Raw genomic sequence first — 72,089 nt, forward strand, 5'->3', positions numbered from 1 at the left:
TAGCTGAAATTTCTCTGTCAGTTCGTCCAGTGTTGCGATCCTGCCGTCCGTGTATAGGTCCCTGACTGTCAGTGTCCCCCCGTCCTGCCTCCACCTTTTGAAGGTGGCGTCGGTCAGTGCTGGTTTGAACCTATGGTTGTTGCAGATGGGAGCCCTGTTCGACATTTTGGTCAGGCCAAGTTGCTGCCGCAGTTGGTTCCAGGATTGGAGGGTGGCTGTCACCACTGGGCTGCTGGAGTGTTTTTTGGGTGGGGATGGGAGTGCTGCCGTGGCGAGGGCCCGAAGGGAGGTCCCCGTGCAGGAGGCCTCCTCCGCACGCACCCACTCGGCTTCTGGCTCCTGGATCCATCCCCTTACTCGCTCGGCTGTTGCCGCCCAGTGGTAGAATTGTAGGTTTGGGAGGGCTAGCCCCCCCTGGATTTTGTTTTTTGTAGGACCTTCTTTGGGATCCTAGCATTTTCCCACCCCCCCATACGAACGCCATGATTAGTTTGTCTGGTGCTTTGAAAAAGGCCTTGGGGATGTAGATCGGAATGGATCTGAATAGGAAGAGGAACCTGGGCAGTACGTTCATTTTGATCGTCCGGACTCTCCCTGCAAGGGAGAGTGGGAGTGTGTTCCATCTTTGCAGATCCTTTTTTACTTCCTCCGCCAGGCTGGTGAGGTTCCATTTGTGGATCCCTTTCCAGTCATGGGCTATTTGGATCCCCAGGTAGCGGAATTTTTGTCGGGCTTGTTTGAACGGCAGCCCCTTTAGTGCTGCCCCCCCCCCCCCCCCCCCCCCTTGCGGGTGTACTGGGAAGATCTCGCTTTTGCTCATGTTGAGTTTGTAGCACGAGAAGGCTCCAAACTCTTTCAGGAGCGCAATGATTCCATCCATGCTGCTTTGTGGGTCCGAGATGTAGAGGAGCAGGTCATCTGCATAGAGTGAGACTCTGTGCTCTCGCCTCTCCTTCGGATCCCCCTCCAATTTTTTGCTGCCCTGAGCGCGATTGCTAGCGGTTCGATTGCTAGTGCGAACAGCAGTGGGGACAGTGGGCATCCTTGTCTGGTGCCCCTGTGCAGCTGGAAGTATTGGGAGTTGGTATTGTTGGTCCGTACGCTCGCCATGGGAACGTTGTATAGGAGCTTTACCCAGGAGGTGAACTCTGTTCCAAGCCCGAACCGCTCCAGTACCTCTATGAGGTATTCCCATTCGACTCTGTCGAAGGCCTTTTCTGCGTCTAGGGAGACGATCACCTCTTGTGTTCTCTCCCTGGAGGGGATCATTATCACGTTCAGCAGGCGCCTGATGTTCGAGGTAAGCTGTCTACCTTTGACGAAGCCCGTCTGGTCCTCTGTGATTTTGGCTAGGATTTTGGCCAGTATTTTGGCGTCTGCGTTCAGCAGAGATATGGGTCTGTAAGACCCACGTTCCGTTGGGTCTTTGTCTTTCTTAGGTATCAGTGAGATTGAGGCCTGTGCTAGCGTGGGTGGCAGTGTGCCCCTAGCTAGTGAGTCTGTGAACATCTCCCGCAGGTGCGGGGCCAGCGCTGTCGTGAATATTTTGTTGAAGTCCGCCGGGAATCCGTCCGGTCCCGGCGCCTTCCCCGTCTGGATGGAGCTAATGCTCTCCATGATCTCTCCCAGTGCTAGTGGTGCTTCCAGGTCTCGTTTTCTGCCCTCTCCCATGACTGGTATGTCCAGTCCATCAAGGAACCGGTTCATCCCAGCCTTCCCTGGTGGGGGCTCTGAGGTGACACCCTCCTCTCATGGCACGCACTGGAAAGGAGCTGACATTTACAACCCATATTTACACCATTCGCAAACCCCCCCCACCCCACCACCAGACCATTTCATGGCCCCGTGTCAATGTTGTGAGGAAATCATGGCAGCCAATTTGTGCGCTGCAAGCTCCGGGTATCAACGTGACAGATGACCGTCTTTCGTGATGATGTCGATCGAGGGGTAATGTAGAAGTCAGGTATTTTAAATACACTTAATATAGGTAAGAAGACTGTTTAAGACAGAAATATTAAATCCCAGTTTTAAAATGAAAGAAATATACAACTTCCAAACTCAGACATGTGTTTGGGAAAAACAGAACCACTGATAAAAACATCACATTCTTTCAAGGGCAGCAGCGAAATCCCATGGGTTTTAAGGTGGTATAATCAGAGGACCCATTGTTTTGAATTCTGGCCACTTGTGATAACAGCCTGAACCACATTCCATAACGTATGCAAGCTGAAACATTTTAGACTGTGTCAAAATACAGTTTCATTTATATTTTCGAAATAATAGCATGATGAGATGACATAATGTTTTAATTGTTGCAGATAAGCAACAATTGGAAGTGGCGTTGCATCGTGAGGATGGACGGCTTGTTATCAAATCAAATGTGTTTTGAATATAGCTTAAACCAATTAGGATTATATTGGGGTGTGATCAGATCGCTTAAGACAGATATCAAAGAGTATATCCATGGATAATTTGGCCACGATTTTAGACAAGAGACAGACAAGGCAAAAAGACGAGAGACGACAGAAAGACAAGTCAGAAAGATAAGAGAAAAGACAAGAAGACAGAAAGTCAGAAAGACACAGAGAGAAAGAGACAGGAAAGAGACAAAGAGAACAAGACAGAAAGAGAGAGAGAGAGAGAGTAAAGGAAGAGAATTAGAAAAGAGTTCTGTATTCCTATTTCATTTTCATACTTTGACTTCAGCCTTTGACTTTTAAAGTTGTGTTCAGGCTATTGTCTCAGAAGATAATTCCTGTGATTCTTTGAAGAAAATCAAATTGTCTACAAACTACCTTTTAAATCATTTTCAAGTTGTAACCAGTGAACTTCAATAAAACAATTCTTATTTGCACCTGACAAGTTTTTAACTTGAATTTCTACTGAGTTTCAGCAATGTCTCAACAACAACCAGCAACCGTAATTTAAACAAAACTGGATTCAAATCCTAAGATACTACAGGTAAGAATCGGCTGGTTTCGCTCCGTTGGCTGGGCGACTGGCTCGCGATGCAGAGCGAGGCCACGTTCCTGGACCACAGCGAACAAAATCGGGAACGTGTTGCGATGGGGGGGGGGTGGGGGGGGGGGGGGGGGGGGGGGGGGCAGGACTGGAGGAACGGAAGGATGGCAAAAGCCAACTCTCTGGGCTGGAGGAGGTAACCGAGATGGGGGGATTTGACAAAGGGTCACCTGGACTCGAAACGGCTCTTTTCTCTCTCCCGACAGATGCTGCCAGACCTGTGGGGGTTTTCCCATTGCTGCTCAACTCCAATCACGTGTCACCCAGACCAGGCAAGGATGGTAGATTTCTTTCACACCAGCTGAAGTGGTGGAACTGAACCTGTGGTCAGCACCGGTGCCTCACGGCGCCAGGGACCCGGGTTCAAATCCGGGTGAGTATCGGGTGTGGAGTTTGCACTTTCTCCCCCCGTGTCTGCGTGGGTTCCTTCCGGGTGCTCCGGTTTCCTCCCACAGTCCAAAGACCTGCAGGTTAGGTGGATTGGCCGTGCTAAACTGCCCCTTAGCGTCCAAAGATGTGCAGGTTAGGTGGATTGGCTGTGCTAAACTGCCCCTTAGCATCCAAAGATGTGCAGGTTAGGTGGATTGGCCGTGCTAAACTGCCCCTTAGTGCCCGAAGATGTGCGGGTTAGGTGGATTGGCCGTGCTAAACTGCCCCTTAGTGTCCAAAGATGTGCAGGTTAGGTGGTTTGGCCGTGCTAAATTGCCCCTTAGCGTCTAAAGATGTGCAGGTTAGGTGGTTTGGCCGTGCTAAATTGACCCTTAGCGTCCAAAGATGTGCAGGTTAGGTCGATTGGCCGTGCTAAATTGCCCCTTAGTGTCCAAAGATGTGCAGGTTAGGTGGATTGGCCGTGCTAAACTGCCCCTTAGTGTCCAAAGATGTGCAGGTTAGGTGGATTGGCCGTGCTAAATTGACCCTTAGCGTCCAAAGATGTGCAGGTTAGGTCGATTGGCCGTGCTAAATTGCCCCTTAGTGTCCAAAGATGTGCAGGTTAGGTGGATTGGCCGTGCTAAACTGCCCCTTAGTGCCCAAAGATGTCCAGGTTAGGTGGATTGGCCGTGCTAAATTGCCCCTTAGTGTCCAAAGATGTCCAGGTTAGGTGGATTGGCCGTGCTAAATTGCCCCTTAGTGTCCAAAGATGTGCAGGTTAGGTGGATTGGCCGTGCTAAACTGCCCCTTAGTGTCCAAAGATGTGCAGGTTAGGTGGATTGGCCGTGCTAAATTGACCCTTAGCGTCCAAAGATGTGCAGGTTAGGTGGATTGGCCGTGCTAAATTGCCCCTTAGTGTCCAAAGATATGCAGGTTAGGTGGATTGGCCGTGCTAAACTGCCCCTTAGTGTCCAAAGATGTGCTGGTTAGGTGGATTGGCCGTGCTAAATTGTTCCTTAGTGTTCAAAGATGTGCAGGTTAGGTGGATTGGCCGTGCTAAACTGCCCCTTAGTGTCCAAAGATGTGCAGGTTAGGGTGGATTGGCCGTGATAAATTGTCCCTTAGTGTCAAAAAGGTACATTGGGTTTATCGGATTCCGGGTATAAGGAAGGTGCTCTATCGGAGGGTCAGTGCAGACTCGATGGGCCGAACGGCCTCCTTCTGCACTGTAGGGATTCTATGGGCTTTGCTTAATTGGAGATAGAGAAGGTGTGAGTTCGCAGCAAAGTGTTTCCTTTCATTGTTAAGAATTGTTTCACTGTTAACTGTGAGATATTTCCTGCGATGTTAATGTCGTTTAATCCTGGGTTAAAAATGAAGTTTGGATTGATACAAACGATCCCTATTGGTCATCGGAGTAACTCCTGGGGAGGGGACCATGCTTTCCTCACAGATTTACCAATTGGAAAAGGAAGTGTTTGGGGACCTGGTCCGGGATGCTAACAAACGTCGGGATCTGCTCCGGGATCCTGAGAAACATCGGGATCTGGTCCGGGATGCTAACAAACGTCGGGATCTGCTCCGGGATCCTGAGAAACATCGGGCTCTGCTCCTGGATGCTAACAAACGTTGGGATCTGCTCCTGGATGCTAACAAACGTGGGATCTGGTCCGGGATGCTAACAAACGTGGGATCTGGTCCGGGATCCTAACAAACGTGGGATCTGGTCCGGGATCCTAACAAACATCGGGATCTGCTCCGGGATCCTAAGAAACGTGGGATCTGGTCCGGAATCTTAACAAACGTTGGGATCTGGTCCGGGGTCCGAACAAACGTCGGGATCTGGTCCGGAATCCTAACAAACGTCGGGATCTGCTCCGGGATCCTAACAAACATCGGGATCTGGTCTGGGGTCCGAACAAACATCGGGATCTGGTCCGGGGTCCGAACAAACGTCGTGATCTGGTCCGGAATCCTAACAAACATCGGGATCTGCTCCGGGATCCTAACAAACGTCGGGATCTGCTCCGGGATCCTAACAAACGTCGGGATCTGCTCCGGGATCCTAACGAGTTGGAAAACAGGCCTCCTTAACTCGGGGGATCGGAAGGGAACGTCCGCCGCACCCTCGTGCCAAACTCAAGTGGGTGCACTGTGCGCTGTCCACGTCAGTGCGGGACCCGGGGGCGGACACGCACCCGCGTGCACATCTCCGGGGGGGGGGTCCCGGGGGCGGACACGCACCGCGTACACATCTCCGGGGGGGGGGACGACCCGGGGGCGGACACGCACCCGCGTACACATCTCCGGGGGGGGGGGGGACCCGGGGACGGACACGCACCGCGTACACATCTCCGGGGGTGGACACGCACCCGCGTACACATCTCCGGGGGGGGGGGGCAGATTGAGCACAAACATTGAGCTCAGCACATCAAACTTTCAAACTGAACCCTGCGTTAAGGTCTTGGGGGGGGGGGGGGAGAGGAACGGCACAAGACAGCTTCTCAAACAAAGCAGCAGTAACAACTCAGAAAGCAAGGCATCTCAAGATAGCCAGGCACTGGATAATCGCTGCCCCGCACTTATTTGCATAAATTGCCGAGCATTAGCATAAGCACTCTCACCGCCATTTAGCAGCAAAGTGCCACAATTACGAGACAAGAGGCAGTCAGCGGCGAGAATGGAGATCTGTTCAACAAACGCCCTAAGTGTTCACACTCAACTCAGTGCTCTTTCCGTGATTAAGGGCTAATCTCGTAATAAATCCAGGGGCACCTCGCTAAATGGACTTGCTGCCAAATGTCACTGTTCCAGGCGCTGCTCAGAGCCTCTGGAATTATTCATGTAAACATTTTATCAGTCATGATGGTGACTGATATTCGCCCTCTGGAGCGGTGCCCAACCCATTAAACTCGGCAGTTGACACCTTCCTGGGGGCTGGTTTAGCTCACTCGGCTAAATCGCTGGCTTTGGAAGCAGACCAAGCAGGCCAGCAGCACGGTTCAGTTCCCGTACCAGCCTCCCCGGACAGGCGCCGGAATGTGGCGACTAGGGGCTTTTCACAGTAACTTCATTTGAAGCCTACTCGTGACAATAAGCGATTTTCATTTTTCATTTTTCACTTCACAATAAGCGATTTTCATTTCATTTTCACATTCACGCTTCAAAGAAAGAAGTAAAATTGGATGTGTATTTCCAGTCCTCCTTCAATTTTAGCACAGTGGTTGGCACAGTTGCTTCACAGCGCCAGGGTCCCGGGTTCGATTCCCCGCTGGGTCACCGTCTGTGCGGAGTCTGCACATTCTCCCCCCCGTGTCTGCGTGGGTTTCCTCCGGTTTCCTCCCACAAAGTCCCGAAAGACGCGGTGTTCGGTGAATCGGACATTCTGAATTCTCCCTCTGTGTCCCTGAACAGGCGCCGGAATGTGGCGACGAGGGGATTTTCACAGTAACTTCATTGCAGTGTTAATGTAAGCCTACTTGTGACACTGATAAAGATTATTATCCTCGAGCAGAAAAGGCTGGTTACGCCCCACCTTCCCCTGTCCGATCGCTGTGACCCTGCCTGCCCATTGGACACTAAGCGGCAACTTTAGCGTGACCCAATCTGCCTAACCTGCGGTCTGTAGGAGGAAACCGGAGCACCCGGAGGAAACCCACGCAGGCGCAGGGAGAACGTGCAGACTCCGCACAGACAGTGACCCAGCCGGGAATCGAACCTGAACCTCGCGCGAGGTTGGAATTGAGCTTGGGGGCGGAATTCTCCGACCCCCCCACGATGGGCTGAAGTCCCGCCGCTGACAGGCCTTTCCCGCCAGCGTGGTTTAAACCACCTCTGGTACCGGCGGGATTGGCGGCGCGGGCGGGCTCTGGGGTCCTGGGGGGTGCCTCCACAGTGGCCTGGCCCGCGATCGGGGCCCACTGATCGGCGGGCGGGCCTGTGCCGTGGGGGCACTCTTTTTCTTCCGCCCCCACCATGGCCGTCACCATGGCGGGGGCGGAAGAGACCTCCTCCCCTGCGCATGCGCCGGTATGACGTCAGCAGCCGCTGATGCTCAGGCGCATGCGCGGAATTCTGCCGGCCGGCGAAGGCCTTTCGGCCCCGGCTAGCCTGGCGCCAAAGGCCGTTCGCGCCGGCCGGTGGAGCGGGAACCACTCCAGCGCGGGCCTAGCCCCTAAAGGTGCGGAGAATTCCTACCACCCCACCCCACCAGGTAGGGGAGAATCCCGCCCCTGGTCCCTGACGCCGCGAGGCAGCTGTGCTAACCACTGTGCCTGCCCTCTAAAGCAGAATTCAAAGCCTGCAATAAAATTATAGTTTTGAATGTTATGGCGGGGGAGGGGAGAAGGGGCAAAGTGAAGTCGAGGGTCACAACCAGATCGGCCATCATCTCGTTGAATGGTGGTGGGGGGGGGGGCTCGAAGGGCTGAGCGGCCTCCATCTGCTCTTGAGTCCTATGTTCTAACGGGATTTTTCCGGTGGCTCACATGGAACTCTGCTCTGGAATGAACATACAGTGCAGGAGGTGACCACTCGGCCCCTCAAGTCTGCACCCACTTAAGCCCTCACTTCCACCCTATCCCCGTAACCCAATAACCGTCCTAACCTGTTTGGTCACTAAGGGGCAATTTATCACGGCCAGTCCACCTAACCTGCACGTCTTTGGTCTGTGGGAGGAAACCGGAGCACCCGGAGGAAACCCACGCACACACGGGGGGAGAACGTGCAGACTCCGCACAGAGAGTGAGTGACCCAGTAGGGAATCGAACTCTGCTACCCTGTAGAATTTAGTGCTGAAGGAGGCCATTCGGCCCATCGAGTCTGCACCGGCTCTTGGAAAGAGCACCCTACTTAAGTCCACACCTCCACCCTATCCCCGTAACCCAGTAGCTCCATCTAAACGTTTTGGACACGAAGGGCAATTTAGCATGGTCAATCCCCCTTACCCTAATGGTGATTCTGTTCGATTTGATACAAGGGGCAGCAGGGTAGCATGGTGGTTAGCATAAATGCTGCACAGCTCCAGGGTCCCAGGTTCGATTCCCGGCTGGGTCACTGTCTGTGCGGAGTCTGCACGTCCTCCCCGTGTGTGCGTGGGTTTCCTCCGGGTGCTCCGGTTTCCTCCCACAGTCCAAAGATGTGCGGGTTAGGTGGATTGGCCGTGCTAAATTGCCCGTAGTGTCCTAATAAAAAAGTAAGGTTAAGTGGGGGTTGTTGGGTTGCGGGTATAGGGTGGATACGTGGGTTTGAGTAGGGTGATCATGGCTCGGCACAACATTGAGGGCCGAAGGGCCTGTTCTGTGCTGTACTGTTCTATGTTCTATGTTCTAAGTATGGTATTTTTCGGCGAAACAATTAGATTCAGTGAAAAGGGAGGTTAGAGCTAACACTCCTCAACTGAGAACACCTGCTACTTAAATACTCATGCAGCCAGCGAGCATTGTGCACCCTAAGGGCCAATATCAGTCGCATAAGTTGCCTGACAAACCTTGTAAGCCCTCAAGGCCTTACATCAGCAGCGATCTCCATCCAGGCCTTGGGAATAACTGTTCACGGATGGACGGACAGACAAACCGGATTAATAGACGATAAGGAGAGGATAACTGGTGCCCCGCTGGGAGACGCTCTGATTGGTGGACTCTGTACCTGGAACTGAAGCCACCTTTGTAAAATAAACCTACATGCAGACAAGGTTGGAGTTCAAACAATGTTCTGCGTGAGGTGACCAACAATGTATGCGTGAGGTGAAACCTTTGCGATTTGGCAGAGTGCCGTTTCAGGGGAACCTTGAGGCAAGATCTCGCCCTGCACGCTCGAATAAACGATCGCAACCTTCTCCTCAGCCTCCTGCCATTAGATCGTAGCGGTCCGCCACGATGGTATTCAGAAATATGGTATGCCAACTGCTCGGCCCAGGGCCGCAAGGAACTTCAGAGAGTCGTGAATACCGCCCAGTCCATCACACGAACCTGCCTCCCATCCATTGACTCCATCTACACCTCCCGCTGCCTGGGGAAAGCGGGCAGCATAATCAAGGATCCCTCCCACCCGGCTTACTCACTCTTCCAACTTCTTCCATCGGGCAGGAGATACAGAAGTCTGAGAACACGCACGAACAGACTCAAAAACAGCTTCTTCCCCACCGTCACCAGACTCCTAAATGACCCTCTTATGGACTGCCCTCATTGACACTACACCCTGTATGCTTCATCCGATGCCGGTGCTTATGTAGTTATATTGTATATCTTGTGTTGCCCTATTATGTATTTTCTTGAATTCTGTTTAATTCCCTTTTCTTCCATGTACTGAATGATCTGTTGAGCTGCTCGCAGAAAAATACTTTACACTGTACCTCGGTACACGTGACAATAAACAAATCCAATCCAATCCAATCCAATAGAGAGTGGGTTTGGGGATGCATTCTCTCGCGTGAGCAGATTGGGGTGAAATCTGACAGGGGAGGCGTCCAAAGTTATTAAAAGCGCAGACTAAACCAACGGGGGACAATGTCCGCTCGGGGAATGTTTTTTCAGTGACGCGGTATTGGTCGCGATCCAATGGTCACACTGCGCCGCAACAGCAGCTCGCCACAATGGGCGGGATCACCTTTTGGCAAATCGGCAAATTAGAGCGAGATTCTACTGGGATACTTGAGGCTTTGCGATTCATTCCCTTGGCCGCGGACACCTCGGACGGGTGTCGTTCAGCACTGGCCGCTTCAAACGGGGGCCAGACGGACCGGCACCCGGGGGGGGGGGGGGTCTCCCAGAGGGTCGGAGGGTCGGAGGCCCCCCCCCCCCCCCCCCCCCCCGGCTGCATTGCCCTTTGGGCAGGGTGGTGCCCAGGCGATGTTGGTGCCACCTGGGTGCCAGCCTGGGACGGCCAAGGTCCCCAGGTGGCTCTGCTACGGGACTTACATAAGAACTAGGAGCAGGAGTCGGCCATCTGGCCCCTCGAGCCTGCTCCGCCATTCAATGAGATCATGGCTGATCTTTTGTGGACTCAGCTCCACTTTCCGGCCCAAACACCATAACCCTTAATCCCTTTATTCTTCAAAAAACTATCTATCTTTACCTTAAAAACATGTAATGAAGGAGCCTCAACTGCTTCACTGGGCAAGGAATTCCATAGATTCACAACCCTTTGGGTGAAGAAGTTCCTCCTAAACTCAGTCCTAAATCTACTTCCCCTTATTTTGAGGCTATGCCCCCTAGTTCTGCTGTCACCCTCCAGTGGAAACAACCTGCCCGCATCTATCCTATCTATTCCCTTCATAATTTTAAATGTCTCTATAAGATCCCCCCTCATCCTTCTAAATTCCAACGAGTACAGTCCCAGTCTACTCAACCTCTCCTCGTAATCCAACCCTTTCAGTTCTGGGATTAACCTCGTGAATCTCCTCTGCACACCCTCCAGCGCCAGTACGTCCTTTCTCAGGTAAAGAGACCAAAACTGAACACAATACTCCAGGTGTGGCCTCACTAACACCTTATACAATTGCAACATGACCTCCCTAGTCTTAAACTCCATCCCTCTAGCAATGAAGGACAAAATTCCATTTGCCTTCTTAATCACCTGTTGCACCTGTAAACCAACTTTCTGTGGCTCATGTACTAGCACACCCAGGTCTCTCTGCACAGCAGCATGCTTTAATATTTTCTCGTTTAAATAATAATCCCGTTTGCTGTTATTCCTACCAAAATGGATAACCTCACATTTGTCAACATTGTATTCCATCTGCCAGACCCGAGCCCATTCACTCAACCTATCCAAATCCCTCTGCAGACTTCCAGTATCCTCTGCACTTTTCGCTTTACCACTCATCTTAGTGTCATCTGCAAACTTGGACACATTGCCCTTGGTCCCCAACTCCAAATCATCAATGTAAATTGTGAACAATTGTGGGCCCAACACGGACACGATCCGACGCTAAGCTGCTTTTACACCTGGCTTCATTTGCCTCTCCGTGTCACGGGCACGGGGATTAATATTGGTTGTGTCCGCCAAGCTCCTCCTCCACACCCTCCCACTCCTCCTGTGGATGTCCTTCCAGCGATTACAGTTACAGATGCGCCATAGGAAGCATTCTTTCTGGTTTTATCACAGCTTGGTATGGATCCTGCTCTGCCCAAGACCGCAGGGAACTACAAAAGGGCGTGAATGGAGCCCAGTCCATCAGGCAAACCAGCCTCCCATCCATTGACTATCTATAATTCCCGCTGCCTCGGAAAGGTAGCCAGCATAATTAAGGGCCCCATGCACCCCGGGACATACTCTCTTCCACCTCCTTCCGTCAGGAAAAAGATACCAAAGTTTGAGGTCACGTACCAACCGACTCAAGAACAGCTTCTTCCCTACTGCCATCGGACTTTTGAATGGACCTACCTCATATTAACATAGAATATAGAACATTACAGCGCAGTACGGGCCCTTCGGACCTCGATGTTGCGCCGACCTGTGAAACCATCTGAAGCCTATCTGACCTACACTATTCCATTTTCATCCATATGTCTATCCAGTGACCACTTAAATGCCCTTAAAGTTGGCGAGTCTACTATTGTTGCAGGCAGGGCGCTCCACACCCCTACTACTCTCTGAGTAAAGAAACTGCCTCTGACATCTGTCCTATATCTACCACCCCTCAATTTAAAGCTGTGTCCCCCTCGTGTTGGTCATCACCATCCGAGGAAAGAGACTCTCACTGTCCACCCTATCTAACCCTCTGACTATCTTATATGTCTCTATTAAGTCACCCCTCAGCCTTCTCCTCTCTAACGAAAACAACCTCAATTCCCTGAGCCTTTCCTCGTAAGACCTTCCCTCCATACCAGGCAACATCCTTGTAAATCTCCTCTGAACCCTTTCCAAAGCTTCCACATCCTTCCTATAATGTGGTGACCAGAACTGCACGCAGTACTCCAGGTGCGGCCGCACCAGAGTTATGTACAGCTGCAGCATGACCTCGTGGCTCCGAAACTCAATCCCCCTACTGATAAAGGCTAGCACACCAAATGCCTTCTTAACAGCCCTATTAACCTGGGTGGCAACTTTCAGGGATTTATGTACCTGGATGCCGAGATCCCTCTGTTCATCTACACTACCAAGAATCTTGCCATTAGCCCAGTACTCTGCATTCCTGTTCCTCCTTCCAAAGTGAACCACCTCACACTTTTCCGCATTAAACTCCATCTGCCACCTCTCAGCCCAGCTCTGCAGCTTATCTATGTCCCTCTGTATCCTATAACATCCTTCAGCACTATCCACAACGCCACCGACCTTCGGGTCATCTGCAAATTTACTAACCCATCCTTCTACACCCTCTTCCCGGTCATTTATAAAAATGACAAACATTAAGTTGATCTTTTCGCTACACCATGCTATAACTGGAACATTATATTCTGCAGCCTCTCCTTCCTTCCCTATGTACGGTATGCATTGTTTGTACAGCATGCAAGAAACAATACTTTTCACTGTATACATGTGACAATAATAAATCAAATCAAAAAAGAAATCAGTGGCACCAGACATTTCCCTGGGGGGGAGGTGTCACACCAACAACGCCCCTTACCTCAATGCGGCCTGTGTCTGGTTGGAAGCCACGCGCTGGATCCTCGGTCGTGACCCGGCACTGGATGGCGCAGCCGTTGATGCGGATCGTTTCCTGCTTGAGGCCCAGCTCGGGTAAGCTCTTCCCCTCGGTGACGTGAATCTGGGCGTGGACGAGGTCGACGCTGAGGGAGGGAGGAGGAGGAAAAATCAGACTGGGGTGGGGGGGGGGGCCTAGTCGCAGCGAGGGCCCGCGCGCACGCGGTCAGTACAGGTGGAAAAATAAAGATCGCGGGGACAGCGGGCTGATAACTTTACTGAGAACACATAGAACATACAGTGCAGGAGGCCATTCGGCCCATCGAGTCTGCACCGACCCATTTAAGGGGCAGCACGGTAGCATTGTGGATAGCACAATGGCTTCACAGCTCCAGGGTCCCAGGTTCGATTCCGGCTTGGGTCACTGTCTGTGCGGAGTCTGCACGTTCTCCCCGTGTGTGCGTGGGTTTCCTCCGGGTGCTCCGGTTTCCTCCCACAGTCCAAAGATGTGCAGGTTAGGTGGATTGGCCATGATAAATTGCCCTTAGTGTCCAAAATTGCCCTTGGTGTTGGGTGGGCTCACTGGGTTATGGGGATAGGGTGGAGGTGTTGACCTTGGGTAGGGTGCTCTTTCCAAGAGCCGGTGCAGACTCGATGGGCCGAATGGCCTCCTTCTGCACTGTAAATTCTATGATGATAAATCTTTGGACTGTGGGAGGAAACCCACGCAGACACGGAGAGGATGTGCAGACTCCGCACAGACAGTGACCCAGCCGGGAATCGAACCTGGGACCCTGGCGCTGTGATGCCACAGTGCTAGCCACGTGTGCTACCGTGCTGCCCCAACACATCCTGTGCCAAGTCTTTCGTCAATGCTAAATCGCATCCAGTTCCAGCCACTCTGACTGGGTCATCATATCGCTGTGAAGTAGCTTCATCAGCGCCTCCCTCAATTTCTGCATCTCCACTGAGAGCTACCCAGGAGCAAAATTATAAGTGGTTAAAACAGTTGCTTCACAGCGCCAGGGTCTCAGGTTCAATTCCCGGGCTGGGGTCACTGTCTGTGCGGAGTCTGCACGTTCTCCCCGTGTCTGCGTGGGTTTCCTCCGGGTGATCCGGTTTCCTCCCACAGCCCAAAAGATGTGCAGGTTAGGTCGTGCTGAATTGCCCATAGTGTCCAAAAGGGTTAAGTGGGGGTTACTGGGACAGGGTGGAGACGTGGGCTTGAGTAGGGTGCTCTCTCCAAGGGCTGGTGTAGGCTCGATGGGCTGAATGGCCTCCTTCTACACTGTCAATTCTATGATAAGGGCATTAAAGGATTTCCTTTGCATGTTTTCTATTATTTATAAAATTATGAGACATGGGGAAAAAGTTGTTTGACGGACAATCAAGAAGCATCTACTCAAGTAACATTCGCACGACACACGTGTCAGGCAATTGACCAGCCCCCAACAAGATATCTAACCATCGGCCATTGACATGCAAAGGCGTTACCGTCACAGGATTCCCTCGTCATCAACATCCTGGGGGTTACCATTGACCAGAAACTGACACTGGGCCCAGCTATGTAAATACTGTGGCTATTAGAGCAGGTCGGAGGCTGGGAATCCTGCGGAGGGTGACTAGTCTCCTGGCTCCTCAAAGCCCACCATCTACAAGGCACAAGTCAGGAGTGCGAGGGACTCTCCACTTGCCTGGAAGAGCGCAGCTCCCCTAGACACTCAAGAAGCTCAACACCACCCAGGACAAAGCAGCCCCGCTTGATTGCTCCTCCTTCAACAAACATTCATTCCCTCCACCACCGACGCACAGCGGCAGCCGTGTCTACAAGATGCACTTATTCGTCAAAGCACCTTCCAAACAAGTGACCACGACCATCTAGAAGGACAAGTGCAGCAGATGCATGGTGTGGTGACTGTAGAAATTGATATTTTTCACATTTCTAGCAGCAATGTTATTACAAATCCGGAGTTAAAATGCATACTGGCAGTGTGTCTACTAAACCTGTAACTAAGGTGTCATAAAAGGTGAGGTCATTATTGATTTTAACCATATACTTGTTTACAGAGAGATGGCTAATGGGGAATTCTTTTGATTTCTGGAAATACATTATGAGGGATTGTGTTGGCTAAATCACTGGCTTTGAAAGCAGACCAAGGCAGGCCAGCAGCGCGGGTTCAATTCCCGTACCGGCCTCCCCGAACAGGCGCCGGAATGTGGCGACTGGGGGTTTTTGACAGTAACTTCATTGAACTTGTGACAATCAGCGATTATTATTATCGTGAGAAGCTGATGTTACTTGGCTGGTGTCCCCGCTCCAGATCGGAACCAGGGCTGGTTACTGATTGTTTTCTCCTCTTCAGGTGGTATTTGCTCCGGTATGAGGGGCTGGTTTAGCTCACTGGGCTAAATCGCTGGCTTCTAAAGCAGACCACGCAGGCCAGCAGCACGGTTCAATTCCCGTACCAGCCTCCCCGGACAGGCGCCGGAATGTGGCGACTAGGGGCTTTTCACAGTAACTTCATTGAAGCCTACTCGTGCCAATAAGCGATTTTCATTTCATTTCATTTCACCTGCAAGTCAATGGGACTCCCTATTTTTCTTTCATGGGGACGTGTGGGCATTGCTGGGCCGAGCCCAGCATCTGTTAGCCATCCCAAATTGCCCTTGAACTGAGTGTCTCGCTTGTCCCATTTCAGAGGGATTGACCACATTGGCGTATGTCTGTGTGAGGGGGGGTTTGGAGTCACGTGTAGGCCAGACCGGGGTAAGGACGGCAGATTTCCCCCTTTCCCTGAAGGGGACATTAGCGAACCAGACGGGGGTTTTATTTTTACAACAATCGCTGATCGTTGCCACGGTCGCCATTACGGAGACTGAGCTTTATAATTCCAGATGTTCCTCATTAAATTTAAATTCCCTCAGTTGCCGTGCTGGGGATTGAACCCGTGTCCCCTCGGAACACTAACCTGGGGGTCTCTGGATTACTAGTCCAGTGATGTTACCTCTACGTCATCATCCATCTCTCCAAACATTGGGATTCTCTGTAACCCCCGGAACGCACCCCCATCCGGGAATTCCCCGGCAGCGTGGCGTCAATGAGAATTCCCACTGACAAGCGGCAGCAGTAGGGAATCCCGCCCCCGGTGAAGGGCGCGCCGCCGAGTAACGTGGAGCTGGGAGTCCGGAGAATCCCGCGCCTGATATATCAGAAAATAATCTAGAAACATGACGTTTCAGTTTGCCAGAGATTCCTGAACTCTCCCCCATCCACAAATACCTCCCCGTCCTCTCCCCTTTAGCACATGTATTGTGTTTTCCATTTGGAAGTAGTTCAGTGCTGTGTCCGACTCCCCTTTGAAAGCTGCGATTGAATCCACCGCCTTCCGAAGCACAACTCCCTATCCCCGCCTCATCTCTCCTCCAACCCCCTTCGCCGCCCGCCCACCATCCTCGGCGCTTATTCAGAACGTCCACGAGCGGAGGGGGACTTCAAACAATTCCGCCATGCTGAACCTGAACTTGCTTCCCACGCTTCGCAAGCATCGCAATTACGGAACGTCCTTTGTCATTTGGGAGCACATTTCATTCTCGTTTCATTCTCATTTCATTCTCATACAGAATTGCAGAACTGCTGTCGGAGGAGAAGGCACGTCGCAACGTGTCGTCTGGCACTCGTCAGAAGGCCAGTGTATTTGTCGCTGGTCCCCTTCGAGCTTCTTGCGAAATGGCCTGATGAGTGCAGGACGAAAAGTTCCGACAAGCCTCTTCTTTCTTCAGCCCTAATGAAATATTTACTGATGCCTCAGATTTATTTTGTTGAAAATTTCAGGTCGACGCGGCGCAGAACCGCCCGGCGCAGAATGAGGCCATTCAGCGCTCACCGTGCTGTGCTAGCCCTCCAAGCAATTCAATGGATGCCCCGCTCCCCTCCTCTTGCCCCGTATTAGAGGCACGCAGAATTTTACAGTCCAGAAACGGGACACTCCAGCCTCAATTGTTTCCCCATCCGAGCACTTCTCCAATTTCCTTTCCTTACAATTGCTCCCAACGCTCTTTCAGGCAATGCACCCCAGGCCACGACGACTCACTGCTTGAAGAAAGATTCTCTTGCCGATTCTCTTCAATCTGTGCCCCCTCTGGTTACCGACCCTCCTGCCCCCCAAACAGATCCCCCTCACTTATCCCCGTCAAACACATGCTTCAAAGTCATGAAGGGTTTTGACGGATAAAATGGGGGGGGGGGGGGGGGAGGGGGTGAGGAGGGTGATTAACCAGGGAAACGCGGTAGCACAAGTGGCCAGCACTGTGGCTTCACAGCGCCAGGGTCCCAGGTTCGATTCCCCGCTCGATCACGGTCTGTGCGGAGTCTGCACGTCCTCCCCGTGTCGGCGTGGGTTTCCTCCGGGAGCTCCGGTTTCCTCCCACAGTCCAAAGACATGCAGGTTAGGTGGATTGGCTGTGATAAATTGCCCCTTAGTGACCAAAAAGGTTAGGAGGGGTTATTGGGTTACGGGGAAGTGTGGGCTTAAGTGGGTCGGTGCAGACTCAATGGGCCGAATGGCCTCCTTCTGCACTGTATGTTCTATGAAACAGATTTAAGGGGATTGACAAAAGCGAACGTGAGACGAGAAGGTCTCTTTTGCGCAGGAGGCGGCTGGGATCTGGCAATTATTTACCCGGACAAATGAACGAGGAGCAGGAGGAGCCCATTTGGCCCCTCTGCCCTCCCATTCTATAAGATCACGCCTGATGTATCTGTGATTCAAAAGTCCACATTCGATTCCCTCGCCAAACATAATCTATCTACCTCCACCTTAAAAATATTCAGTTACCCCCCCGCACCACATCCCCCCCCCCGGGCCTAACCCCCACCCTGACCACCTCCTGAAGGCAGAGGGCTCCAGAGTCTCACAATGCTCCGAGGGAAAATAATACTCCTCATCTCCGTCCGAAAAGGGCGACTCCCACCTCATTTTCAAACAGCTGCCCCACAGGTTCTGGATGTAGGGATCGCTATATGCGCATACACACAAGGGGTTAATGTGTAAACAGTAGCACCACATGATCGCATGAGGGCCGGACCAACAGGGGTATAAAAGGCAACCGCATCGAGTCTCTCTCTCTTTTGGGTGCACTGTGACCAGGGCAATAGCAGACTAGTTGAAATGAAATGAAAATCGCTTATTGTCACGAGTAGGCTTCAATGAAGTTACTGTGAAAAGCCCCTAGTCGCCACATTCCGGCGCCTGTCCGGGGAGGCTGGCACGGGGCTGGTACGAGGCTGGTAGTTCAGATGGCGAGTGGAGTTACGTATAGTTACTGTAGTTAGATCTTGTTAACCTTATCACCAGTATCAAAGTTAAAGTAAAGAGCTCATGCAATTATTGTTATAGTTACTCAATAAACCTTTTGTTGTTACTGAACGAGTCTTCTTCATCGAAATTCAGAAGATCTCATCATTCCCGTACCAGCCTCCCCGAACAGGTGCCGGAATGTGGCGACTAGGGGCTTTTCACAGTAACTTCACTGAAGCCTACTCGTGACAATAAGCGATTTTCATTTCATTAACCAATGTTTGAGTAGCACATGTTACCTCCCACGCAGGTAACAAAACATGGTACCAGGCTTTAACAGAACCAGTTAGATTAGGTTAGACAAAAAAGAAAAGAAAATTCGGACTGGATATTCGACTGTGGAAGACTTTGCTGCAAATGGATCCTCGACGACCTTCTGAATCGATGGTGCTCTTTGGAGCTATAGGGCAGCTGGAAACAACCGGTAATTTAAGTTACGACTGGAAAAGCTTTGAACAGACACTCCAAATATTTATCGCAGCTAATGATTTAAGCACGGCCTCTGGTGCAACAAAAATAACACTTCTATTCTCAATAGGAGGGCATGAAGCTAGAGAAATCCATAAATGCTTGAATTACTTAGAAGGTGAAGACGACACCAAACTAGAAGTAATATTCAAAAAATGTGATGAACACTATAAGAAGTCAGTCTGGTGAGATGCATGAAAGATTTAACTCTTGTCATAAATGCCAGAGAAACGGAGGGCCCATGACTGATTTTATTGGAAATCTCAAGTTCATACCACAAGGCTGTGATTATGTTGATTACAGAGACACTGTGACAATGAATCAATTAATTTCTGGACTACCTGATAAAAATTTGAGGGAAGGGCTTTGACAAAATAAGTATCTAACTCTCGAAATCGCTAGAGAACATTGCAGCGCAGTACAGGCCCTTCGGCCCTCGATGTTGCGCCGACCGTGAAACCCCTCTAAAGCCCATCAACACTATTCTCTTATCGTCCATATGTCTATCCAATGACCATTTGAATGCCCTTAGTGTTGGCGAGTCCACTACTGTTGCAGGCAGGGCATTCCACGCCCTTACTACTCTCTGAATAAAGAACCTACCTCTGACATCTGTCCGATATCTATCTCCCCTCAATTTAAAGCTATGTTCTCCTCGTGCTGGACATCACCATCCGAGGAAAAAGGCTCTCACTGTCCACCCTCTCTAACCCTCTAGGAGTCATCCTGTCCACATCCACCCAGTCAAGGCAGCTCAGGATCTTAAAAGACTTCAAGCAAGTCACCTCCTCACCGAGGAAGAGCTCCGACTGTCCAACCTCGCCTCAGAAGGCAGGCCCGCTCATTCCTGGTGTCGATCGAGTAAACATCTCCGAACCGCCTCCAAGGCACTGACGCCCTTCCTTAAATAAGGAGACCAAAACCGCACACAATATTCGAGATGCCGTCTCACCTGTGCCGTCTACAGCTAAAGCGTAACACCCTCGAGAGGGTGAAGGACGTGGATTCAATCTGGCAAAAGGCAATCGGGGGCACAGTGGTCAGCACTGCTGCCTCACAGCGCCGGAGACCCGGGTTCGATTCCGACCTTGGGTGACTGAGGAGTCTGCACCTTCTCCCCCCCCCGTCTCTGCGTGGGTTTCCTCCGGGTGCTCCGGTTTCCTCCCACAGCCCGAAGCTGTGCCGGCTAGGGTGGACTGGCTGGGCTATATTGCTCCCGAGCTGGGGTCACGGGGTTAGGGTGGGGGATTGGGTGGGTGCTTTTTCGGAGGGTCGGGGCAGACACGATGGGGCAAAGTGGAATCCCTCCGCGCTGGATCATTCGGAGCAATTTGGAAGTCTCTACGCGGAGTTCGAAGGACACCCGGAGTTCGAAAGAGCCCAAATGGGGACCTCGCAGCGTGGGCGGGTGTCACGTTGAGGTTTCCGATCTGTGGGGCTGATACCCACTGCTCCCACACAGCTTAGGGTCCTTTCTCCGGAGTGTGAGAGTGCCGGGGGGTCATGCACCATTCAACTTGACGCTCTGAAGCCTGTCCAGAGGAGGTCCTCTTTCGGTGGGGAAGAGGAGGCCATTCTGCCCCACCAACCTGTTCTGCCATTCAATCAGATCACGGCTGACCTGCAAGTCAACTCCATTTGTCAAATCAAGAATTGGTCGATTGAGGGCATCCGGGCGATTACTTGAATAGAAGCAACGCGCAGCAGTTACTCGGGGGTGGGGAGAATGGGACTAAGTCTTAATGCCTACTTGAGCCAGTGCAGGCATGATGGGATGAATGGCCTCTTTCGGCCGCCAACTTTGCTTCACAGGGCGAAGCAGCTATTTTGTTAAGCAAAGTGGAGAGGACCAGCCCAGGGGCCAAGACCACAGCCACGTCCAAAGTTGCAAAGCAGAACCTTCTCAGAGACGCCAAGCAATCATGCAGAAAAGAAAGCAGATGAAGTCTGTCTGCGTCAGACCACGTAAGTTCCGACCTAAACCAGAAGAAAGATTTCCCAAAAAAGAAGGATGTAGATCCTGTGTGATAATTACTTGCTGGATTTGGCTCACAGCATCAAAACCGATGGGATGTTGTTTTGGGGAATGTGCAGTCACAGAGTTTACGAAATTAGATGGATTTGGATCGGTGGTGTCATTTAAATATACTCTCCGGGTAGCGATTAGTGTAATTAATTGTGAACGTTGTTCTGTGTTTTAAAGTTTCAGAAACGTTTTGTCGATTGAATATTTACAACAAGGCTGACCCCCGTTTCCTCACCGGGTTTTGTCTCTTTCCCCACATTTTCTTTTCCAAATCGCAAGAACAAATCAGCTAAGGACCGGCATTCCACATTTCCCTTCTGGGATTCGGGACGGACATCAGCGGGATTCATACCAATACATTTCAGGCTAGGCAAATGCAGATTTTTGGGTTCTCAGGGCTATTGGGGGGGGGGGGGGGGGGGGGGGGGGGAGAGAACGAGAGAGAGAATGGAATTGAAGCCCAAAATAAGCCATAGAACATAGAACAGTACAGCACAGAACAGGCCCTTCGGCCCTCGATGTTGTGCCGAGCAATGATCACCCCACTTAAACCCACGTAACCCGTATACCCGTAACCCAACAATCCCCCCATTAACCTTACACTACGGGCAATTTATCATGGCCAATCCACCTAACCCGCACATCTTTGGACTGTGGGAGGAAACCGGAGCACCCGGAGGAAACCCACGCACACACGGGGAGGACGTGCAGACTCCACACAGACAGTGACCCAGCCGGGAATCGAACCTGGGACCCTGGAGCTGTGAAGCATTGATGCTAACCACCATGCTACCGTGAGGCTCCCATGATCGCAATGATGAGCCGAGTGGCCTACTCCTGGTCCTATTTGTTGTGCTCCTGCTCGCATTGTCCCCGCTCCAGTTCTTTGAAACAATGGTCCAATACAACTATCCGCCCCACTCCACATTTCCCCACGACTTCCCGGCAAATAGTCAATCCTTCATTCTTCCGAAGGTCACTCCTGAACTTGCTTCCGCCGATCCTGCGGACAGTGCAGATCACCGACAGCTCAAAATTCGTCACACCCCCCCCCCCCCTCTGGTGCTTAGATGTGCCCGACCTCCCCGCCGGCAGCAATGGTTTCTCCCTCGTCCGTCTGGCGTTACGTTCTGCAGCCTCCCGCGTGGCAGCAGGCTCCACGGCGAAACACAGAATTTACCGCACATAATTCCTTTTTTGTGAATTAGTTGAACAACTTGCATTGCACAATCAAGTGGGAGATAAGTACCTGTTTTGCAGATCCATTTATACAAATAATTATAGTCATTCCCTTGAAGTGATTTAATTTTGATGAAAAGTTCTGGGGAGTGTAATTAAGGCGCAGATAATCAGCCCTGGAATGAGCAGCGTTTTTGTGCCATCGCATCCTAATGGGCCAAAGTAGGAGCAAGTTTTCTGCAGCTTCTGAGTTCAGTGATGTGCGCGGCGTGCGCGATTACGGCGGCCGCAATCTGGCCCGGAGTCTCCAGGAACTGCCGATTGTTACGGGCCAGGGTTTAGAGAACCCCAAAGTATATCATGGAGTTCACCTGCCCCACGACTTTTAATAGATTGTGGTATGGGGAGCACACGGCCCACTCTACAGATGTGGGCACAGCAGAAATGGAAAAGTATTTTTTAAAACAAAAGTGTTTATTCTATGAATTTAAGTTAACCTTTTTAAAACATACGGTGAACATCTTTGCGACCATCAATTCAAATACAACCCCCCAAAGAATACAACACTAAGTAATCCGGAAGAACTTCCCAAACAACATCCAAAAGACAGAAGAAACACCTTTTAACAGAAGCACATCAGGTTTACATTCACTACTGAGAACATTTATAATTCTGAATTCACCAAATTTACATAGATACATAGAATTTACAGTGCAGAAGCACGCCATTCGGCCCATTGAGTCTGCACCGGCTCTTGGAAAGAGCATCCTACCCAAGGTCAACACCTCCCACCCTATCCCCATAACCCAGTAACCCCACCCAACACTAAGGGCAATTTTGGACACTAAGGGCAATTTAGCATGGCCAATCCACCTAACCCAGGGGTGGGCAAACTTTTCCGTGCAAGGGCCACATTCAGAAATTCACAATTCACAAAGGGCCGCATAGTATATTAAGTAAAATAATTACTTCACCCGGTTATGATTCTGGGCGCCTCATATAGAACATAGAACAGCACAGAACAGGCCCTTCGGCCCTCGACGTTGTGCCGAGCAATGATCACCCTACTCAAGTCAACGTATCCACCCTATACCAGTAAGTAACCCAACTACCCCCCCCGCATTAACCTTAAAAAAAATTAAAAAAAAAAAAAAAAAAAATTTTTAAAAAAAATTTTTTTTTTTTTTTTTAATGACTTGGTGGGCCGCAGAAATACCTTTGGCGGGCCGCATGCGGCCCGCGGGCCGTAGTTTGCCCACCCCTGACCTAACCTGTACATCTTTGGACTGTGGGAGGAAACCGGAGCACCCGGAGGAAACTCACACGCACACACGGGGAGGATGTGCAGACTCCGCACAGACAGTGACCCAAGCCGAAATCGAACCTGGGACCCTGGAGCTGTGAAGCAATTGTGCTATCCACAATGCTACCGTGCTACAATGCTCCCCAGATAGTCTTTTCATGGCAGAGAGAACAGCAGTACACCTGCTCTGTCTGGCTTCAGCTCCAACACTGAAAACAAAACTAAAACACACCCTGCAGCAAACAGCCTAAAACAAAAGTAAAAAGCTGACAGACAACCCAGCTCCACCCACGCCCTGACATCACTGATAAACACCCATTTCTTAAAGGTACATTTCTTAAACACCCATTTCTTCAAGGTACTCTCACATGGCACGATAATATTCAGTGCACCCGTGGGATAAATTATCGGGAGAGGTGTCGAGAATACCGCAGCTATCCTCGTATTCACAGCCTTTGATATGTCGACGGGCGGAGGGACAATTGTCCACTTGACCAAGAGATAAAATTCATCCAATTGGGTAGCCAGTGGTCTGTTCGCTTTCCCGCTGCTCATGGGGCTGCAGGAGGACTTGGACAGGCTAGGAGGGTGGGCAAAGAAGTGGCAGATGGAATAACAATGTGGAAATGTGTGAGGTTGTGCACTTTGGTCGGAAGAATGGTGGCATAGGCTATTTTCTAAATGGGGAAAGGCTGAGGATATCAGAAGCACAAAGGGACTGAGGAGTCCGTTTTCAAGATTCTCTTCAGGTTAACGCGTAGGTTCAGTCGGCAGTTAGGAAGGCAAATGCAATGTTAGCATTCATGTCGAGAGGGCTAGAATACAAGAGCAGGGATGTACTTCTGAGGCTGTATAAGGCTCTGGTCAGACCCCATTTGGAGTATTCTGAGCAGTTTTGGGCCCCGTATCTAAGGAAGGATGTGCTGGGGCCTTGGAGAGGGTCCAGAGGAAGTTCACAAGAATGATCCCTGGAATGAAGAGCTTGTCGCATGAGGAACGATTGAGGATTCTGGGTCTGTACTCGTTGGAGTTTAGAAGGATGAGGGGGGATTTTATTGAAACTTACAGGACACTGCGAGGCCTGGATAGAGTGGACGTGGAGAGGATGTTTCCACTGGTGGGAAAAACGAGAATCTGAGGGCACAGCCTCAGACTGAAGGGACGATTCGTTAAAACAGAGATGAGGGGGAATTTCTTCAGCCAGAGGGTTGGTGAATCTGTGGAACTCTTTGCCACAGAAGGCTGTGGAGGCCAAATCACTGAGTTTCTTTAAGGCAGAGATAGATAGGTTCCTGATTAATAAGGGGATCGGGGGGTTAGGGGGAGAAGGCAGGAGAATGGGGGTGAGAAAAATATCAGCCATGATTGAATGGCGATGGACCGAGTGGCCTAATTCTGCTCCTATGTCGTACGAACTTATGGAATGGACCGAGAGCTCCATAAATGTCAATACTTGGCTTGTTGGCGCTATGGATAGAAAATATATAAAATAGGAGGCCATTCGGCCCTTCGAGCCTGCTGCGCCATTCATTGTGATCATGGCTGAACATCAAGGCCTGATCCTGCCTTCCCCCCATATCCCTTGATCCCTTTAGCCCCACGAGCTATCTCTAATTCCTCCTTGAAATTACACAACATTTTAACCTCAACTACTTCCTGTGGCGGCGAATTCCACAGAGCCACCCCTCTCTCTGGGTGAAGAAATCTCTCCTCACCTCAGTCCTAAAAGGTTAACCCCTGACCCTCAAACTATGACCCCTAGTTCTGGACTCCCCCCCCCAGCCATCGGGAACATTCTTTCTGAATCTACCCTGTCTAATCCTGTTAGAATTTTGAACGTTTCTATGAGATCCCCCCTCATTCTTCTAAACTCCAATGAATATAATCCGAACCGACTCAATCTCTCCTCATATGACAGTCCCGCCATCTCAGGGATTAGCCTGGTAAACCTTCGCTGCGCTCCCTCCATAGCAAGAACATCCTTCTGTTGTATTTTATATTTTCCCTGCGTCTTGACTGTGATAGAGAAATTCAAACAGCATTCATTAGATAAGCAAAACTGAACTTTATTCACTAATTAGAACTGCTAGCAGAAATGGCAGAAACTTGGAGTCGGAAGGCAGTCAATTACAAACTGCGGAGTCCGTCCCAAGTCTGCGATAGTACAGAAAAGAAGGCGATTCTTATACATTATAGTATCAAGATAACATGAATACAGCTTGGTCAGGAATTTGATTGAAAGTAAAACATAAGTAATAATCGTTACAATGGCGTCACCTTGCTGACCTCCAGGGGACTTGAGTTTCATATCATTATCTTGTCTTTGTTTTAAGAAAGGGAAGAAGTTGTTTAGGAACAGGAAGAAATAGTTGTTCAGCTTGTTATGTATTGAGACTACTTCTAGTTCCAAGCCTTATCTAGACTCTCAGGACATGCTGTCTATGTGTATTCTGAATCTGTGTCTTAGGTTAAATTCAATTGTACCAAGAAGACTTGACTAGTTTTCCCATCATGCCATTATTTGCTTCACACAATACCACACTTCCTCAGATACGGACACCAGTACTGCGCACAATTAGATCGTGTGTTGGACTTTGGGTCGAGGTCTGAAGAGACTTTGTAAGGTCATGGGCCTTCTCGCCCCCCCCCCCCCCCCCCCCCGCCCCACGACGGCGAAATCTCGTTCGGCGACAGGGCGAGTATCGGTTTTGGCGCGCGAAATCAGGACCGGCGCCAGTTTCGCAATTCTCCACCCCCCCGAAAATCGCCGTACTCGTGGAGTGTCCACCGCCTCAGGCCACTGCCCCGGGGATGCTCCGTTGCCGACCGGCTGAATTCCCGATGCCGTGGTTCTCTCGTGGTCCAACCGTCTCTGATCCTCGTGCGGCGACTGCACGCTCAGTCCGGGGTCGCCACAGAGGGCGGGGGAGGGGGGGGGGCCGATCGGCAGGCAAGGGGGGGGCTCCATTCGGGGCTGGGGGGAACTGTGGGCGGGCGAACGCGGGGCACTGTTTCGGAGCTCCAGGTCCGCGGGTTGAGTCCGCCATGGAGCACGGCGCGGTCGCTGGAAGCCGCCGCCGCCGCCCAGTGCATGCGCGGCCTCTGATCCGGAAGTGGGGAGGGCCCAGGGTAATGCTTTGGGGACCCAGGTTCAAATCCCACCACGGCAGGTGGTGATAGAAATCTGGGATTAGAGGTCAAAATGGCGACATAGTAACCATCGTCGATTGTCGTAAAAACCCATCTGGTTCACTAATATCCGCGTTAGGGAAGAGGAAATCTGCCGTCCTTACCTGGTCTGGCCTACACACAGAATCATAGAATTTACAACGCAGAAGGAGGCCATTCAGCCCATTAAGTCTGCACCGGCCCTTGGGAAGGAGAACCCTACCTCAGCCCATACCTCCACCCTATCTCCATTACCCAGTGACCCCCACCCCCCCCCCCCAACACCTTACCTTTCTCTCGATTTAAGGGCAGTTTAGCGTGGCCGATCCACCCAACAAGCACGTCTTTCGGGACTTGTGGGAGGAAACCGGAGCACCCGGAGGAAACCCACGCAGACACGGGGTGGCGAACGTGCAGACTCCGCGCAGACAGTGACCCAAGCCGGGAATCGGACCCGGGACCCTGAAGCTGTGAAGCAATTGTGCTAACCACTGTGCTGCCGTGCTGCCCCTCGAGCCTCTTGTGCATTCTCTCTCTCCCCCCCCCCCCAGCTCAAGATCACTGCCTTAAAGCCCAGCAGTGGCTCCGGTCACCATTCCGAATAATTCCTTTGGCATGTCGGCATCGACTCTCACAAACTTCGACAGATGTGCCACAGAGAGCATCCTATCCGGCTGCATCACAGCTTGGGTATGGCAACTGCTCGGCCCAAGGTCGCAAGAAACTGCAGTGAACTCAGCCCAATGCATCACACAAACTGGCCACCCCCACACTGATTCCGTCTACACCTCCCGCTGCCTCAGGAAAGCAGACAGCATTGTCAGAGACCCCCTCCCACCCAGGCATTGCCTTCTTCCATCAGGCAGAAGGTACAGAAGTCTGAAGACTCGCACATGCAGACAGAGGAACAACGTCTTCCCCACAGCTACCAGACTCCTCAACCACTCCCCCTCGGACTGATCTGTTCCCTGTAAGAGCACTATTCACGACGCCCTATGCTGCTCTTGCTCATAGAATTTACAGTGCAGAAGGAGGCCATTCGGCCCATCGGGTCTGCATCGGCTCTTGGAAAGAGCACCCTACCCAAGGTCAACACCTCCACCCTATCCCAATAACCCAGTAACCCCACCCAACACTAAGGCCAATTTTGGACACTGAGGGTAATTTATCACGGCCAATCCACCTAACCCGCACATCTTTGGACTGTGGGAGGAAACCGGAGTACCCGGAGGAAACCCACGCACACACGGGGAGGATGTGCAGACTCCGCACAGACAGTGACCCAAGCCGGAATCGAACCTGGGACCCTGGAGCTGTGAAGCCATTGTGCTATCCACAATGCTATCCTGCTGCCCTATCATGTATTTGCTTCGTTTGGCCCCTTGTTCTGCACTGTAACCAATCACTGTTCTGTCGATGTACCATTTGTCAATGTTCTCTGTTGATTATTCCTTTTGTCTACTATGTACGTATTGTGTACGTTCCCTCGACCGCTGGAAAATACTTTTCACTGTACTTCGGTACATGTGACAATGACTGTCTCGCGACAGTCGGGGGAAGTAGAATCCAGCAACCTGACAAGCAAGGAGCAACTGGACCCAATGTAACTGTGTCACCACTGTGAGGACGATACAGGATTCTGTCCTCAATGTTCATCATTTGCCTGGGGATAGAGGAGCCAGGAATACATTTGAGTAAAGGTGACTGCAAATGTGTCAGGGGTCATCCACAACTAGGTGAGCATTTCCAGCTGCACCTGGGGGCAACTGAAAACCAGGGGCCATGAATCTCAGACAGGTACCCCATCAATCTGATGGGAAATTCAGGTCAAACCTGCTAGTGCACGGAGTGGGTGGGAACGCGGCACTCACAGCCAGGGCTTGGGGCCTGCACGGGTTCACAGGCAAAGGAAGAAGTGCATTTCTGCAGCGCCTTTCTCAACCACGATTTGTCCCCACGTCTTTTACAGCCAATGAAATACTTCCGAAACGTATTCATTGACGCCGTGTGGGAAAGACGGCCGTGACGTTGCACAACACGAACTCCCACCACTAGCAATGGGATCGGCATCAGTTAATCCGTTTTGGGTGATTGTGGCTGAGTCCCTCAGAGCCGCAGCGCTCCCTCAGTGCCGCAGCCCTCCCTCAGTGCCGCAGCGCTCCCTCAGTATCACTCCGCTCCCTCAGAGCCGCAGCGCTCCCTCAGTGCCGCAGCCCTCCCTCCGTGCCCCAGCGCTCCCTCAGTGCCGCAGAGCTCCCTCAGTGCCGCAGCTCTCCCTCAGAGCCGCAGCGCTCCCTCAGAGCCGCAGCGCTCCCTCAGTGCCGCAGCGCTCCCTCAGTGCCGCAGCCCTCCCTCAGTACCGCAGTGCTCCCTCAGTACCGCAGCGCTCCCTCAGAGCCGCAGCGCTCCCTCAGTACCGCAGCGCTCCCTCAGAGCCGCAGCGCTCCCTCAGTGCCGCAGCGCTCCCTCACTGCCGCAGCGCTCCCTCAGTACCGCAGCGCTCCCTCAGTGCCGCAGCGCTCCCTCAGTGCCGCAGAGCTCCCTCAGTGCCGCAGCCCTTCCTCAGTGCCGCAGCGCTCCCTCAGAGCCGCAGCGCTCCCTCAGAGCCGCAGCGCTCCCTCAGAGCCGCAGTGCTCCCTCAGTGCCGCAGCGCTCCCTCAGTACCGCAGCGCTCCCTCAGAGCCACAGCGCTCCCTCAGAGCCACAGTGCTCCCTCAGTACCGCAGCGCTCCCTCAGAGCCGCAGCGCTCCCTCAGTGCCGCAGAGCTCCCTCAGTGCCGCAGCGCTCCCTCAGTACCGCAGCGCTCCCTCAGTGCCGCAGAGCTCCCTCAGAGCCGCAGCGCTCCCTCAGTGCCGCAGCGCTCCCTCAGAGCCACAGCGCTCCCTCAGTGCCACAGCCCTCCCTCCGTGCCCCAGCGCTCCCTCAGTACCTTGGGGCCTCACGGTAGCATGGTGGTTAGCATCAATGCTTCACAGCTCCAGGGTCCCAGGTTCGATTCCCGGCTGGGTCACTGTCTGTGTGGAGTCTGCACGTCCTCCCCGTGTGTGCGTGGGTTTCCTCCGGGTGCTCCGGTTTCCTCCCACAGTCCAAAGATGTGCGGGTTAGGTGGATTGGCCATGCTAAATTGCCCGTAGTGTCCTAAAAAAGTAAGGTTAGGGGGGGGGGGGTTGTTGGGTTACGGGTATAGGGTGGATACGTGGGTTTGAGTAGGGTGATCATGGCTCGGCACAACATCGAGGGCCGAAGGGCCTGTTCTGTGCTGTACTGTTCTATCTATCTATCTATCTACCGCAGCCCTCCCTCAGTGCCGCAGCGCTCCCTCAGTGCCGCAGCGCTCCCTCAGAGCCACAGCGCTCCCTCAGTGCCGCAGCGCTCCCTCAGTGCCGCAGCGCTCCCTCAGAGCCGCAGCGCTCCCAGTACCGCAGCGCTCCCTCAGAGCCACAGCGCTCCCTCAGAGCCACAGCGCTCCCTCAGTACCGCAGCGCTCCCTCAGAGCCACAGCGCTCCCTCAGAGCCACAGCGCTCCCTCAGTACCGCAGCGCTCCCTCAGAGCCGCAGCGCTCCCTCAGAACCGCAGCCCTCCCTCAGAGCCGCAGCCCTCCCTCAGTGCCGCAGCGCTCCCTCAGAACCGCAGTGCTCCCTCAGAACCGCAGTGCTCCCTCAGAACCGCAGCCCTCCCTCAGTGCCGCAGCGCTCCCTCAGAACCGCAGCCCTCCCTCAGAGCTGCAGCGCTCCCTCAGAACCGCAGCCCTCCCTCAGAGCCGCAGCGCTCCCTCAGAACCGCAGCGCTCCCTCAGAACCGCAGCCCTCCCTCAGAACCGCAGTGCTCCCTCAGTGCCGCAGTGCTCCCTCAGAACCGCAGCCCTCCCTCAGAACCGCAGTGCTCCCTCAGAGCCACAGCGCTCCCTCAGTATCACGCCGCTCTCCCAGCACCGCAGACCCGATGGGCCGAATGGCCTCTTTCTGTCCTGTCGGGATTCCGTGAATCTGCGCCGATGCCTCGTCCTTGCGGCTTTCCTGGGGGGCGAGGGGAGGGGCGAAGGACCGAGACGGCACAGGCGGCACCGCGTCAGCCTCGGACAGGCCTGAGAGGCGGGAGACGGTTTCCTTTCCTTCGTCCCACGCCCGCCGGAGACGGGCGGGTTTGCCGCCCTTGCCACAGTGGTCCACCTCTCGGGGAATATTTACCACAGCACGCAGGAACAAGGTTGGTGCCTCGGCCTTGTGAGTCTTAGTCGGCGTAAGGCCTGAGGTGAGGGAGCAATCCAAAGGACTAAAATTGCAGAAAGAAAAACAGATTGAAGAAGGTGGAAAATCATTAAAGGGCAAAAATCGATACGTGACTGTGTCGGCTCAAAGCCTCGGGAACCGCATCAACCACCATTTGGATTCACAGGAGTTGATTTTCTCTCCTCCCAATCAATGAGAATGTTTTCATCACTGTTTCCCATTCCATCAAGAACGAGCGCTTGCTGTGCGATGAAAGGATTCACTTCAGTCACGTAATGGGTGACCTCGATTACATGAATGCCATCTCACTCCAAAGAGGCTCAAAATTGCAGGGTGGCGGAACACAAGGCCGCTGGCTCCCGCAATTGGAATCAAGATGAGAGAGAGAGAGAGAGGCGGCTGGAACATTTCAGTTCCCCGGCGAGTTTCTGTTCTGGGGGTGGATCAGCCTTCGCTCGAAGGGCTTCACGAAATTAACTCTTGCGCTCGGCAACCACGGGCCCACCTGCACCTGGTACCACTTGCACTGGCTCGCCAACCCTGAGGGCAAGGGCGCCCACCCCCTCCTGCCCTGCGGCCATTTTGATCCCTCAACCAGCCTCCCTGAACAACGCACTCTCGTGCCCACATGTCCGTGAGCAACGCTCCAGTGATGCCCAACGCAAACTGAAAGAACATAGAACACACAGCGCAGAAAGAGGCCATTCGGCCCATCGAGCAGCGGTGCTAACCACTGTGCCGCCCAGTTGTATCGTGTCCTGTGCCTGCTATCGAACTGCCCTTTGCCTTTCATCGATTTTGTTACTCCTGGAAGCCTCCAGCGTCTGTCTCGAGCCACCAAAGTAGATTGGCGAATTCGGGACTCGACCGTGAGGCTCACAACGTGAGACAGTAAACCTCCCCCGCCGTCTTAACCCCTCCCCCCCCTCTGTAGCTTGACGTCTTGAGTCCCCAAGTTGGCAACAAGGGAGAAAATCTCGATCCCAGCCGACGCGAAACGAGCGGGGGGGGGGGGCGAAGGAAGGAGCGATTGAGAAACTGGAGAAGCTCCTGCCGTGAGTGGAAATGCCGATCATCGGGGAACTGGGCCCCATTTGACCAAGGGGCTGAGTCACGGCGTCAGGGCAACGAACGGCTGCGTTTCTTCTTTGCCGCGGACGAGATCACAGACGAGGAGAAGCAAAAGGTGATCATTCGGCCAGTTTGCAGGCCCCAAACGTATAAATTAATTCAGGATCCCACGTCCCTGAAAGTGAAATTGGTTCTCGGGCATTACATCCCAAGGCCGGTTGTAAATCTAACATAGAACATAGAACAGTACAGCACAGAACAGGCCCTTCGGCCCTCGATGTTGTGCCGAGCAATGATCACCCTACTCAAACCCACGTATCCACCCTATACCCGTAACCCAACAACCCCCCCTTAACCTTACTTTTTAGGACACTACGGGCAATTTAGCATGGCCAATCCACCTAACCCGCACATCTTTGGACTGTGGGAGGAAACCGGAGCACCCGGAGGAAACCCACGCACACACGGGGAGGACGTGCAGACTCCACACAGACAGTGACCCAGCCGGGAATCGAACCTGGGACCCTGGAGCTGTGAAGCATTGATGCTAACCACCATGCTACCGTGCTACCCCGTTAAGGGTCCTCCCTGTTTATTCACCTTATTTCCCCTTTGATTTTGCCCATTCTTATTTTTATCCACGGATGATTAATGGACATGCGTCTTTAAGGCAAGCAGCCTTTAATTCAAGCGGAACATTCCAGGGGTTTATGGGGTGATCACTTTTTGGCTCAAACTGGAGCGGCAGGCTTTTAGCGACCAGTGCGAGAGATGGGTTGGGAATCGGTTTGATCGATTCGGGTCGAATGAATTGGCCCAAAAGGCTGTGCTCTGCCTGGCAACAGGTGGTGATGGGATTTTATCCCATTTTGGAGCTGCGTTTCGGAGCGCCACGGTTTCCGTTCTGATTCTGGCAGCACAGAGGAAAGGCCCAGCTAACACTGCCCAGAACGCTGCTGTGTGTGAGACGGCTCTCTCTCTCTCTCCAGAAAGCCTGATGGGGGCTGCATTCCTGAAACGACAGAGGCCTGATTGCAAATCACAAGCTGAAAGAAAGGTTTTGAAGGGAAGTAAGGTGCCTCCAGGATAGCTGTGGGTGTTGCATTTACTAACTGCAGAGAACCTGAATGAATCAATCTACAGTGAAGACCATTAAAGGTCGCAAACCAATGACTTTAACCTACTCGCTTGCTGTGAAGAAAAGTCGGCTCGAAACATCACCTGAAGCAAACTCATTTTCCTTTCACTTTTTTCCCCCCTTTTCCACCCTTCTGTGTTTGTTTGTCTTGAATGTGTGCGGAGAGGGTTGGGGTGGGCAAGTTAAAGTGGGGAGTTAGGAATTAGTTAATGGTTAACTATAGAACTATAAAACTATAGAACAGTACAGCACAGAACAGGCCCTTCGGCCCTCAATGTTGTGCCGAGCCATGATCACCCTACTCAAACCTACGTATCCACCCTATACCTGTAACCCAACAACCCCCCCCTTAACCTTACTTTTTTTATTAGGACACTACGGGCAATTTTTAGCATGACCAATCCACCTAACCCGCACATCATTGGACTGTGGGAGGAAACCGGAGCACCCGGAGGAAACCCACGCACACAGGGGGAGGACGTGCAGACTCCACACAGACAGTGACCCAGCCGGGAATCGAACCTGGGACCCTGGAGCTGTGAAGCATTTATGCTAACCACCATGCTACCCTGCTGCCCCCTACAACTAGTTGTATTTGCCTCATAGTTCATTATAAACTTGTTATAAATAAACAAAAATTGTGTTTAACCTGGTGACTGTAATTATTGGACAGCCAAGAGCTTGGGTATTCTGTAAGAATTATTGGTTAATTCACTTGCCTTGGGACTCCGGGGTCTGTGGGGCTGGAATTGACCGCACACTTGCCCAGGGTGTCGCAACAGCGGAGGGGGACCACAAAGAGTCTGTTCAAGCTGCCGCCTGCGTCGAGGGCGATGAGGCAGGCTCGTCTGTCATCGGAGTGGGCCCTTCTTGAGGTGGCACTGGCCGTGGACCACTCGATCGCCCAAAAGCGTGCCGAGCCTGTGGCTGAGCTACAGAGGTCCGGGAGGTCTCCGGACGGATTGACCTTTTGACGGATTCTCTATCCTTGGTTATCCCTGTTGTACGTGTTTTTGGGGAGCGTATTGAGGGACGAGGGGGTGGGGGGTGGAATGTGATAGCGTGGCCCCTTTAAAGGGCGTACTCCACGTACCACAGGAGTGGTGGAACCCTGGCCAATGGGGCGTTTGGGGATCCGACCCCGGGCAGTGTGGACCTGAAGAGTAAAGACCTCGGGCTGGATCCAGTTGGACGCCTGAGTCGGACCCGGCGCCGATTCGGCGGTTCTCCGAGCACCGAAAATCGGCGTCACGGTGGAGTGCGCCACGCCGCAGGGGGCCCATTGCCCGGGGGCCCGCTCAGCAATCCTCCGCTCCCGACCGGCTGAGTTCCCGACGGCGTGGAATTAACCAACTATTGCCGGTCGGGATGCTCGCATTGCGGCTGCGGACTCGGTCCATGGCCACCCTGGTCGGGGGCGGACGGATCGGAGACCAGGGGGGTTATAGGCGGCCGGAGATTAAATGTACCGGGGGTTCAGGCACGCGGCCAATTAGAGGTCTTCTTTCTTCCGTCCGAGCAGGGCTGGCCGCCATGCGCATACGTGGCCTCTGACCCGGAAGTGCAAGGGGGGGGGGGTATCTGCTGCATCAACTGCGAGATTCACTCCGGCTCCCTGCTCGCCCCCCCTGAAGGGCTGTGAAGTCCTTTAAATTTTTTCCAGGAATTTCAGAAGTGAAGCTCCGCCGTTTTTGCGCCGGTCTGTGGGAACGTAATCTCGTTTTCGGAGAATCCAGCCCCTGTTGTACACTGTTCTGTGTCTGTTATCTAACTCCCATTGCCTTTCATCAATAAACCTTTTTGTTAACTCCTCAAATCTCTGTCTCCAGCCACCCTAGGACGTTGGCGTCTTCTGGACTCAACATTTAGTTCCACAACCCTAAAACGGCAAGCTTCCCCCGCCATTTTAACCCCTCTCCCCTTTTGTAAGATGTTGTCGGTTGCTTTTCAGCTCCCTGACGTGCCCCAACCCCCCAACCCACCTCTCCCCCACATGTCCCCCACTGTTCAACTTCCCCCATTGACACAGCTCAGCTATCTCACCTCCTGCCACTATTAACACTCTTCGTGCCCTAATGGGGCCATGAATACTCCCCCTTTTGCCCATGTGCTTATGCCCATTGACTGATTTGCCCCCCTCTCCATTGCCCCGGCCTACCCCTGGCCTTCTATTGTGCCCCACCTCCTCCGCCCCCTTTCCTACGATACAATTCCGTACATATCCACCTTGAGCTTCATTTCTGTAGGGAGGTAAAACGGTGGGGGCGATTCTCCGAACCCCGGGCCGAGCCGGGCCACGGAGGCCCGGAGGATGGGCCGAGTGGCCGCTCCGACACGACAGAGTCCCGCCGGCGCCGTTCACCCCTGGTCGCTGCCGGCGGGAACTCTGCGGGAGCGCTCGGGGGGGGCGGCCTGTGGGGTGGGGGGGGGGGGCGGTGCTCACTCACCAGGGGAGCCTCCGATGGTGTCTGGCCCACGATCGGGGCCCACCAATCGGCGGGCCGGCCTCTCTGTCGCCGGGCCTCCTTTCCTCCGCCGGCAATGTTGTATCCCTGCGCCATTTTTGTGCGGGTCGGCCTGGCGGAGGACGGCCACTGCGCATGCGCGGGGACCCAAGAGACGCCGCGTCTTTCACGCGGCGCTGGGTCTCCGACGCCGCTCCGAGGCCCCGCCCCTGCCAGCCCCACAGAGGACCCAGAATGGGGGTCTGGGAACGGGCGCCGACGCCGGAGTAAAACACTCGTTTTACTCCCGTCCATTAACTTCTCTCTCAGCAGATACTGCCAGCCCTGCCGAGTTTATCCAACATTTTCTGTTCCCCTCAACAGCAGATTATCTGCTCATTATCATGAGCCTGTGAGCCAATTGGCTCTCGCACGTCTTGCTTTACAAAGCTTGGCAGGGCGACTAAGAATACTTTGTTTCCTTGCCTGAGAAGGTGAAAGGCACTGTAAACATTCAAGTCTTTCTGTTATTGCATTCCCGAGCTGGGCTCGGGAGGAATCAGATGTAGCTCTGGGGGGGCTAAAGGGATCAAGGGAGGAAAGCGGGATCAGGGACTATTGATCGGCCATGATCATGATGGGCGATGGAGCAGGTTTCAAGGGCCGAATGGCCTCCCCTTGCTTCTATTTTCGATGTGTGAGCTCGCTCGCCGCTTCAGCCAGGGCTATCCTCGCCCCCCCCCCCCCCCCTGTGAAAGAATGCCCACTCACGCCCCCATCGTAGCTTGGTCACCTCCCCTCGTTCACGCGCTGACTCAACCCCGGCCACTCAGCTCCTGAGCAACGTCCTGTGGTCGTCGTGGTCTCCGATGTTACCGACCCAGGTATTCTTCTCCCCATTTTCAACACTGCCCACCATCAGCAAGCTGCGATGGCCGCGCGGTTAAGGCTTCGGACTCAAAACCAAATGTTTTTTTCCCGCGGGGGTTCGAACCCTACTCGCTGTTCTGTGCCCCCAAATGTTTGCTCGATAATGCCCAGTAACGACGACGGTAAGAGTAATATTTCAGTGGGCGGCACGGTAGCGCAGTGGTTAGCACAGTTGCTTCACGGCGCCAGGGTCCCGGGTTCGATTCCCCCGGCTTGGGTCACCATCTGTGCGGAGTCTGCACGTCCGTCCCCCCCGTCCCCCCCCCCCCGTGTCTGCGTGGGTTTCCTCCAGGCGCTTCGGTTTCCTCCCCCAGTCCAAAGATGTGCAGGTTAGGTGGATTGGCCGTGCTAAATTGTCCCTTAGTGTCCAAAGATGTGCAGGTTAGGTGGATTGGCCGTGCTAAATTGCCCCTTAGTGTCCAAAAAAGTGGGGGTTATTGGGATCGGGTGGAGGTGTGGGCTCAGGTAGGGTGCTCATTCCAAGAGACGGTGCAGAGTCGAAGGGCCGAACGGCCTCCCTCTGCACTGTAAATTCTATGATCGATGATCAATTTTGGCCTTAAAAAAAAGCCTGGAGTTTCTGTTGTCTAAGTCTTTGAAAGTTCCATTTCCAGGTGACAGCACAGGCATGATGACCGAATGGTCTCCTTTTGTTCTGTATTTTAAGCTGGGAGGTTACCTCTCCAGGTACTCTGTTAATGTCTTGTCAATTACATTTTGTTACGGTTTGTTCATGTCATTGTTAAGGTTGAGACAAACGGGTGATGGGTAGTAATTGCCCCTGAGAACATTTCAGTTTGGAGATAAATTTGTTGAGTTGGCTTTTGAACGGCACGGTAGCACAGCAGTTAGCACTGTTGTTGCACAGCGCCAGGGTCCCAGGTTCGATTCCTCGCTGGGTCACTGTCTGTACGGAGTCTGCACGTTCTTCCCCCCGTGTCTGCGTGGGTTTCCTCCGGGTGCTCCGGTTTCCTCCCACAGTCCAAAGACGTGCGGGTTAGGTGGATTGGCCATGCTAAATTGCCCTCAGTGTCCAAAAAGGTGAGGAGGGGTTATTGGGTTACGGGGATAGGGTGGAAGTGAGGGCTTAAGTGGGTCGGTGCAGACTCGATGGGCCGAGTGGCCTACGTCTGCACTGTATGTTCTATGATCCTCCGGGTGCTCCGGTTTCCTCCCACAGTCCAAAGATGTACATGTTCGGTGGATTGGCCATGATAAATAGCTCGCTCTCCCCGTGTCTGCGTGGGTTTGCTCCGGATGCTCCGGTTTCCTCCCACAAGTCCCGAAAGACGTGCTTGTTGGGTGAATTGGACATTCTGAATTCTCCCTCTGTGTACCCGAACAGGCGCCGGAGAGTTGCGACTAGGGGCTTTTCACAGTAACTTCATTGCAGTGTTAATGTAAGCCTACTTCTGACAATAATAAAGATTATTATTATTATTTAAGGTTTTTTTTTTCTTACAATGTTTTTCTTACATGGGCCCCTTTATAGCACCACCCTCTCGGGCTCATCGTTCCCAAATCCCCCTTCTCAGATTTGAATATGTTTATTTGTCTGGATATTTTGGGCTCTCTTGTGTGTCATTTGACCCAGGGACTATTTAACCTGCCGGGCAAATGTTTGCCGGGTGTCCCGAGAATACATGGAGGCCCCCCCCCCCCCCCCTTCCATTTATTCCAGATGCTGCCTTTACCAGGTGTCCTCCAGTGATAATCCTCACATTGTGATCATGCTGAGCTGCGTTGGTTTACCTGCTTTAAGTTGGTAGTTAAGCCCAGCTTTCGCCAAGTGGGGTAAGGGCTGGTAAATCACTGTAAGAGGATACAAACCAGTGATCTTTTCATGACCCAGGAAGTTTGTGAAATGAGGATTTGTTTTCAACTCTGGGCATTACATAGATTACATTGAATTCACAGTGCAGAAGGAGGCCATTCGGCCCATCAAGTCTGCACCGGCTCTTGGAAAGAGCACCCTACCCAAGGTTAACACCTCCACCCTATCCCCATAACCCAGTAACCCCACCCACCACTAAGGGCAATTTTTGGACACTAAGGGCAATTTATCACGGCCAATCCACCTAACCTGCACATCTTTGGACTGTGGGAGGAAACCGGAGCACTCGGAGGAAACCCACGCGGACACGGGGAGGATGTGCAGACTCCGCACAGACAGTGACCCAAGCCGGAATCAAACCTGGGACCCTGGAGCTGTGAAGCGATTGTGCTATCCACAATGCTACCGTGCTGCCCCCATGCTGGCATAAACAGAGTAAAATACAGCAGAGAACAGGCCTGCCCATGGCAGAAGGATCTAGGTGTACAGGTCCACAGGTCACTGAAAGGGGCAACACAGATGGAGAAGGTAGTCAAGAAGGCAGACTGCATGCTTGCCTTCATTGGCCGGGGCATTGAGTATAAGAATTGGCAAGTCATGTTGCAGCTGTGTAGAACCTTAGTTAGGCCACACTTGGAGTATAGAGTTCAATTCTGGTCGCCACACTACCAGAAGGATGTGGAGGCTTTAGAGAGGGTGCAGAAGAGATTTACCAGGATGTTGCCTGGTATGGAGGGCATTAGTTATGAGGAGCGGTTGGATAAACTCGGTTTGTTCTCACAGGAATGACGGACGTTGAGGGGCGACCTGATAGAGGTCTACAAAATTATGAGGGGCATAGACAGAGTGGATAGTCAGAGGCTTTTCCCCAGGGTAGAGGGGTCAATTACTAGGGGGCAGAGGTTTAAGGTATGAGGGGCAAAGTTTAGAGGAGATGTACGAGGCAGGTTTTTTACACAGAAGGTAGTGGGTGCCTGGAACTCGCTGCCGGAGGAGGTGGTGGAAGCCGGGACGATAGTGACATTTAAGGGGCATCTTGACAAATACATGAAAAGGATGGGAATAGAGGGATACGGACCCCGGAAGTGTAGAAGATTTTAGTTTAGACGGGCAGCATGGTCGGCACAGGCTTGGAGGGCCGAAGGTCCTGTTCCTGTGCTGTACTTTTCTTTGTTCTTTGTTCTTTGTATGTGCCGATAGATTGAAATGAAATGAAATGAAAATTGCTTATTGTCACGAGTAGGCTTCAATGAAGTTACTGTGAAAAGCCCCTAGTCGCCACATTACGGCGCCTGTCCGGGGAGGCTGGTACGGGAATCGAACCGTGCTGCTGGCCTGCCTTGGGCTGCTTTCAAAGCCAGCGATTTAGCTTGGTGAGCTAAACCAGCCCCTGATTCATGTTTAATTTGGTTCTGATTCACATCAAAGTAAATTCAGTAAATTTGGGTCGCTCAGTAAATTTGTGAGACGTGGAAATTTTTTTTAAAAATTCGTTCATGGGTTGTGGGCCTCGCTGGCTGGACCAACCATCATTGCTCGCCCCGAATTGCTCACGGGAAGGTGCTGGTGAGGTGCCGCACTGAACCGCTGCGGTCCCGTGTGGTGTAGGTACACCCACAGTGCTGTTAGGGAGAGTTCCCAGGATTGTGACCCCAGCCACAATGAAGGAACGGCCGATATAATTCCGAGTCGGGATGGTGAGCGGCTCGGAGGGGAGCGATGAAGAGAGAGAGACTGGACGGCAACACCAGCACGGGGCATTTAGACAAAATTACCTGTTTCTGAATTTCGGATAGGATAGTTTAAAGAGAAGGCGATGTTGAATATGTTTCAGCACTGTAAAGTCTATAAATTTAATGAAATACAAGCAGGCTACCAGACCGAGGGTACATTTTCTAAAAAAGAGGGGCACGGTAGCACAGTGGTTAGCACAGTTGCTTCACAGTGACAGGGTCCCGGGTTCAATTCCCCGCTGGGTCACTGTCTGTGCGGAGTCTGCACGTCCTCCCCAGTAACCCCCACCCAACACTAAGGGCAATTTTGGACACTAAGGGCAATTTATCACGGCCAATCCACCTAACCTGCACATCTTTGGACTGTGGGAGGAAACCAGAGCACCCGGAGGAAACCAACGCAGACACGGGGAGGATGTGCAGACTCCGCACAGACAGTGACCCAAGCCGGGAATCAAACCCGGGACCCTGGAGCTGTGAAGCAATTGTGCTATCCACAATGCTACCGTGCTGCCCAGTACTGATGTAGACAGTCGAGATGACAGTGTAAAACTGCAAGGAAATATTGCTAGACTAGGTGAATGGGGAAAATTGTGGCTCATGGATTTCAATATGAGCAAGTGCAAAGTTATCCATTTTGGATCAACAAAGGACAGAGCGGAGCACTTTCTAGTCGCAATGAAGCTCAATTCAGTGGATGTTCAAACAGACCTGGGGTTTCAGTGCACAGATCTTTCAAATGCCACGAACAAGTGCAGAAAGTAATCAAGAAGGCGAATGGAATTTTATATATGGAGGACTGGGCTATGAGGACATAGAAGTTACGCTGCAGCTTTACAAAACTCTGATTGGACCCCACTTGGAGTCACTGTGAGCAATTCAGGGCACCACACCCCAGGAAGGATATTTGGGCCTTGGAGGGAGGTTTACAAAAATGATACCTGGACTTCAGGGGTTAAGTTATGAGGAGGGTTTGTACACATTAGGCCTGTTTTCTCTTGGATTTAGACGGTTGAGGGGTGACCTGGCTGAAGTATTCAAGATATGAACAGGGAAAGGCAGGGCCGATGAAGATAAACTGTTTCCCCTGGCTGGCGAGTCAAGAACTAGAGGGCAGAGCCTGAAAATCAGGGCCAAGCCGTTCAGGAGAGATGCGAGGAAGCACAAAAAATGGCCTCTCGGCCCATCTCATCTGCGCCGGTCAAAAACAACCAGCTAACTATTATCATCCCGTTTCCCAGCACTTGGCCCATAGCTTTGTCGGCCCCGACATCTCAAGTGCTGATCTAAATACTTCTGAAATGTTGTGAGGGCCTCTGCCTCCACCCCCCTTTCAGGCAGCGAGTTCCAGACTCCCACCCCCCTCTGGGGGAAAAGGTTTTTCCCTCACATCCCCTCGAAACCTCCTGCCCCTCACCTTAAATCTCTTCCCCCTGGTCATTGATCCCTCCACCCAGGGGAAAAGTTTCTTCCTGTCTCCTCTATCTGTGACCCTCACCATTTTATACATCTCAATCCTGTCCCCCCCCTCTCAACCTCCTCTGCTCCAGAGAAAACAACCCCAGTCTATCCAATCTCTCTTCATAGCTGAAACTCTCCAGCTCCAGGCAACATCCTGGTAAATCCCCTCTGCCCTCTTTCCAGTGGCTATCACATCCCTCCTATAATGTGGATTCCAGAACTTCCACAATACTCTAGCTGTGGCCTAACCAACATTCTATACAGTTCCAGCATAACCTCCCTGCTCTCAAACTCTACGCCTCGGCTAATAAAGGCAAGTGTACCATAGGCCTCCTTAACCACTGTATCCAGCTGCTCTGCTACCTTAAGGGCCGGTGTATAGAATCATAGAACTTACAGTACAGAAGGACGCCATTCGGCCCATCGAGTCTGCACCAGTCCCTGGAACGAGCTCCCTAATTAAGCCCTTACCTGCACCCGATCCCCGTAACCCAACCTCATCTTTTTGGACAATAAGAGCAATTTATCACGGCCAATCCACCTAACACGCACATCTTTGGACTGTGGGAGGAAACCGGAGCACCCGGAGGAAACCCACACAGACACAGGGGGGAAATGCAAAGACCCGACAGTCACCCGAGGCCGGATTCAAACCCGGGTCCCTGGCGCTGTCAGGCAGCGGTGCTAACCACTGTGCCACTTTAAGATGCTTTACAAGGTTTCCTCACTGCACTGCTTGCTAGTTAAAGATTGAGACAGTGGCAATCCAGAACCAAGGCCTAATGATCGGAAAACATCAGTTCCAATCCCATCACATCAGTCGGGGTGTTTAACTTCAGTTAATCATTAAGCCTGGAATACAAAGCTTGTCTCAGAAGAGGTCAGGTTCTTGGTGAGCAGGGGAGTGATAGGTTATCGGAGGGGGAGGGGAGGGAAGAGTGAGGAGGGGGGAGGGGAGGTGGGGGCCAATCCACCAAACCTGCACATCTTTGGACACTAAGGGGCAATTTAGCACGGCCAATCCACCTAACCTGCACATCTTTGGACACTAAGGGACAATTTAGCACGGCCAATCCACCTAACCTGCACGTCTTTGGACACTAAGGGGCAATTTAGCGCGGCCAATCCACCTAACCTGTACATCTTTGGACACTAAGGGGCAATTTAGCACGGCCAATCCACCTAACCTGCGCATCTTTGGACACTAAGGGACAATTTAGCACGGCCAATCCACCTAACCTGTACATCTTTGGACACTAAGGGGCAATTTAGCACGGCCAATCCACCTAACCTGCACATCTTTGGACACTAAGGGTCAATTTAGCACGGGCCAGTCCACCCAACCTGCACATCTTTGGACACTAAGGGACAATTTAGCACGGCCAATCCACCTAACCTGCACGTCTTTGGACACTAAGGTACAATTTAGCACGGCCAATCCACCTAACCTGCACATCTTTGGACACTAAGGGGTAATTTAGCACGGCCAATCAACCCAACCTGCACATCTTTGGACACTAAGGGGTAATTTAGCATGGCCAATCCACCTAACCTGCACATCTTTGGACACTAAGGTACAATTTAGCACGGCCAATCCACCTAACCTGCACATCTTTGGACACTAAGGGGTAATTTAGCACGGCCAATCAACCCAACCTGCACATCTTTGGACACTAAGGGGTAATTTAGCACGGCCAATCCACCTAACCTGCCCATCTTTGGACACTAAGGGGTAATTTAGCACGGCCAATCAACCCAACCTGCACATCTTTGGACTGTGGGAGGAAACCGGAGCTCCCGGAGGAAACCCACGCAGACACGGGGAGAATGTGTGGACTCCGCACAGTCAACTCAAAGCCGGACCCGAACCCGGGTCCTGGAGGGACCTGGAGGTGATCAGAAACTGAACTGGACCCAGCCATATTAATACTGTGGCTACCAGGACAGCCATGATGTGGAGATGCCGGTGTTGGACTGAGGTGGGCACAGTAAGATGTCTGACAACACCAGGTTGAAGTCCAACAGGTTTATTCGGAATCACTAGCTTTCGGAGCACTGCTCCTTCATCAGGTCATTGATGAAGAAGCAGTGCTCCGAAAGCTAGTGATTCCGAATAAACCTGTTGGACTTTAACCTGGTGTTGTCAGGCATCTTACTGTATCAGGGCAGGTCAAAGGCTAGGTATCCTACACTGAGTAACTCACCTCCTGACCCCCCCCCCAAAGCCTGTCCACCATCTACAAGGCACAAGTCAGGAGTGTGAGGGACCCTCCACTCGCCTGGATGAGCGCGGCTCCCAACAACACTCCAGAAGCTCGACACCATCCAGGACAAAGCAGCCCCGCTTGCTCCTCCTTTCATAAACATTCAAACCCTCCACCACTGACGCACAGCGGCAGCCGTGTGTACCGTCTACAAGACGCACTGCAGCGACTCACCAAGGTTCCTTAGGCAGCACCTTCCAAACCCACGACCTCGACCATCTAGAAGGACAAGAGCAGCAGATACCTGGGAACCCCACCACCTGGAGGTTCCCCTCCAACTCACTCACCACCCTGACTCGGAAATACATCGCCGATCCTTCACTGTCGCCGGGGCAACATCCTGGACTACCTCCCTAACAGCACTGTGGGTGTACCTACACCCCTCAAGAACCGCAGCGGTTCAAGAAGGTCGCTCACCACCACCTTCTGCAGGGCAACTGGGGAGGGACAATAAAGGTTGGCCCAACCAGCGACGCCCAAATCCCGTAAATGAAAAAAAAACTGAAGAGATTCAAGAATAGATTCATAGATTCATTGGACTTTATTAGAACATAGAACATAACAGCGCAGTACGGGCCCTTCGGCCCTCGATGTTGCGCCGACCTGCGAAACCATCTGAAGCCTATCTGACCTACACTATTCCATTTTCACCCATTGTTAGTCTTTGTCAAGCCAACTTGTTCACTTTAGCGCAAGCAGCTGACAATTGATGCTGACAGAGACTACAACGAGCAGGAAGCTCGCACAGGAAGAGCCCATCCCACCCCAACTACTGTTGCGGCACAGAAAAACACAGCCAACTGTGTCCCCAATTACCCTGAGTATTACCCAGAATTCTGTGGAGGAACACCAGGCAGACGACGGTGACCGCCACCAGAGTCTTGGCGGTGACGACGCGGCTCGAGTCATTACCTGCCGGACCGAACAAGGCACAATGATTCGCAGTACGGGAGAACGGTTGCGACTACACCCGGAGATTTGCGAACATCTCCACACTCAGGTCACTTGACCGAGCTGCAAATTAAGCAGTCGTAACCATCTTCCAGCACCCCGTAGCTTGACAGATAAAGGGAAGCCAAGCTCCAACCGGTCCTGACCCCTCGGGGGTATTCTGTTTTGTGCTGATGTGAATTCAGAGTGGCGCGAGAGAAAGGAAGTTACCTGCGAACTCAATGCTCGCTAACACTATCATCTTGACTACAGGCGAAGGTTGGCATTTTTTCAGCATGTCATCGAGGGTAGTATAAATCATTCTGTCATTAAAAAAACACATTCAAAATGCTGGAGGAACAATGGCCTTCGAACAACCATGCGCTGCGATGGGGAAATAAATCAAAGAAGTTAAATTAACAGTCCACATCAATGTAGAAGCTAATATTGATGTTGAAATATGTGCTCTTTCTTTATTACAGTGTGAAGCTTGCTTTCCGACTACATTCCAGTCCTCCCTTTACTGAACTATCGACAGCTGTGCAGGGACTGCTAGAAATCCCCCTCATTAGGGTCAAGTTATTTTCCCACTCCTGACAGGCTGACGCACAAATAATTTGGCGGCTGGAGCTTTTCTCCCCCCCGTCTCTCCCTCCGGCATCATTAATCTCCCAGCCCGTCGACCTCCTTCATCATGACCCCTCTGCCTCTTCCCTTCAATCGCCGGTCCCTCGCCCTCGTCCCCGGGGGAGGAGGCTGCCTCCCTGGGCTAAAACTGCTCAGTTTAATCCCGTTTCCCCCCCCCCCCCCCCCCCCCCCCCCCCCAAGCACGCGAGGAACCTTCCAGAACTGTGCCGCTTCTGCAAGAAGCGCCGGGCGATTTTGCAGCAAATGACACTGGATTGGCAGCACGGAACCTGGCCAGGTGGCGCAACGGGTGTAGGCCCCGGCCTGCGTTCCGCGGGGCGTGTTATTCCGTTCTCCCTCGAGGCAGAGAAGTGTGAGGTGATGCATTCTGGTAGGGGGCTGAGGCGGCAATATAAAGCAAGGGGTACCATTCTGAAAGGGTGACGGGGTGCCGATGTATTGAAGTTGGCAGGACGGGTGGGGAGATCAGTTACTAAAGCATAAAGGATTCTGGGCTTTATTAATCGGGCCTTCCAAAACGGCCACCACTGCCGTACAGAAGGACGAGGGCATCAGATACCTGGGAACGCCTGGAGGTTCCCCTCCCAAGTCGCTCACCACCCTGACTCGGGAAATATATCGGCCCTTCCTTCACTCTCGCTGGGGGCAAAATCCTGGAACTCCCTCCCTGACAGCACAGTGGGTGCACCTACACCACACGGGACTGCAGTAAGTTTGAGAAGGCAGCTCCCCACCGCCTTCTCAAGGGGCAATTAGGGATGGGCAACAAATGCTGGGCCCGGCCAGCGACGCCCACCTACCATGCACAGATTTTTGAAGAGGACAAGATTATGGAACATAGACATAGAACATTACAGCGCAGTACAGGCCCTTCGGCCCTCGATGTTGCGGCGACCTGTGAAACCCCTCTAAAGCCCATCTACACTATTCCCTTATCGTCCTTATGCCTATCCAATGGCCATTTGAATGCGTTTAGTGTTGGTGAGTCCACTATTGTTGCAGGCAGGGCATTCCACACCCTTACTACTCTGTGTAAAGAATCTACCTCTGACATCTGTCCTATATCTATCTCCCCTCAATTTAAAGCTATGTGCCCTCGTGCTGGACATCACCATCCGAGGAAAAAGGCTCTCACTGTCCACCCTATCTAATCCTCTGATCATCTTGTATGCCTCAATTAAGTCACCTCTTAACCTTCTTCTCTCTAATGAAAACAGCCTCAAGTCCTTCAGCCTTCCCTCATATGATCTTCCCTCCATACCAGGCAACATCCTTGTAAATCTCCTCTGCACCCTGTCCAATGCTTCCACGTCCTTCCTATAATGTGGCGACCAGAACTGCACACAATACTCCAAATGCGGCCGTATTAGAGTTTTGTACAACTGCAACATGACCTCACGGCTCCGAAACTCAATTCCTCTACCAATAAAAGCTAATACACCGTACGCCTTCTTAACAACCCTCTCAACCTGGGTGGCAACTTTCAGGGATCTATGGACATGGACACCGAGATCTCTCTGCTCGTCCACACTACCAAGAATCTTACCATTAGCCCAGTACTCTGTCTTCCTGTTATTCTTTCCAAAATGAATCACCTCACACGTTTCTGCATTAAACTCCATTTGCCACCTCTCAGCCCAGCTCGGCAGCTTATCTATGTCCCCAAACATATTGGGAGGGTTTATTCGGTTACGGGGATAGGGTGGACGTTATGGCTTAAGTGGGTCGGTGCAGACTCGATGGGCCGAATGGCCTCCTTCTGCACTGTATGTTCCATGGTTCTAAGGGTGTCAACGCATTGGAGAGAGCGCGGATGCCCAGGGGTGAGAAACTTCAGATAGATTGGAAAGGTCGGGACAGTTCTCCCTGGAGAGAAGAAGGCCGAGAGAGGATTTGCTGGAGCTGTTCAAAATTATGAGAGGGTTTGGGAGAGGGTAGATGGGGAGAAGACGCTCCGCCTCGTAAACGCTCAGAAGATACAGGAGCAGAATTAGGCCATCCGGCCCATCGAGTCCGCTCTGCCAGTCCATCATGGCTGACAAGAGAACACGAGTGGACGCAGATTTGAAGTTATTTGCAACGTTAGCAAAGGCGATGAGCGGAAAGGTTTGCTCACACAGCGAGTGGCGGGGGTCTGGAATACACGGCCTGGGGGTGTGGTGGAAGCAGGCTCGATCAAAGCATTCGAGCGGGCAGAAGAATAGAATCAATCTGGAGACAAGGCAGGCAATCAGTCGCGACGCCCGCTTGGAGAGCCGGCAGCAAGCACGATGGGCCGAGTGGCCACCTTCCGTGACGTGACAATTCAGTGGCATGCACAGGGGGTTTTCCCCTTCAATAGCATCTGTACGATTCACCTCAGCCTAGCGACAGCGAGTTCCACATTCCCACCACTCGCTGGCAGAGATGTTCGCCTGGCATCCCTGCGGAGCTCATTAGTGACGGCCCCCCTAGTTTTGGATCCTTCCCCACAGGTGGCAACACCCTCATGCCTACCCTGTCGAAACCACTCGCCTTTTACTCCGGCTAGGGACGTTTGAGAAGTTAAGAGAGATAGTCGGGAGAAAATACGCAGGTAAAAGGAAAGAATTTGCATTCGTATTGTGATTTCTAATCCCGGCGGACGGCCCAGGCGCCTTACAGACAGTGGAGAGCTTTTGAAATGCATGCAGGCAAAGCTTTCAATTGTTTCTGCCGTCTGTGATGGGGTAGTCGAGGCTCCAGTGAGTTCCACAATCATGAATAATCTCCACAGTCTGCATCGTTTAACAACAGCAGGATGTTTTAACGCCCGTGATTCTCCGTTGCGAGTCTGGCTGGCGCAGACGGAGAATTCGCCCGCCTCGCTCGCTGACGGCGAGATTCTCCACTCGCACCGCCGGGCAATGGGATTTCCCATCGGACCCACCCCCACTCCGTCGGGAAACCCAGAGACGAGCTGGAGCGGGGAGAGGAGGTTGTGGGGACATTCGGCAAACGTCTGCGCCGGGAGGAGCCGTTGGCGTTCCAGGCCTGATCTCCGCAGATGCTGCCTGACCGGCTGAGCGTTTCCAGCATTTTCAGTTCTTGTCACGACGCTCTTGGAATCGTGGAATTCCCACAGTGCAGGAGGCCATTCAGCCCATCGAGTCTGCGCCGACCCACTGAAAGTGCGCCCGACCTCGGCCCAGTGCCCCCCCCCCTCCCCCCGAACCCTATCCCCGCAACCCCACTCAACCCGCACATCTTTGGACTGTGGGAGGAAACCGGAGCACCCGGAGGAAACCCACACAGACAGGGGGAGAATGTGCAGACTCTGCATAGTCTGCAAGGTCGGAATTGAACCCAGGTCCCCGGCGTTGTGAGGCAGCCGCGCCAACCACTCGACCTGCAGGTGAAATTTCTCTTCAGGATTTGTGGCCTGCAAACCAGGGGCAGAATTCTCCGCTCCCGCGCGGCATCGGGAAGGCCATCCTGAACTCGGAGCGGCGCTCCGTCAATCTCGGCCGCCGGGCCTTGACGCTTGCGTCAAGGCGGCACGCCGAGAATGACGCAAGGGCGGCGCCTAAGTGACGTCAGCCGCGCATGCGCGGTGGCCGTCTTCCCCTCCGCTGCCCCGCAAGACGTGGCGGCTTGATCTTGCGGGGCGGCGGAGGGGAAAGAGTGCGTCTCTTGGAGAGGCCGGCCCGACGATCGGTGGGCACCGATCGCGGGCCAGTCCCCTCCCGAGCACGGCCGTGGTGCTCACTCCCCTCTCCGCCCCCCACAAGCCACAAACGAAGAGTTGGCGCCATGTTCACGACGGCAGCAACCAAGTGTGGTTGCCGCCGCCGTGAACCGGTCGGGAACGTCAGGCCGCTCGGCCCATCTGGGCTGGAGAATCACCGGTCGCCGTGGAAAACGGCGATCGGCGATTCATCCGAACGGGGGGGGGGTGGGAGAATCGCGGGGGGGGGGGGGGGGGGGGGTGCCAGGGCGGCGTGTCGTGAGTCGCCCGGCCCTCCCGCGAGTCTCCCACCCGGCGTGGGGAGCGGAGAATTCCGCCCCAGATGTCTGAGAGCCCCTCTCAAAATGGATTCATCAGCTTAAAGAGAATGCTGGGAAACAGGTGGCGTGATTCTCCATGGCCGTGCGCCAAAATCGTCATCGCCGATCGGACGTGGAACCGATTCCAACGACGGAATCGGGGGCCGGCGCGGGTTTGACGCCGGTTTGCCATTCTGCGCCCCTCCAAACCGGCGTCACCGTGAGGCGTGCCAGGCGCAGGCGCAATGCCCTTGGCCGGCCGGCCCACTCACGGTGCTCCGTCTCCGATAGGCTGAGTTCCCATCGGCGCGGGCCACGTGCGGTCTGAGCCGTCCAGCGCCGCCCGCTGGCCAGGGGGAGGGGGGGGTGGGCGCCTGCAAGGGGGTGGCCACGAGGTGGGCTGTGGGCTCGTGGTTTGCGGGTTAGGGGATGGGCACTGCCGGCGTCATGTTGCAGGACGCGACTGGTGCAGGTCGTCAGCCGTGCGTACGCGCGGCCCGGGACACCCGGGCGTTCTCCGGCCGTTTTCGGCCCGGTCAATCGGAATCGGTGAGGGGGTCATGCCGAAATTTCTGTCGTGAAAATTCAGCGCTGGCGTCCATGCAGAATAAATTCAAACCATGTGATCTATCAGCTGACCAGATCATACCGTCTTCTCAGCTCATCGAGCAATGAAAGCTCTGTACGTCAATCAAGCTACGAAGGCTTATGTAAATAAACAAGGGCACCCCCTGGTTTGAACTGGAAAGGATCCACCAGGAAGTAACTCCGAGAACAAAGAACAAAGAAAATTACAGCACAGGAACAGGCCCTTCGGCCCTCCCAGCCTGCGCCGATCCAGATCCTTTATCTAAACCTGTCTCCTGTTTTCCAAGGTCTACTTCCCTCTGTTCCCGCCCGTTCATATACCCGTCTAGATGCTTCTTAAATGATGCTATCGTGCCCGCCTCTACCACCTCCGCTGGTAAAGCGTTCCAGGCACCCACCACCCTCTGCGTAAAAAACTTTCCACACACATCTCCCTTAAACTTTCCCCCTCTCACCTTGAAATCGTGACCCCTTGTAACTGACACCCCCACTCTTGGGAAAAGCTTGTTGCTATCCACCCTGTCCATACCTCTCATAATTTTGTAGACCTCAATCAGGTCCTCCCTCAACCTCCGTCTTTCCAACGAAAACAATCCTAATCTACTCAACCTTTCTTCATAGCTAGCGCCCTCCATACCAGGCAACATCCTGGTGAACCTCCTCTGCACCCTCTCCAAGGCATCCACATCCTTCGGGTAATGTGGCGACCAGAACTGCACGCAGTATTCCAAATGTGGCCGAACCAAAGTCCTATACAACTGTAACATGACCTGCCGACTCTTGTACTCAATACCCCGTCCGATGAAGGCAAGCATGCTGTATGCCTTCTTGACCACTCTATCAACCTGCGTTGCCACCTTCAGGGTACAATGGACCTGAACTCCCAGATCTCTCTGCACATCAATTTTCCCCAAGACCCTTCCATTGACCATATAGTCCGCTCTTGAATTTGATCTTCCAAAATGCATCACCTCACATTTGCCTGGATTGAACTCCATCTGCCATTTCTCTGCCCAACTCTCCAATCTATCTATATTTTGTTATATTCGAGAGGTTGGTAAAAACATGCCACGTCGTATCAGACCCTGTTTGGCAAGCCCAATGAACACAGAAGCCCACAGCGGAACTCATTCACCCAGGTTAGTTGGGCGCCAGGGTGGCAAAGTGATAATGTCACTGAGCTTGCAGGTTCATGGATGGTCAGAGGCTCAACAGCACGGGTTCAATTGCCACGGAGGCTGAGGTCATTCACACAGACAGCCTCCGCACAGGCAGTGACCCAAGCCGGGAATCGAACCCGGGATTCCGGAGCTGTGAAGTAACGGTGCTAACCACTGTGCTACCTCTTTAGTTTGGACGAAGCGCCAGATGGACTTGAAACGTTAACTCTGCTTTTATCTCCTTACCTACGCTGCAGCGTTGTTCACCTGTGAATGGGTTTGGCTCGAATTACTGGAACGCAAATCAATTCCACGCAGGTTAACGTTAAGAGGGTCTTTTCATTGGCCGAGTAATCCAGGGGTTCGAAACCCACCACGGTAGATGGTGATGTTTGAATTTGGGAAGAATCGAGCATTAAGATGACCGTGAAACCATTGTTGACTGTCTTTTTTTTTAAAAATCTGGTTGACGAATGTCCTTCAGGGAAGGCAATCTGCCGTCCTTACCCGGTCTGGCCTACATGTGATGGCAGACCCACAGCAATGTGGTTGACTCTTTAATGTCCTCAGTTCAAGGGAAATAAGGAACGGGCAATAAATATTGGCCCAGACAGTAACATCCACATCCCATGAATGATTTTTTTTTAAAAAGTTGGCTTGTCAAACGGACTCGTCGAACTAAAACCCTTTTGCAAGGAGCCCAGAGAGAGGAGATAATAATAATAATATTTCTTCGTGTCACAAGGAGGCAATGAAGTGACTGTGAAAATCCCCTCGTCGCCACATTCCGGCGCCTGTTCGGGTGCACAGAGGGAGAATTCAGAATGTCCAATTCACCCAACAAGCACGTCTTTCGGGACTTGTGGGAGGAAACCGGAGCACCCGGAGGAAACCCACCCAGACACGGGGGGGGGGGGGGGGGGGGGGGGGGGGGAGAACGTGCAGACTCCGCACAGACAGTGACCCAAGCCGGGGAATCGGACCTGGGACCCTGGAGCTGTGAAGCAATAGTGCTAACTACTGCGCTACCAGGCCGCCTATCATGTACCTCTCGTGGTACCCAAGCGTGAAAGTCAAAGACTTGTTCTAATAATGTCATAACTGCAGTAATAATGTTAACAGAACTTGTTTTTCTTAAATTACAGATAATGAAGGAACGAGAATAATCCTGCGGTTTTCTGCAGCTTGCTCGGTCTGCATTTTATCTGTTAAATGCAGACAAGTCTGTGACAATTATTCATGCATTAAAATGGCACTAATTTACTTCTAATTTACAAGAAGTCGAAGTTGTAATACAAGAACAGGCCATTAAACCTGGATTAATCCTGCTGAAAAGCAAACGATATGTTCAGCCCCGTGCCCAGTCCCGGCTCCTTCTAAAGGATGGCGTCCCCCAAGACCTCAGGTTTCTGGTTATTAATAATAATAATAATAATAATCGCTTATTGTCACAAGTAGGCTTCAATGAAGTTACTGTGAAAAGCCCCTAGTCGCCACATTCTGGTGCTTGTTCGGGGAGGCCGGTACGGGAATTGAACCCGCGCTGCTGGCCTTGTTCTGCATTACAAGCCAGCCATTTAGCCCACTGTGCTAAACCAGGCCCTTGTTCGTTTGCCCGTGTGCATTTGCACACTGGTCAAAAGTTGAAATTCGGCTGCGGGCAGGGCACCCGGTGGAGTCTGCCACCCGTGGATCCGCGAGAACAGGGAGGTTATGATGGAATTGCATGAAACGCTGGCGAGGCCACAACTGGAGTACTGTGCGCCGTTCCCGACGCCACACTACGGGAAGGAAGTGACTGCGCTGGAGAGGGCGCAGAGGAGATTCACCAGGATGCTGCCTGGGTGGAGGAAGGCAGAAAGATGGGAAACAATGGGCCAGCTTGTCCAACATCGATCACGGGGAAATTGCTAGAATTCAGTATTAAGCGAGATATTTAGAAAATCGGAATGGAATCAGGCAGAGTCAACATGGTTTTGTGAAAGGGGAGGGGGGTCGCGTTCAACAAATTTATCAGAGTACTTGGAGGAAGTAACACGCAAGATGGATAGAGGGGAACCTGTAGAGGTGCTGTACTTGGATTTCAGAAAGGCATTTGATAAGATATCAACCCAAAAGTTGCTGCTCAGGAGCACTTGTCGTAAGGGTAATATATTAGCATGGATAAAGGATTGGTTAACTAAAAGGAAGCAGAGGGCAGGGTTAAGCGAGTACTTTTCAGGTTGGCAAGCTGTAACCAGTGGAGTGCTACAGCGATCAGTGCTGGGTTCTGAACGATTACAATCTACATCAGAGTTTTTCAAACTTTTTTTCCAGGTCCCATTTTACCAACCGGCCAACCATCGCGACCCACGCCGGCCGACCTGCGCGGCCCACGCCGACCGACCCTCGCGGACCACGCCGGCCAACCTGCGCGGCCCACCATTTTCTCTTACCTTGTTTGTAATGGAGGAAATAGTTTTTGGTCCCTTTGGCGCCCCGAACCTGTATTAAAAAAAAGGCTGAGACCGTATTAAAAAAAAGCAGCCGCGCTGCGCATGCACGGCTGAATTTTTCTTATACGTTCGTGGTCATTTTTAAATTATTAAAAATTTATTAAAAGCCAGCATTATTAAAAGCCGGCTGCTGCGGCTGTTGCGCGGGGATTTGCGCGATCGGGAGCGTCGCGACGGACAGCTCCCCAACCCTCCTGACACCTGCCTGCGACCCACCCGCGGGTCACGCCCCCGAGTTTGACAATGTCTGATCTACACCAATGGCACAGATGAAGGGAACAACTGCGTTTGCGCTAAATTTGCTGATGACTCCAAGGCAGGCAGGAAAGTAAGTTGCCAAGAGGGAAGTCAGGAGGTCCTGGATAAGTCAACGTGGTGGGTACAAATTAGCTGTGTGGAGTTTAATGTGGGAAAATGTGAACTTGTCCACTTTGACAAGAAGAATAGACAAGCAGTATACTATTTGAATGGAGAGGGATTGCAGAGGAATCTGGGTGTCCTGGTCGATGAATCACAAAAGCTTATTATGCAGGTACATGTGATTAGGAAGGCAAATGGAATGTTGCTGCTTATCGCAAGGGGAATGGAATATAAAAGTAGGGACGTTTTACTGGAGTTTTACAGCTTGTTGCAGTGACCATGATCTGAATAATACAGGGAGGAGTTGGACGGCTCGCCCACCTGGGGGCAGTATCGTCATGGCACCGACCCACACTGCAGGCAGGCTAAACAGGGGCAGGGTGGGTCTTGCGCCTCGCAATGGGGAGACGGTCCCGACCTCTGGAACTGTCGGCTGACTAGATTGGCCAGAGGCTCCGTCAGTCCCCGCAGCGCCACGAGTGTGAGTGGCCACTGCCGGGACTGCGAGAGGAGGAAGCCGTCTCGTGGCTTCCCAAAGTGTATCATGCACAACTTTTACTAGATTGTGGTATGGGCAGCACACGGCCCACTCCACAGGTGTGGTACAGCAGAAATGGAAAAGTATTGTTCAAAATAAAACAATGTTTATTCCATGAACTCAAGTTAACCTTTTTAAAACAAACAGTGAATATCTTAGCAACCATCAATTCAAATACAACCCCCAAAGACTACAACACTAAGTAATCCTTTAAGCTTTCCTTTGAACATCCAAAACACTTAACAAACTTTCAAACAGGAGCACATTAGGTTTACTTTCAATACTGGTACGTTTTACAATTGTGGATTCACCGAATGATTAAGATAGTCTTTGGATGGCAGACGTCAGATGCAGCTCACTGACAAACACAGACACACCCAAGCTTTTTCTCAAACTGAAACTGAAATGCAGAAGTAGAGCTCAGCTCCAACCCCACTCTGACATCACTCCAGTAACATGAGCAGCTTCATTTCTTAAAGGTACATTTCTTAAATACCCGTTTCTTAAAGGTACTCTGACATGGCAACACGACCCCTTGATCCCAAGGATCAGCGTCCGGAAACTTCACTGAACTGCCTCCAGTGCCGGTTTCTCCCTCCTTAATTAAGCAGACCAAAGCTACACAGTACTCGAGGTGTGGCCTCACCAATCCCCGGTACAGCTGCAGCAATACTTCATAGAACATACAGTGCAGAAGGAGGCCATTCGGCCCATCAAGGCTGCACCGACCCACTTAAGCCCTCACTTCCACCCAAACCCAATAACCCCTCCTAACCTTTTTGGTCACTAAGGGGAATTTATCGCGGCCAATCCACCTAACCTGCACGTCTTTGGACTGTGGGAGGAAACCGGAGCACCCGGAGGAAACCCACGCAGACACGGGGGGGGGGGGGGGGAGAACGTGCAGACTCCGCACAGTGACCCAGCGGGGAATCGAACCTGGGGCCCTGGGGCTGTGAGGCCACAGTGCTAGCCACGTGTGGCCTGGGGGCGGGCGCGACTGGAAACTCGCACCCTGATGAATTTCTCCGATCAGGAGGCAACTGAGGAACTCAATGGCAATGGGCACTTTGGGAAAATGGGAAACCTTGATCCACTTGACGGTGTTTAACTTAAAGTTGCCCCGTTCGAGAAGGCAACTGCGACGTTCAACGAGGACTAGCTCTCAACCTGCTCTGACTTCCTAAGGTGCAAGATTATTAATTCAACCGCTTTATACTTTTATGTCAGAGACAGAGAGAGAGAAAAAAAACCACACTGGAAGGCTAACGCAGAGCAGTGGCCTGTGATCGCTCGTTGAGGAGAAGGTTCAGTTTGTAATAGGATCAGACATTACGGGTGGGTGAGCTTTCATCACTAACTGGGTTCTCACTGGCTAACGTTGCATTGCTGAAACGGCATTGATTGTCAAATGCAACCTTGCTTCTGATGCTGCCGGCATGTTTTCTGCTTTTACTTGAAATTTCCTGCCACAGCCGCGTTTTGCTTTTGGAACAGCGTTTGTTTGTTCGAGACTGGCTGCGAGGAGCCTTTGAAAGCCGAGTTTAGACCTCGCCGGATGATTATCTACAAATGCCTTGACATCTCCCAGTCCGCGGCTGTCTGTCCATCCTCATCTCGACTCCAAATATCTCTCTTTTCTCTCTCTCTTGTTCTACCGCTCCCCCCCCCCCCCCCCCCCCCCCCCCCCCGCCAACACCCAGAGTTGAATCAATACTGATAAAGCCAGCAGCTTCCCGCGTGTAAAGCACACCAAAGCATTCGATCCAAACCAGGTTCTTGGCATTTTAATGTGCGGTAAAAAAAAAATCAATCTCCAGAGGCAGATTCTGGACAATGTGTGATTGGAGGGGGGGGGTTAAGGCTGCTCAGGGAGGATTTGCTGTCTCCAAGTTCCGCCCCTCCCACTTTCTAATGCTAGACCACACGGCGAAGGAGCAGAGCTAGGCCATTCGGCCCATCCAGTCTGCTCCGCCATTCAATGAGATCATTTCTGATCCGATAATCCTCACCTCCACTTTCCCCATCTTGTTCCCCGTAACCCTCAATAACCCTTGTCCCCCGTAACTCTCGGCCTCCGACACACTTAACGGCCCGGCCCCTACAGCTCTCTGCGGTAAAGAATTCCACAGATTCACTCCCCTCTGAGAGAAGAAATTCCTCCTCATCTCTACCTGAAATGGGGCCGCCCCCTCACTCTGAGATTACTCCCTCTGGTCCCAGACTCTCCCACAAGAGGAAACGTCCTCTCAGCATCTCCCCTGTCGAGGCCCCCCCCCCCCCCCCCCCCCCCCCCACCGAGAATCCTCTCTGCCTCAATAAGGTCGCCTCTCGTTCGTCTAAACTCCCAATGAGTACAGGCTCCGGCCTACTCAACCCCTCCTCATGAGAAAGTCCCTCCACACCCGGGATTGACCGAGTGAACCGTCGATGGACTGCCTCCAATGCCGCTCTATCTTTTCTCAGATAAGGGAACCAAAAGAGTATTTCAGGTGTGGTCTAACTCAGTGTTATTCAAATTTTTTTTCCGGGGACCCATTTTTAGCAACCGGTCAAAGGTCGGGGCCCAACCCGGCCGACCTTTGAGACCCACGCCGGACGACCTTCGCGACCCACGCCAGCCGACCTTTGCGACCCACGCCGGCCGACCTTCGTGATCCATGCCAGCTGACCTTTGCGACCCACGCCGGCGACCTTTGCGACCCACGCCGGCGACCTTTGCGACCCACGCCGGCCGACCTTCGCGACCCACGCCGCCCGACCTTCGCGACCCACGCCGGCCGACCTTCGCGACCCACGCCGGCCGACCTTCGCGACCCACGCCGCCCGACCTTCGCGACCCACGCCGGCCGACCTTCGCGACCCACGCCGGCCGACCGTCGCGACCCACGCCGGCCGACCTTCGCGACCCACGCCGGCCGACCTGCGCGGCCCACGACGGCCGACCTTCGCGATCCACGCCGGCCGACCGTCGCGACCCACGCCGGCCGACCTTCGCGACCCACGCCGGCCGACCTGCGCGGCCCACGACTGCCGACCTGCGCGACCCACGACGGCCGACCTGCGCGGCCCACCATTTTTTCTTACCTTGTTTGTTGCTGACAAAAATGGAGGAAATGGTTTTGGGTCCCTTTGGCCCCCACGAACTTGAAAAAAAAAGGCTGCGACCGTATTAAAAGCTCCGATGATCGGGCACGCATGCGCAGTGCGGCCAAATTTTTTTTATCTGTTCCTGGCCATTTTGAAGGCCGCTCGGAGCCGGCATTATTAAAAGCGGGCTGCTGCGGCTGTTGTGCGCGGATTTGCCCAATTGGGAGCGCCGCGGCGGACGGCTCCGCGACTCTCCCGACACCCGCCCACGACCCACCCGCGGGTGGCAACCCCGAGTTTGACAATGTCTGGTCTAACTAGTATTGTATCGTTTTGGTAGGACTTCCCTATTTTTATGCTCCATTTACTTTGAAAAAAAAAGGCCAACATTCAGCTTCCCTTCCCTGCTGAACTTGCACGCTCGCATTTTATGATTTATGCACGAGGACCCCTAAAACCCTCTGTGCTGCAGGTTCCTGCATCGATCCCCATTTCAATAATATTCAACACCTTTATTCATTCTACCAAAGTGAATACCTTCACATATTCCGACATCATATTCCAACAGCAAGGTAATCATAGACGAATAGAATCCCTATAGTGCAGAAGGAGCCATTCAGCCCATCGGGTCTGCACCAACCCTCTGAAAGAGCTCCCTACGTAGGCCCACTCCCTCGCTCCATCTCCGTAAACCAGTAACCCCGCCTAACTTTGAAACACCGAGGGGCAATTGTAGCACGGCCAATTCCCCCCCCCCCCCCGGCACATCTTTGGACTGTGGGAGGAAACCGGAGCACCCGGAGGAAATCCTCGCAGAAACGGGGGAGAACGTGCAGACTCTCACCCGAGGCTGGAATCGAACCCGGGACCCTGGCGCTGTGAGGCAGCGGTGCTAACCCACTGTGCCGCCCCGAAGTGGCACTTCTGGCCCTGGGGGGGACTGGTGCGTTGTGGCGTCAGTGTGGAGCTAAGCGATGTCGAAGGACACTGGAGGAGTGAGAGAGAGAGGTGGCTGGGGATTGGCAGCACTGGGAAATGAAAATGAAAATGAAAATCGCTTATTGTCACGAGTAGGCTTCAATGAAGTTACTGTGAAAAGCCCCCTAGTCGCCACATTCCGGCGCCTGTCCGGGGAGGCTGGTACGGGAATCGAACCGTGCTGCTGGCCTGCTTGGTCTGCTTTAAAAGCCAGCGATTTAGCCCAGTGAGCTAAACCAGCCCCTGGCAGGAAATGGGTTGTCCTGGAATTGAACATAGAACATTACAGCGCAGTACAGGCCCTTCGGCCCTCGATGTTGCGCTGACCTGTGAAACCCCTCTAAAGCCCATCTACGCTGTTCCCTTATCGTCCATATGCCTATCCAATGGCCATTTGAATGCGTTTAGTGTTGGCGAGTCCACGACGGATGCTGTTGCTGGAGGAAGGGCCGTTCATGACATGCGGGAGCACTGGGCGACTCGTCTTGCTTTTTGCCAGCACTGGGCTTGCGTTGATAGTTGAAACACATTGAACGAGGGCCTGGGATTAAGATTCCCTTTGGTTCTGTAACTGGAGCTGTGTAGGCGGAGGTATTAGCTAATGAAGTGCTTTTTGCTTGAAAATAAATGAATACTGTTGTATTGGATAAATAATGACCTTGTCTGCATAATTAATTGCACCGATGTTAATCATCCATTTAATAATATTCAACTCCTTTATTCGTTCTACCAAAGCGAATACCTTTACAGTTTCCGACATCATCTTCCAACTTCGACAAATAGAATCCCTACAGTGCAGAAGGAGCCATTCGGCCCATCGAGTCTGCACCAACCCTCTGAAAGAGCACCCTACGTAGGCCCACTCCCTCGCTCTATCTCCGTAAACCAGTAACCCCATCTAACTTTGAAACACCGAGGGGCAATTGTAGCACGGCCAATCCCCCCCCCCCCCCCCCCCCCCCGGCACATCTTTGGGGCTGAATGATCCACTCCCTGTACACAAACAGTCCAAAGATGTGCGGGTTAGGTGGATTGGCCATGCTAAATTGCCCGTAGTGTCCTAATAAAAGTAAGGTTAAGGGGTGGGGGGTTGTTGGGTTACGGGTATAGGGTGGATACGTGGGTTTGAGCAGGGTGATCATGGCTTGGCACAACATTGAGGACCGAAGGGCCTGTTCTGTCCTGTACTGTTCTATAAACACCTCACAGCTATAACCAGCAAATTCGATATTGTTAAGGGCTCGAGTTTAGGGAACCCCAACGTGTATTATGGAGTTCACCTGACCCACAACTTTGTATAGACTGTGGTATGGGGAGCACACGGCCCACTCTACAGGTGTGGCACAGCAGAAATGGAAAAGTATTTTTTAAAGCGAAACAATGTTATTCTATAAACTCAAGTTAACTTTTTTAAAACATACAGTGAACATCTCAGCAACCATCAATTCACATACAACCCCCAAAGAATACAACACTAAGTAATCCTTTCAGCTTTCCTTTTAACATCCATAAGACTTAAAACACCTTTTACCAGAAGCACATCAGGTTAAAGTCACGACTGTTACTAGTTTTAAATCACCTGGATCGATTTAGTCTTTAGATTACAGAGAGAGATTCACACACCTTCTGGCTGTGACTGCGGCTCTGAAAACTAAACTAAAACCCACCCTGCGGCAAACAGCCTAAAACGAAAGTAAAAGGCTGACAGACAGCCCAGTTCCGCCCACTCTCTGACATCACTGCAGTAATAAACATCCATTTCTTAAATGTACCGTAGCCATCTGGGATGGCCACTACCAGAATACAAAATGGATGATCGCAATGACTGTCGGGAAATATGGACAACGTTAGGAAAGCAAGCAGGCACAGAGCCTGGATGCGTATTAGAGAAGGCAACTCCCAGACAAGACTGAAACTGTAGGTCAATTAACATATTGATTGCCAATCTCCAGGAACAAAGGAAAGACACTCAAGCAGCTGATCTAGCTCCAGACACCCCGGCTCCAGTTCCCCAAACCGAAAGAGTAAACAAAGCAAGGCCAACGGCCACCAAGGACACGTCGATCCATCAGGGCACCCACCCCTTTATTGGTCAAGATCAATACCGGTGATCAAGATGCAGCCCAATTAAGCGGGGCCAAGTTCAAGGCCCGCCCTAAAGCGAGCGAAGCCCCTACGGGTATAAGAAGAAGCCCCCGAGAGAGAATCGCTCTCTTGGACTCGGCTCTCGAAGCGGAGAGACCTGTCCACCAGCTGCACCAGAAGCCAGTAAGTCAAAGGTCAACGCTCGCTATCAGACGGACGACCTTGGCTGTTCTCCTGTCACCTCTTCGAACCCAACGGCCTCAGATCCGAACAACGGCCATTGTTCCTCTGACTGAGTGGGCACCCGAAGTTAAGTATAGGCGTTAGCGTTAGAGATAGTTTAGTTGTGGTATTTTGTGAATGAGTAGATATTAGTGTGTGTGTGTAAATAAATAGTATTGACTTTGAACTAACCAACTGGTACATTGGTTCTTTGATCGGTATTCAGGTTTGAACCTTGTGGCGGTATCGAAAGATACCTGACAACTCTAGAGCAAACATAATTAGGATTAAGGAAGGCGACCATATTGACCGCCATATTTATAACCAGATAAATATAGCACCAGTACTCTCACTACAGATATTGATATACACCCCCATTTATAAACACCCATTTCTTAAAGGTACTCTCACATGACAATAAATTAAAGTCATAGACTACATTTTATACAAATTACTTCACCAAGTACCTCACGGTAGCATGGTGGTTAGCATCAATGCTTCACAGCTCCAGGGTCCCAGGTTCGATTCCCGGCTGGGTCACTGTCTGTGTGGAGTCTGCACGTCCTCCCCGTGTGCGCGTGGGTTTCCTCCGGGTGCTCCGGTTTCCTCCCACAGTCCAAAGATGTGCGGGTTAGGTGGATTGGCCATGCTAAATTGCCCGTAGTGTAAGGTTAATGGGGGGATTGTTGGGTTACGGGTATACGGGTTACGTGGGTTTAAGTGGGGTGATCATTGTTCGGCACAACATCGAGGGCCGAAGGGCCTGTTCTGTGCTGTACTGTTCTATGTTCTATGTTCTAAGTAGTCAAACAACAAAGTTCTGACAGCAAAAAACATTCACTAAGGGGCAACATAAAAGATTATTTGGTAAAATAAGAGCCCATGGTGTCGGGGATAGTATATTAGCATGGATGGAGGATTGGCTTACTAACGGAACACAGGGCGTCGGGATAAGAGGGGCATTTTCCGGGTGGCTATCTGTAACTCGTGGAGTGCCACAGGAATCAGTGCCGAGGCCAGAATTATTTACAGTGCACACTTATGACTTGGACGAGGGACGTGAACGCACGGTCACGAGGTTTGCAGACGACGCGAAAATAGGCGGGAAGGCAAGAAAATAGGCGGGATGGCACCAAGAGTCCACAGGGGGATAGAGACAGATTGAGTCAGGGGTCAAAAAACTTGGCAGTTCGGATACAATGCAGGAAAATGTGAAGTTACTCACTGCGGTAGGCAGAATAAAGAAGCTGAGTATTATTTGAATGGAAAGAGATTGCAGAAAGCTGCAGCAGAGAGGGATTCGGGAGTCCTCGTGCATCAATCACTAGCACCTCGCAGGCGCGTTCAGCAAATAATAGGGAAGGCCCATGGATGTTGACATTCGTTTCAAAGGAAATGGGAGTACGAACATTGGAAAGTCTTGGCAAAACGATCCAAGGCACCAGTTAGACCGCACCTTGGATACTGTGAACAGCTGTGGTTCCCTTTTCTCAGGGCGATATACCGGCACCGGAGGTGGTCAAAGGTTCACAAGGTTGATCCCGGGGTATGGAGGGATTTTCCGATCAGGAGAGGTTGATTAGATTGGGCCCTGCACTCAGTGGAGTTTAGAAGAATGAGAGGTGACTTTATTGAGAGGATTCTCAGGGGGCTCGACAGGGTAGATGCTCTGTCCTTGTGGGAGAATCCAGGACCAGAGGGCATAATCTCTGTCTGGGCGGAGCCTGCACTTTCTCCACCGTGTCTGCGTGGGTTTCCTCCGGGGGCTCCGGTTTCCTCCCCACAGCCGATAGACGTGTTGTTAGGTGAATTGGACATTCTGAATTCTCCCTCCGTGTACCCGAACAGGCGCCGGAATGTGGCGATGAGGGGATTTTCACAGTAACTTCACTGCAGCGTTAATGTAAGCCTACTTGTGAGATTCTTATTAGTATTGAAAAATTTGCTAATAAAGATATATTTCTTCAAAGCATGTTCGATGCCGAGAGAGACAGGTTTTCAATGAGTGAGGGAGACAAGGGTTATGGGGAGAAGGCGGGCAAGTAGAGTTGAGGATGATCATGATCAGATCACTCAATCGCATTGAATGGCGGGGCAGACTCCTATGGGCCGAGTGGGCTACGCTTGCTCCGACGTCTCACGGTCTGTTTATGCTGGGATTTCACAATGCGTTTGAAACTCAGCGCAATGTGGTTGACTCATAAATATCCTCAGGGGCAGGGGCAGCACGGTAGCATTGTGGATAGCATAATTGCTTCACGGCTCCAGGGTCCCGGGTTCGATTCCCGGCTTGGGTCACTGTCTGTGCGGAGTCTGCACGTCCTCCCCCCCCCCGTGTCTGCGTGGGTTTCCTCCGGGTGCTCCGGTTTCCTCCCACAGTCCAAAGATGTGCAGGTTAGGTGGATTGGCCGTGATAAATTGCCCCTTAGTGTCCAAAATTGCTCTTAGTGTTGGGTGGGGTTATGGGGATAGGGTGGAGGTGTTGACCTTGGGTAGGGTGCTCTTTCCAAGAGCCGGTGCAGACTCGATGGGCCGAATGGCCTCCTTCTGCACTGTAAATTCTATGAATGGCAGCCCAGCCTGTCACGTCCACATCCCACGAACGAACAAAGACAAAACAAAAAGAAATAAAAAGATGTGGTGAAACAGAACTACAAAAGCGAATGCTTTGCGGTTCATATTGAACACCGAAAATAATCTCCGATTTTCGCTCCTAAATCTTGGTAAATGTCCCCAAATCGCAGCTAATAGGATCACGGTTCCAGGCACTGTAAATCCAGCACACTTGCACACAGCAAATCTTGTCATTATTGTATTTCCTGTAAAAGTAACCCTGGAATATTTTCCTGTCAACTGGCTCGATATCAAACAGCACTGACTCAGATCGAGTGAGGCAGGGGACCAAATGAATCAAATCGACTGGAATATAGCCAAGTGGAGAGGAACAGAGGGAGCACGGCGGAGATGGGAACGGATAGGGAGTGAACAAAAGGAGATGGAGGGGAAAAATGAGAGAGAGAATAGGAGATATAGAAAGAAGTGGAAAGGAGGGTTCAAAAAAAAACCTTGGGGGTGAAAAAGTGATAGACAGAGAGGAAAAAGATAAAGATGGAGGGGGGGGAGGTGAAGAGAGAGAGAGAGACACACAAACAGGGACAGAGAGAGAGAGGCAGACAAAGACAGAAAAATGGCGGATCGAGTCAGAGTCAGACAGGAACGGAAACACTGACATAGAAACAGCAGCAGTGAAAGATACAGAGGAATTGAGGCAGAGAGGAGGAGAGAGTGAGAGGCAAAGAGAACAAAGGAGAGAGGGAGTGAGATAGAAACGAGAGGCGAAGAGAGGGAGCGAGACAGAGAGCGAGAGACAAAGAGAGGGAGCGAGACAGAGAGCGAGAGGCAAAGAGAGGGAGCGAGACAGAGAGCGAGAGGCAAAGAGAGGGAGCGAGACAGAGAGCGAGGGACAAAGAGAGGGAGCGAGACAGAGAGCGAGACACAAAGAGTGGGAGCGAGACAGAGAGCGAGAGACAAAGAGAGGGAGCGAGACAGAGAGCGAGAGACAAAGAGAGGGAGCGAGACAGAGAGCAAGAGACAGAGAGGGAGCGAGACAGAGAGCGAGAGACAAAGAGAGGGAGCGAGACAGAGAGCGAGAGGCAAAGAGAGGGAGCGAGACAGAGAGCGAGGGACAAAGAGAGGGAGCGAGACAGGGAACGAGAGACAAAGAGAGAGAGCGAGACAGAGAGCGAGAGACAAAGAGAGGGAGCGAGGCAGAGAGCGAGGGACAAAGAGAGGGAGCGAGACAGAGAGCGAGAGGCAAAGAGAGGGAGCGAGACAGAGAGCGAGAGACAAAGAGAGGGAGTGAGACAGAGAGCGAGAGGCAAAGAGAGGGAGGGAGACGGAACGAGAGGCAAAGAGAGGGAGCGAGACGGAACGAGAGGCAAAGAGAGGGAGCGAGGCAGAGAGCGAGGGACAAAGAGAGGGAGCGAGACAGAGAGCGAGAGACAAAGAGAGGGAGCGAGGCAGAGAGCGAGGGACAAAGAGAGGGAGCGAGACAGAGAGCGAGAGACAAAGAGAGGGAGCGAGACAGAGAGCGAGAGACAAAGAGAGGGAGCGAGACAGAGAGCGAGAGACAAAGAGAGGGAGCGAGGCAGAGAGCGAGGGACAAAGAGAGGGAGCGAGACAGAGAGCGAGAGACAAAGAGAGGGAGCGAGACAGAGAGCGAGAGGCAAAGAGAGGGAGTGAGACAGAGAGCGAGAGACAATGAGAGAGAGCGAGACAGAGAGCGAGAGACAAAGAGAGGGAGTGAGACAGAGAGCGAGGGACAAAGAGAGGGAGTGAGACAGAGAGTGAGAGACAATGAGAGAGAGCGAGACAGAGAGCGAGAGACAAAGAGAGGGAGTGAGACAGAGAGCGAGAGACAAAGAGAGGGAGCGAGAGGCAAAGAGATGGAGCGAGACAGAGAGTGAGAGACAAAGAGAGGGAGCGAGACAGAGAGCGAGAGACAAAGAGAGGGAGCGAGACAGAGAGCGAGAGGCAAAGAGATGGAGCGAGACAGAGAGTGAGAGACAAAGAGAGGGAGCAAGACAGGGAGCTAGAGACAATGAGAGAGAGCAAGAGAGGGAACAAGAGGCTGAGCGAGGGAGCAAGACAGAGAGCGAGGGACAAAGAGAGGGAGCGAGACAGAGAGCGAGAGGCAAAGAGAGGGAGCGAGACAGAGAGCGAGAGACAAAGAGAGGGAGTGAGACAGAGAGCGAGAGGCAAAGAGAGGGAGGGAGACGGAACGAGAGGCAAAGAGAGGGAGCGAGACGGAACGAGAGGCAAAGAGAGGGAGCGAGGCAGAGAGCGAGGGACAAAGAGAGGGAGCGAGACAGAGAGCGAGAGACAAAGAGAGGGAGCGAGGCAGAGAGCGAGGGACAAAGAGAGGGAGCGAGACAGAGAGCGAGAGACAAAGAGAGGGAGCGAGACAGAGAGCGAGAGACAAAGAGAGGGAGCGAGACAGAGAGCGAGAGACAAAGAGAGGGAGCGAGGCAGAGAGCGAGGGACAAAGAGAGGGAGCGAGACAGAGAGCGAGAGACAAAGAGAGGGAGCGAGACAGAGAGCGAGAGGCAAAGAGAGGGAGTGAGACAGAGAGCGAGAGACAATGAGAGAGAGCGAGACAGAGAGCGAGAGACAAAGAGAGGGAGTGAGACAGAGAGCGAGGGACAAAGAGAGGGAGTGAGACAGAGAGTGAGAGACAATGAGAGAGAGCGAGACAGAGAGCGAGAGACAAAGAGAGGGAGTGAGACAGAGAGCGAGAGACAAAGAGAGGGAGCGAGAGGCAAAGAGATGGAGCGAGACAGAGAGTGAGAGACAAAGAGAGGGAGCGAGACAGAGAGCGAGAGACAAAGAGAGGGAGCGAGACAGAGAGCGAGAGGCAAAGAGATGGAGCGAGACAGAGAGTGAGAGACAAAGAGAGGGAGCAAGACAGGGAGCTAGAGACAATGAGAGAGAGCAAGAGAGGGAACAAGAGGCTGAGCGAGGGAGCAAGACAGAGAGCGAGAGACAAAGAGAGGGAGCGAGAGGCAAAGAGAGGGAGCGAGAGGCAAAGAGAGGGAGCGAGACAGAGAGCGAGAGACAAAGAGAGGGAGTGAGACAGAGAGTGAGAGACAAAGAGAGGGTGAGACAGAGAGCGAGAGACAATGAGAGAGAGCGAGACAGAGAGCGAGAGACAAAGAGAGGGAGTGAGACAGAGAGCGAGAGACAAAGAGAGGGAGCGAGACAGAGAGTGAGAGACAAAGAGAGGGAGTGAGACAGAGAGCGAGAGGCAAAGAGAGGGAGCGAGACAGAGAGCGAGAGACAAAGAGAGAGAGCGAAGGAGGGAACGAGAGGCAAAGAGAGGGAGCGAAGCATAGAGCGAGAGCAAAGAGAGGGAGTGAGACAGAGAGCGAGAGACAAAGAGAGGGAGCGAGACAGAGAGCTAGAGGCAAAGAGAGGGAGCGAGACAGAGAGCGAGAGACAAAGAGAGGGAGCGAGACAGAGAGCGAGAGGCAAAGGGAGGGAGCGAGACAGAGAGCGAGAGACAAAGAGAGGGAGCGAGACAGAGAGCGAGGGACAAAGAGAGGGAGCGAGACAGAGAGCGAGAGACAAAGAGAGGGAGTGAGACAGAGGGAAAGGGAGGGAAGGAAGGAAGGGAAGGAGGAAGAGGCAGAGGAAGAGAGGGAGGGAGAAGTAAATGGGTAGACAGAGAAACAGAGTCAGAGACACATAGAGATACACAGAGAAAGAAACAAGGTAATAGCAATAGAGCGAATCACATATCTCAAAGCCCCAGCAATTTAACCAGGTCAAGAAAAGTTCCTTGACCTGCCATGGTTATGGCTCCACGGTACAAAACATCTCAGTTCCCCAGATCCCAAAGCCTGTTTGAAGAACATAACAGGAGCTGGAGTCGACCATTCGGCCCATCGGCCTGTTCCGCTGCCATTCATTAAACTCATGGCTGATCTAATCATTGCCTCAACTCCATTTCCGTGCCTGCCTCGAATCCCATCAACTCCTTCGAAGACCAAAAATATGTCTAACTCTCAGCCTTGAATACATCAATGACCCAGCCGGAGTTCTCTCCGAGTCTCGGGGGCGTGCCAGATTCCCGGCTCCCGGTGTTTGTCAATGGGATATCCCATCGAAGCCACCCCGGACCGCTGGGAAACCCCCCCCCCCGGGCGGGAAGAGGCAATCCCAACGGCCGGAGAATTCCGGCTAACGTGTCCTCTTCCCAACTTGCATTCCCGCTCATTTTTGCGCCATCGGCGAATGTGGCGACGATAATCTCACTGCGTGGCACGCGACGGCATGGCGTAGAGTCGGACAGTACGGGAGGGGCCATTCGGCCCATCGGGTCTGCACCGACCAATCCACACTAAATCTACCCGAATCCCACTCTGCAGCACTTGACCCGTAGCCTTGAATGTGGTGACAATCCAAGTTTCTTAGTTTAAATGAAACTATTTTATGGGATGTTGGCGTCGCTGGCTGGGCCGGCATTTATTGTCCATCCCGAACATGGCCTCCACCCAGAGAGCAGTTTAGAGTCAACCAGCTTGGCGTGGACCTGGGATCATGGGTAAGGACGGCAGATTTCCTTCCCTAAATGACCTTAGTGAAACGGGTGGGTTTTTTGACCATTGACAATGGTTTCCAGGTCATCATCCAGAGTCTTCATTCCAAATTTTGTATTGAATTCAAAATGGCGCCATCTGCCAGGTCGGGATTTGAACCTGGATCCTTGCAGAGTCTCAGGATTACTCGCCCAGTGACAAAACCCCCACGCCACTGCCTCCCCACGTTAAGCGGTTGTTTAACGGCTGTGAGGTTTCCCAGCACAATGTGGAAAAGTGCCGGGCTAGGTGCTTTAGGGCAGCGCAGTGGGTTAGCACTGCTGCCTCACGGCGCCGAGGTCCCAGGTTCGATCCCGGCTCTGGGTCACTGTCCGTGAGGAGTTTGCACATTCTCCCCGTGTTTGCGTGGGTTTCGCCCCCACAACCCAAAGATGTGCAAGTTAGGTGGACTGGACGCGCCAAGTTGCCCCTTAATTAGAAAAAAATGAATTGGGTACTCTATAAATTTAAAATAAAAATTTAAAACAAAGATGTGAAAGCTAGGTGGATTGGCCGTGCTAAGATGCTCCTTAGTTTTTTTGTTTTTTAAAATAATTTTGGAGTACCCAATTTATTTTTTCCAATTCAGGGGCAATTGAGCGTGTTCAATCCACCTACCCTGCAGCATCTTTGGGTTGTGGGGGGTGAAACCCACGCAAACACGGTGAGAATGTGCAATCTCCACACGGACAGTGACCCAGAGCCGGAATCGAACCTGGGACCTCGGCACCGTGAGACAGCAGTGCTAACCCACTGCGCCACCGTGCTGTCCTAAATGGCTCCTCAGTTAATAATAATAATAATCGCTTATTGTCACAGGTAGGCTTCAATGAAATTACTGTGACAAGACACGAGTCGCCACATTCCGGGGCCTGTTCGGGGAGGCCTGTCAGGGAGGCCTGTTCGGGGAGGCATGTTCGGGGAGGCCTGGTCGGGGAGGCCTGTTCGGGGAGGCCTGTCGGGGAGACGTGGTCGGGGAGGCCTGCTCGGGGAGGCCTGTTCGGGGAGGCATGTTCGGGGAGGCCTGTTCGGGGAGGCCTGTCGGGGAGGCCTGGTCGGGGAGGCCTGGTCGGGGAGGCCTCTTCGGGGAGGCCTGGTCGGGGAGGCCTGGTCGGCGAGGCCTGTTCAGGGAGGCCTGTCGGGGAGGCCTGGTCGGGGAGGCCTGGTCGCGGAGGCCTCTTCGGGCAGGCCTCTTCGGGGAGGCCTTCAGGGGAATTGAACCCGCGCCGCTGGCCTTGTTCTGCATTCCAAGCCAGCTGTTTAGCCCACTGTGTTAAACCAGTCCCTTTTCTGGGGGGCTGGGTTGGGTTAGGTTGAGTTACCGGGGTTACGAGGATAGGGTGGAGGCCTAGGGCTCAAGTAGGGTGCTCTTTCCAGGGGCCGGTGCAGGCTCGACGGGCCGAATGGCCTCCTTCTGCACTGTCAAGTCTATGATTCCCGTTCTCATCATTGCCAGCCGAACCTTTGACATGGCCCTGCTCTTTCCCGATGCGATTCGGCGTGTCTGCGTTTCCCATTTCCGTTTGTGCCTTCGATGAGCGCTTTCAACGTGGCATTTACAGGCGAGGCTTCAAAGACTGGTGTCAGGCTGGGCTGTTGATCGCTTCTGCTACAGTGCTCCCAAGAAGGATAATTAGATTCGAATGTCGCATTGAAAAAGCAGGTCATTCCGCAAGCGTACTCAGCAGCCAGTCCTTTCATCTACCAGGACGCTCGTCGTCTGATACCTGACTGACAGGTAGACTATTGAATATGAACTCTTTGTGACAGGGTGCTTTTGTACTGGAATTCACGGAAGCCAGGCCAGTCCGACAGTCAGGGGAACAAAAAAAAAACATCTATTTTCCATCAACTTAGCTTGAAGGTTCAGCATTGTTCTTTCAGAATCCTGCGGAAATGTCAGTCCCTTGGCATTATTGATATATCAACAATTTGGCGCCGTTTCACAGCGAAGGGGGGACAATATAAATTGCCACTTCTGCTGCCTGCCATTGAAGCTGAGGGTCCAACGCTCGACTATCGGGCTGCATCACTCTGGTCAGAACCCATCGGATCCCCATCACAGTGCGGAAGGAGGCCATTCGGCCCATCGAGGCTGCATCAGCTCTCCGAAAGAGCACCACGAACCCCCGTTCGATCCCCGTAACCCCAGTTGGCCTGCACAACCTGAGACACTAAGGGGCAATTTAGCACGGCCAATCCACCCAACCCGCACATCTTTGGACTGTGGGAGGAAACCGGAGCACCCGGAGCAAACCCACGCACACACGGGGAGGATGTGCAGACTCCGCACAGACAGTGACCCAAGCCGGGAATCGAACCTGGGACCCTGGAGCTGTGAAGCGATTGTGCTAACCGCAATGCTACCGTGCTGCCCAGAGGTGGGGGGGGGTTGGGCTCTCCCGAACTTTATGAATTATTACTGGGCGGAGAACATCGCTATGGCTCGGAAGTGGGGGGGGGGGGGGGGGGGGGGGGGCAGGTCGGTGTGGGAGCGGATGGACGTAGCCTCTTGCAGGGATGCGAATTTCGGGGCACCGTTACCTCTGCCGCTCTCGCCGGCCAGGTGCTCGGTGGTGGGGCCGACACCCTCAGGCTGTGGGGACAATGGGAGCAGCACCTGGGGCTGAAGGGGACATCGGTTTGGGCACCGATTCCTGGGTATCATCGGTTTGTTCGGTGAGGGGGGGGGGGGGGGGGGGGGGGGGGGGGGGGGGCAGGGGGGGCTTCGGGGGTGGGGGGGGCACCAGGCCGGGATTGTGCGGTTTGGAGAATTCCTCACTGACGGCGACTTTCCGAGCCTGGAGGAGGAATTTGAGGTGCTCGTTGGGAATGGGTTACGGCATGTGCAGGTGAGGGACTTTGTTGGGGGGGGGTGGGTTTAAAACGGGGAGGCAGGGGAGTCGGGAAGTGGGGCGGTGTGGGATGCTGGGATATTTAGTTGAGTTGGTTATTTGCAGCCCGGTTGACTTGATTTGTGATTTTGTGTGTTGTGTTGTATAAATGCCTCAACAAAATATTTTTTAAAAATAAAACAAGAAGGAACAGGGAATCAGACAGAAAATGTCAGAACATCACCGTGAATATTCTGACTTTCCGTCGGGTGACCTTCCACAGTCGAAGGCCAAAGGATGTACGGTATTTTAGTCAGGAGTGATGGGGGGGGGGGGGGGGGGGGGGGAGAGAAAGAAAAAGATCGAGGGAGGCGGGAGAATCAACAGAAACTCCAGTCACAGGAGGAAAGGTCACCATTGACCTGACAGCGGCGGTATTGAAAACAGTCTGATTGCATGAAAGATGGGAGAGGTAACAGACAGACATCACAAGAACAAAATAGCGTGCAGAATACCACCACCATGAAGGTTGCAGGGTCACTGAATAGTCCAGTGAAGTTTGAAACGGCGCTAAATGTCAGTCAGAATCCTTTCTTTGCAAGCTGTTAAGTTATGAACGGGCTATTTATACTCAATTGCATCAATCGCTAAGGAGAGGTTAAGTTCTCAAAAGGTTAATCCAATTATTCCATTTATAGTTGTGGTTGTGCGATCAATACAGAGGATCAGGCTATATCCAGGGACACACTGATAGGGAAAAACACAATGGAGCTAGACGTGACCCCAGACATCCAGGCTCATTTTTTTTTTTTTTAATATCTCCTGTCAATGAAGGAAGAAAAAAAAATGTGAGGTAAATGTCACGCCTGTATTATTGAGCAGCTGGCGACGGCCTCCTTCGCACGGGGCGGGCGCTGGCAAGGGCAGACGTGACCTCTCCCCTCGCACGGGATTGCCCAGGACACGTGGTCACGTACATAGAGTACATAGAACAGTACAGCACAGAACAGGCCCTTCGGCCCTCGATGTTGTGCCGAGCAATGATCACCCTACTCAAACCCACGTATCCAGCCTATACCCGTAACCCAACAACCCCCCCCATAACCTTACTTTTTAGGACACTAAGGGCAATTTAGCATGGCCAATCCACCTAACCCGCACATCTTTGGACTGTGGGAGGAAACCGGAGCACCCGGAGGAAACCCACGCACACACGGGGAGGACATGCAGACTCCATACAGACAGTGACCCAGCCGGGAATCGAACCTGGGACCCTGGAGCTGTGAAGCATTTATGCTAACCACCATGCTACCCTGCTGCCCCTGCTACCGTGCTGCCCCAGTGTTGAGGGCCGGCGAACTCACTCTTCCCCCCCCCCCCCCCCCCCCCCCCCATTCCCGCAAATTTGTTCTCTGAAGTTGTTTTGGGAGGGGGGGGG

The sequence above is a fragment of the Scyliorhinus canicula genome, chromosome 31, assembly GCF_902713615.1.
Source record: "Scyliorhinus canicula chromosome 31, sScyCan1.1, whole genome shotgun sequence".
Taxonomy (NCBI): domain Eukaryota; kingdom Metazoa; phylum Chordata; class Chondrichthyes; order Carcharhiniformes; family Scyliorhinidae; genus Scyliorhinus; species Scyliorhinus canicula.